The following is a 66,864-nucleotide window of genomic DNA, read 5'->3' as shown; positions in this document are numbered from 1 at the left end:
CCTTCCGTCTGTCCCCCATCCAGACAGCACCCTGCTGAGGGTCATTTGGCCTCGGGTCAACTCCTCCCCCCATAGAAATCCACTGCTGGCCCATCTGTTTACAGTTTGTAAATGTCCCCTGGAAAGAAACATATCTGCTCCCGCTGGGCGGGACCAGCTTAGAAAAGACGGAAAAGAAACACCCAGCTCACCGAGACACCAAACTTCCACCGAAGGTGCCCAAAGTTGCCATGGCTGTGGGGCAGTCACGTCCCACTGGCTCGTAATGGACGCGCGCTTCATTAAAGTCGCCACGTTTGGTTCTCGTCAAGCGGCATCTTGCGCCTTCTCTCTCATTTCGTAGCTAGTCTAGTTCCTCTTCCTGACTGGCATCCCCCACATGCACTTGGGCCCTACCTGACCACGATGCGCCTGTGTTCCCAACACCAGCAGTCCGCTGCCGCCGGCCGGCCAGTCCCCGCCCCCCACCTGCCATCGCAGACCACATCACATTCATCCAGCTGCCACACACACATGCCAGCCCGCAGCCCATCCCAGGCGCTCTGTGCCCCCCGCCCAGGCCACGAAGCTCTGCCCAGAGCTTGTCACCCTCACTGAGCTCTCCCCTCGCTGATCCCCCGCAGAAGGGAATTTGGCTTTTGTATGCGGTGTATGTCTTATGTTGTGAAATGATATTTCGTGGGACATGATATTATATGTGATAATTATTATACATAGTTTTAATATATTCTTCTTTGGCCAGAACTTAGAGGGTTATAAGAAGTCACCCCAGGATGTGTACTTAAAGTCATGAAAATGTCACCCCTAAATTAGTACTGGCCTGCCACGGAAATATCCCAATCTAAGAAATCACTAATAAGTTGTTAAAGAAAACCTGGAAATACTAAGGTTTGTGAAAAGCAAACAGAAAAAGAAGATAAAAGAAGGAGAAGAGTCTGGATATGTGTATTAGAAGCAAAGTATAACCCCACTAGGTATATTTCGAGATGACATAAGAAGTGAAGACGTGTTTAAGTAAGAACTATATTCTGCATGAAGCTTAAAAAGCCGAGAGTCAAAGACCAAGAATCCAGCTTTTTTTTCGGAAATGATCCTGTCTCTAGACGGCAGGCCAGATACTGGGCTGAGGTCACTTGATGGACGGCTCGATGGAAAGAACCTTAAAGCATCCACCTGTTCTGCTCACAACTGTAGAGTACCATAAGGCATTGTGGGGGAGTGGACGGGTCTCCCAGGGGCACCTTCCCACCAAGTGCCCGTTAGGCCAGGTGCATCTGCATGAGAAAACAGTGTCATTGGATTGGGGCCTGTGATCTCCTCTCTTCCAAGTCCCATAACTTGACGTTGTTTCTGCAGAGCTAAGAGCCAGATGCTACACTCTCCAGATTGACTTCACTGGAGACGCCTGTAACTTCTGGCTGCAAAACGACAGGCCCCTTTCCCTCTAACAGCACGTGTCGCATCTCCCTGTGAGATCATAACTGTTTCGAGGGTCAGCACCATGTCCCCACTCTTCCTGGAGACCTGCCACTCTGTCACGTACACAGACACGTCACCGGTTAGATCTTCAAACTACTCTTTCCTCGTATTTTCACCCACCAGACCCTTCTAATATTTTCAATTAATCCACCCAACAAAGACTCCTTGAACTTATTCATTCAACAAAAGCTTGCTGAGCCTCAAGAATACATCAGGCGCAGCACTAGTGCTTGTACAGGAACACAAATTGATGAACAACACAGTCCAGACACCCTCCCTCAGGGAGCCCACGGTCAAGTCGAGGAGCAAAGTCAAGGAGCCCACAGGGCTCAAGTCAGGGAGCCCACAGTCAAGTAGAGGAACAAATAGGCAAACGAGATCACAGACACCGAGCTCTCCACTGAATGGAAGCAGGGCTCCCTGGAGAAATGCCTGATCCTAGGGATGGGGCACGGCACACACAATACGAGCCTCGAGCATCTTGCAGGGCTAGAAAGAAAGCATTTAAAAAAACCCACAATGATGGGTGTGTATCGAAAGGTAAAGAGGAACCAAGTGAAAGAACTCCCAACGGACAAAGATGAAATGATTTGAACAACAAAATAAATAAGGTAGTATTTATGAATTATAATCCAAAGTATAAAATAATATCCATGAGTCCGTGGCAATATAAACAAATGCGGGCCAAATGAGTAAATCGGGAGAAGGGACAAATGTCCCACACAGAAGAATAACAGATCATTATGTGGCTACTCCAGCCTCAAAGAGGTGGAGTGAAACTCCCCCACCCCTTACCTGTGAGCTGCAGTGACGTCCTTCCAAGAAGCACTGGAAGGGGGGTGGGAGGATGTAATCTTACAGTGGCAAAACCGGACAGACCCTACTCCAGCCAGATGAATAAGCCTGACATCCCAAGGGACAAGGGATGTTGATTATAACATGTGCCTTTGACACGACATAATGAAGATGGCAATTCTCTTCTGTGGTCTTCCTCCCCAAAACGCATAACCCCCATCTAATCAAAGAAAATAATCAGACAAACCTCAGTTGAGGGACCTTCTGTTAAATACCTGGCCAGCACTCTTCAAAATTATCAAGGTCATCAAAAACAAGGAAAGCCAGAGAAACTGTCACAGCCGGGAGAAGCCTAAGTGTACGTGGTGCCTAATGGTGACATGCTATCTTAGACTCAAATCCTGGAAGAGAAAAAGGACATTGGGTAAAAACTGAGGAAACCTGAGTAAAGTATGGGCTTTAGTGAGTAATAACACATTGCCATAGGTTCATTAATCATAACAAACGTATCATACTCATGTAAGGCTTTACTATTAGGAGAAACTCCATGCAGGGTATGTGGTAACTCTATTTATTATCTTTGCAATTTTTCTGTAAGTCTAAAACTGTTTTACAAGAAAAGGTTTATTATAAAAAAGAAAAGGTCCAAAACCACAGCTAGGGCTTTCAGTTCACATACGCGAAGGGCCCCGTGGAGAACTAGAGGACAATCCCAGAGTAGTAACCAGTATCTCAGGACTTCCAACGCTGGCAGCCAGAAAGAGTAAGGACACGCAGCCACGCTTTTCGATGACAGCTTCATGGTGAGCCGGGCTCTGTGCCCCCTTCCCAATTTCACCGGCCATCGCCAGCATACCCTTCATCCTCCAACACAAGACCTTGCCTCATCACGGCAAAGTCTGTAGGGAACACAGAACTGCCAGAGTCGGGCAGGAGCCTACATTTTGCACATCGGAGGAACTCTGTATTTGTTGAGATAGTGTTTGTAGATCATTTGGACACATGAAAACATCCATAACCGAACAGACATTTCTCCAATGACATACGAATGGCCAACAAGCATATGAAATCATTAGACGAGCATTAGACATCAGGGAAATGCAAAGCAAAACCACAACGAGATAATCCCTTAGTACCCACTAGGACGGCGGTAGCTTAAAAAAAGACAAAGGAAATACCAAGTGTTGGTGAGGATGTGGGGAAAGCGAAACCCTCAGACACTGGAGGTAGGATTGCAAAGCGGGGCAGCTGCGATAGAAGATGGGTAGTTCCTCAATAAGTTAAACATAGAACGACCACATGACCCAGCAGCCCCTCTCCTCTTCTGGTTTATACTCAAAACAATTGCAAATAAGTGTTAACACAAAAACTTGCACACGGATGTTCATAGCAGCATTGTTCACAATAACCCAAAGGTATAAACAACCAGAGTGCCCGTCAACTGATGAACGGGTAAGTGAAATGTGGTATATTTGTGCATTAAAAGGAATGAGGTACAAACGCGAGCTACCACACGGATGAACTTCGAAACCATCATGCTAAGTAAAAGAGGCCAGACACAAAAGGCCATATATGGCATGAGCCCTTTTGTATGCAATATCCTGAACAGGTAAATCCATAGAAACAAAGCAGGTTAGTAGTTAGTCAGGGGTTGGGAATCAGGGAGTGACTGTTCAGTGGGTACTATGTTTCCTTTTAGGTGACGAAAACAATATAGAACTAAACAGTGGTGATGGTGGAAAAACATTGTGACTAAACATCTCTGTGCATTGTACAATTAAATGGTTAAAAGTGCAGCGCTCAGTAAGTTCTTTACAGATTTTGGATACTAACCCTTTATCTGATATGTCAAATATCTTCTCCCATTCCATGGGTTGCCTTTTAGTTTTGTTGATTGTTTCCTTCGCTGTGCAGAAGTTTTTGTTTTTGTTTTTGTTTTTATCTTGATGAGGCCCCAATAGTTCATCTTTGCTTTCATTTCCCTTGCCTCCAGAGATGTGTCAAGTAAGAAGCTGCTGAAGTTGCTGCCTAGGTCAAAGAGGTTGTTGCCTGTTTTCTCCTGTAGGATTTTGATGGTTTTCAGGATGAGCTCTGGGTGTCGTATGTAAGAGATGAATCACTGGGTTCTACTCCCGAAGACAAGACTACACTGTATGTTAACTCACTTGAATTTAAAAAAAAAAAAAAAAAAGTGGGACGCCTGGGTGGCTCAGCCAGTTAAATGTCTGGCTTCATCTCAGGTCATGATCTCATGGTTCCTGGGTTCCAGCCCCACATAGGGCTCTCCGCTGTCAGCACAGAGCCCGTTTTGGATCCTCTGTCTGCCCCCCTCTGTCTACCTCTCCCCCACTCACTCTGGCTCTCTCTCTTTCCAAACTAAATAAACGTTTAAAAATAAATACATAAACAAAATAAAATGGTTAAAAGGTTATGTTCTGTGTATTTTACCATAATTCAAAATCACAAGTGCACTCCCTAATCCCATCGCCTATTTTACCCGTCCTCTCACCTGCCTCCCCCCTGATAATCATCTGTGTGTTCTCTACAGTTAAGAGTCTTTTTCCTGGTTTGGAAATTGTTTAGAATCTACGTGCTCAATTTCCTGTATGGAATTGTTGAATCACTATATTGTACACCTGAAACTAATATAACACTGTATGTTAACTATACCAGAGCTAAAAATAAAATAAAATAAACAGAACACAGGAAAAAATAAAAACACTCATATCCTTTTAAAAATCAAAAAGCAAAGAACATCCATAACTAGCATGTTTCCAAGTATCACTCTCAGACTACCTAGACCAGGAACACTCAGGATAATTGATAAAAATGCAAGTTCCTAGGCTCACCCAAGACTCACGGAATTAGATTCCCAGAAACCTGTCCTATTATCCTTTCAACAGCATCTCAAATGACCTTTGCACACAGATTTGAAAAATCAAACTAGAAAACTCTTGATATGGGAACTGTTTCCTCTATGGCCCCAGCCTAATAAAGCCCCGCTCAATATAGGCTTTTTTGTGGACTGAATGGACAAATGTGAGTTTTTTGGGGTTTTTTGTTTCGTTTTGTGTTTTTTAAAGGGAGAACACGGTTGTCTCCCTTCCAGGCATCTGGGACTATGTCACCTACGAGGAAGAGTCCCTGCGCTGTACTTTGAGCTTACACTGTGAGTCTGCTCCACTGACCAACAGGGCAGGGCATGGGGGGTGGCCCTGATGGGAGTGGGGGCTGGAGTCCCCTTCGCTCTCCATGGAAAGGCAGGAGAGGTCACCCAGAGAATTTATAGATTTTCAAAAGAGTATTCTACCGTTACCCCTTCAACCCTTCTGGTGTTGCAAAGGAAGATCCACACTTCACAGACTTTGTGCGGATTAAAGTTATGGCCTCTGGAAATCATCATCAAGACACAGAGGGAAGATATCGATCAATTGTGTCACTGATTACAACCAGGGCTACAAAAGTCTTGCTTTCAGAATTGCGTGATGCTGTTAAGTGGATAGTGGCGTTGTAACCCACTCTCGAAGGTGTTTCCGTGCGTGCCCCACAGGTCACCAACACAGTCTACACTCTAAATGGTTCTCATTAGCATAAAATCCTTAACTTTCAGTTTTCAGGTGAACATCTCAACAAGCCCGTACATTTATACAGTCCATATTAAATTTCTGCTGCCACAGGGCCATATGGTAAGAAGTGAAAATCGGACGGGATTAAACATTAAGAGGCAAATGACAAAGTAAAAACCCACAGATACAGGAAAAGAGTACTTTTGCACAGTGTTGAGACTGTTCCCTTTCTGGGCACCTGAGCAAATGAAACACATTCTTTGTGGCTACTTTAGTTCCAAAGTTCTTTCCTGGAAAGGTCCTGGAATGATTTCCATTGGTCTAGAATCTACGTGCTCAAACACACTGCTGTATGGAAGCAGCTTTAAAGAGGGGGAAGGTGGACAGTCATACTTGAGGAGTAAAAGCCATTTCCAGGATTATCTGCCATGTTGCTTGGGCTTTGCCAATCAAGATGCAAATACTCATGGAACAGCATCTACCCTGTGCAAAGTATTTTACCTAGCGTGCTGGGAATGCAAAAACAAAAGCTTAAACTGACCACGATCCCCAAAGAGGTTTACAGTCTGCTTTTATCATTGAGTCATGTTACTATGCAAACAGATGGGTCCGGCTGGTGTATTTGTATGGGGCTGATGATGGAGAGACTAGAGGGCAGGAGAGGACCAGCCACACCTTTAAGGCTGAGGGAACATTCAAGGCACAGGATACATTAAAGACAGCAAGCCTGTCTAAAGAAAAAGCCTAAAACAGGTTTTTGTGTGCCTCCTTTCAAGCTTGCTTTCAAGGCCATTCGAGGGCCCACCCCAAAGTATTTTTTAACTTATCTGAGTCTGGGCAGTTTTCTGAGAATCTTGTTCTCCTGAAAATATTTCAGGGGAGGGAGGTAGATTTTCATCCTCTTGCTTCATTTTTCAGGACCTTAGAGAGACAGAAGAACCACCACTCATCGTGTTGCATGACACAATAGGACCCAGCGACTTGCCTCTGGTTTAGGTGGGGATGTTTAGTTACCAACCGCGTGGAAGACGCAAGTCCCACCTGTCCTGTCCGACTTAGGACAGGCTTGCACCTGTGCAGCCGGGTCCCCAAACAGCTTCCAACATTTGCATCCCACCGGCCCCTGCACGGACGCCTGCGCCTACCCCGGGCATCCCGAGCCCGGTCCGTGAAAGGAGGGCACCAGCAGGTCCTGACGTGGTGCCCCGGCCAGCCCGGGAGGCCCACTGGGCTTCCCCCGGAGGAGGTGTCAAAGGGCGGAGAGGACTAGTGAAAACAGCCCCTTCAGCTCCCCTAGGCGGTCGTTAATTAATAAAGAACAACAGGCGGCAGCGTCCAGAAAAAAAGAGGATGTGTCCTGGCAAAAAAAACACTCCTGTCCCCAACACCGATCCCCACGAGTCCACCTCCTTCGGAAGCCCCCGAGGGCTGCGGACCCACTGGCCCAGGCCCTCTCCCTAGGGCTCGGGGCCGGTGGCCAGGAACCCCACTCCTTCAGGCCCAGGTCCCGCCGGGCCCCCGGCGCGCGGCGCCCCCCGAGAGAGGCGCCCCCCGCTCCCCGCGTCCAACCCCGGCTCTCCGCGCCCCCGAGGGAGGGCCCGCCTTGCACCCCGCGCCCCGGGGCGGGCGCGCGTCGGGTCTCGGCGCGCTCACCTCTCGCGGCCGGCGGGGGAGCGTCAGGGCAGAGGCGGGGTGGGGCGCGGTTAAAAGGCGCTGCAGGTGGGAGCCGGGCCTGCACGCGAGGCCGCTTCCGACACCGGCTCCGGAGCCGCGGCGCCCCGGCCCGACCTGCCGCCCGGCTGCCGCGGAGGACGCCGCCCCGCGCCGAGGCCCCCGCGCCCCCCGCGCCCCCCGCGCCCCGGCCGCCGTCCAGCCGAGCAGGTAAGCGGGTGCCAGGCGCGCGGCCGCAGGCACGGCGGCCCCTGGGTGCTGGCTGCGGGCTGGGGGACCGGGGTGGGGGGGGGGGTGGCGACGGGGGGCGCCCTCTCGGCCCTTGGCGCGCAGGCGTTGCCTCCGAGGGCCCCGCGCGGGTGAGGTCTGCAGCCCGTCGCCTCTGTCGCCCTTGTTGGCGACCGCTCCAAGGTGGGCCCTGTGGCCGCAGGGCGCAGTCGCCCTCCCGGCGGTGGGGAGGCCCTCCCGGCGGTGGGGGTCGGCGCGTTGGGGTTGCCCGGGGCAACCTCATCGGCCGGGGATCCGCATCCTCCCGCGACCCCCGGGGCCACGGCCGCATGCCGCCCCGCAGCGCCTGGCGTCCTCCGCGCGCCCGGAGGAACGAGGATGGACGGGTCTGACTTTTACCCTGGATGGTCCCCCTTCGACTTGCACAACAGGTTTTATAAATACACCAACCGTGTGCATAAGCGGCCAAGGTGCGGACCTGGGCCCCTTTCCCCCACTTGCTTTGCCGCGTTTTGGATTTTCTTTGCTTTCACCGAACACCGATGAACCCTGCTTGGAACGTCCCTGCTTGGGGCAAAGGAAGGCCGGTTCAACCGGGCTAGTGGATAGGTCCCAGGTAGAAGTGACCCCTTTGGCTGCGTGATGCGCGCCCAAAGAACTTGGGAAACGCAGATGACAGGGGTGCAATTACTGGACAATTAGTGGACAACAGTAATTAAGTGTCATTGGTGACACATCTCAGTTGAAAGGTGGAGGCACCAGAAGGGACTCCCTGTGTGGTGAAGGAGCAGTCCCAGGTGTTACCTGTAGCCTGTGTTTGACGGGGGAGCGGGACTGAGCTGAGGTGAGTGTGGCCCGAATGCAGTCAGGGACACCTGGCCCAGCAGCCACCTTGGCGTCGCCCAGGTGGAATCTCCCCGTCAGTTTAGGGCCTGATTGAACGTTACCGTGCATCATTGTTCTTTCCCCTCAGTAGACATTATGCCACAGAAGTATTTTCTTGCTCCAGTTCTAGTCGAATCTAACCAGTGTTCTAGAAGAAAATGTCCTGCCCGGATGCAGTTTCCTTAGAATTGCGGGATGCCGCTCAAACTGCTCCTGTGGAGAGCTTTGTCTGCGGCTTGGACCAGGCTGAGGCTTTGGGGGTGATGTCTGGATCCTGCCAAGGACGGTAGAAGGAAGTCGCGAAGAGAAAACATCAACACTCCCTAGCCTGTGACGTAACTGGGGTGGGGGAGGGGAGGGGGTGCAGGGCTCCCCATCCCTGCCCCGCAGAGACCCAAACTGGGGAGATGCTGATCAGTCCCGCTGTTCCACTGGTGTTTTTATTTTAAAACAAACCCCGGTACAGGTAACAGCGAATTCATTTTCTTTTTCTTACTTTCCTGAATTACAACAGCTTTGAGAAAGAAAAGACCTGCGGAAGGTCTGACTAAGCACTTCAATGGGGTGAACAGAAAATTCTTGCTTGCAAACCCTCACTATGCATCTTTGATCCAATCTGAATATTCCAGGAGCTATGAGTAGTCTGTAGACATTAGTTAAAATGTTAAACAGAATAAAATGGTGGGAAAATAATTTTCAACGCACGTGTCTTGGCCATGAGGACATAATCCTCCCGATGGCTACGTTAAGATATATTAAGATTTCTGTTTAACTTGCTTGAACTGTGAGAATGTATGGGCCCACAGAGTGCCTTTTCCTTTTTTATTTTCATGGGCATTCAACTCAAGGTAGACTTAAATCTTTGGAAAGGGCACAGGTTTGCTTGAATGAACAGAGACTGCTTGATGGAAAATTTAACTCTTTGAATTCTTTTCTTTTTTAAAAAATATTTATTTTTGAGAGAGAGAGAGAGGGACAGAGCACAAGCAGGGGAGGGGCAGAGAGAATGGGAGACACAGAATCCAAAGCAAGCTCCAGGCTCTGAGATGTCAGCACAAAGCCCAACACAGGACTCGAAGTTGGGAACGGCGAGATCGTGACCTGGGCCGAAGTTGGACACTTAACCGACTGAGCCACCCAGGAGCCCCAACTCACTGAATTCTTAAATGGATTAAGAAATACGTGTAATTCTATGAATTGTCCATGCTTCTATTTAGACTACGTGGATAGAAAAAAGTTCTTTCATTTTTATTGAGTTAATTTTGAAGAAGTACATAAACCCTAAATCCATTTTAACACAACCTGTTACTCTGAAAGGACAGGTGATGACATTTTAAGTCATTACATTTAAAGGACAACCTAAGGTTGTCCCCAGGAAGACCTGGATATCTGTTGAGAGACAACAGATATAGATTCTTCTTGATTAAAGAGTTTGAGATTTTTTTAGACTGCCGATTTGAGGGAGAAAAGAGCATATCCAGTTTTTCAAATTCCCTTACCCCCTTTTTTAAGGAATGGGCTCGAGGTTTGGGATTGGGGATCACAATTATGATCTTTGATAGGGGAAAGAATCTACATTAAAGATTTTAGTTTTTTAGTTTTATTTTATTGGTATATAAAGTAAGAGGCATCAGGAAACTGGCGGCCTCTAGACTCCCTCATAACAGTTCTGGGGATAAAGAAAAACACCCACAAAGGTCATGCAATAGACACGTGGGGAGTAGTTCAATGAACATGGCCACATCTACTATTTTTCCCTCAACAGGTGACACCCTCACTGACCTCCAGAAACTGCGTAGAGATTTATATTCATGTCGTTACTGTGCCCTGTTGCCTTCTAAGCAATCAGATGGTGTAGAAGAAAGCCTGAACCCTTGAAGAGGGATCCTTGCCCTAATTCTCCTCCAGGCCAATACCCTGTGACTCCTTGGAAGTAAGGCTCAGATGTGCTTGTTTCGCTCTGACACTGTCTTTCATCAATATAAATCTCTTAAACTACCTAAAGTACTGTGGAAATCGGGAGGGATGTGCTCTGTTCTCAGGCCTATCAGATATTCAATGAATATCTTTGAAGGGGTTATCCAAATGGGAATAGAACTTTCTAGAAAGATGATTTCCACCTCTTGGAAATCTCATTGGTGTCTGCTAAGGGGTAACACTATAATTGTAAAGTTTTAGTTTTCGTTCTGTCATCAGTGAAACTTAAGATGGCATTTTTAAGCCAACTACTTAGGATGAAATTTTTAAGTTTTAAAACAATCAGAAAATCATATTGCTGAAGCAGAATGCCCATAGACTTAAATTATCTGAATTGTAAAAGGGAAGAACAATCTAACTTCAGAATACTGTGTGTATCATCAGAATGAGATCAATTGTTTACCTATTCTTAGAGCAAAGTATTCCAGCCTGGAGCTTTCATATCAAGAATGCAATGTTTTCACCACGATTAGATATACTAGAAAACCAAAGACAGTTTTACCTTTGTAACTTGAGGTGTAACCACATTCTTGTACGGAGACAAGACTACGGGAGCTAGGCATATGTATTATTTCCTTAAAAGAGAGCCAGAGAAGCTGGTTTAAAATAAACCTCTCTGGTTGGCAAAGAAAGAGTTAATATTCTACTTTTTGTTGAAGAGTCTCCTCCCATTGGCTGCAGCCTGCCTAAAGCATGAAAGGAAAGAGGTATTTTGTTTACCGACACCAATTGCAAAGGGTTTCAATGGATGCGGTTGTTTTGGAAAGTAATTTTCACAGAGTGTTCAGCCATCAAATCTGCAACCACAGTGCTGATGGAAAACTACCCCAAGAGTTACATTTTTGTAGGGCAGACACAGAGGGGGATCGGGCCGGTGGGCAGTCTCTTCGCCCCAAGCCAGAAGTGGCTTTAACCCACTGAAAGGCCAGGTCAGGAGGAGCAAGTGGAACCAAATGTCCTCCTTTCAGCCTTGCTGAGTCTTCTGCCCTCGGTCTGCTCCTTCCTCTCCTGGGCTCCTTGAGTGGGCGAAGTGTCCTGGGGCAGCCAGGCGTTACCAGTGGCTGCAGCAAAGCGTCAGGAAGTTTGGGGCGGTCCCTTTCCCTGACTGGCTCCTCATAGTTGTGAGGCAGGCTGTCCTTAGGTTCTCAACACTCAGAGAGTGATATGCCGGACCCCTGCCCCCGGCTTCCTTGGTGAGGCCCTGAGGAAATGATGTGGACTGGACCAAAGAAAGTTCTCAGTGTAGGAAACATGGGCCAATTCACTCAATGGCTTTCCTGCTGCGCACTTAGGGCAAGGGAGCCATGGAGACTATGGACGGAGACTATGGAAAGCAGTGCTTGCTGTCGAGCCATTTCTACTGTGATCAGTGATAGGGCCTCTGTTGCTCCTGCAGGAAGATGCTACAGATCAGGTGGTTTGCCATTAGCCTGATCGTCTTGAGTGACCGGTAGGCAGGACACACCCGTATTTGGGTTTAATCACTCATTTTTCTTAGTGCCCTAGGCATCTCTTTTTCTCCCTTTAAAGGCACAGGTAAATTGCTGATTTTTAGTGGAAGTCAAAAGTACTGTAAAATAGATTATTCTCTGTTCAGCTTTGCTACTTTGATAGAGATGTGTAATTTGGGCACCCAGAAAAGCCAAAAGAAATAAAACTGTTATCATAATTGTCCCTGTTTTTTTGTTTTGTTTTGTTTTGTTTTTTAAGAAGGAGAAGACCTAAGGTGCAGATGTCAAGGGTCCTGCTTCTAGAAAGCTGGGACCATATTCTTGTGGGGAAAGCCTCTTGACCCCTCCAATGACTTCAGCCTTTCCAGATTCCTTCGGACTGAGTTGTCCTTTGACACCTGATCGGTTTGCTTGCTAGAAGAGCAGGTAATAGGTGACCACAGGCGTGTCATTGTTCAAGAAGGCGGTTGATAAAGAACTCAGAGGGAAAACACAGCCTTCTTACCTTTGGAGGAGTTTAAATTCTCTGCACTTTGGAGGGTTTGGGAAAATGTGAACTTTTATTTGATAAATCAAAAACTTGTTGAATGTGCACTGAATTAAACCAAATTGCAATGGGAGATGTTCATTGGTTAGAGAACGTCTTCATTTCATAAACAAACCAGAGTGACCCCCTAGGTGAACAGCTGCTGTAAAATATGTGTAAACATCAGGTTGTACGAGTCTCTACCTCCTGAAATGCTTCCAGGATAGAAGAGCAACAATTAGGAAAATTTATTATAATGACTTTCAGTAGGGACTAAAACTTAATTTTATAGTTTGTATTACCCAAGGTGAGTTTTTAACATCGAAGATACATGTACTGGGGACACTGAAAATCTCTTTCTCAGAAAGTACACACTAGCTCCCCACCTCTCTTGTACTACGTTAGAAATAATTTTTAGGGGCATCTGGGTGGCTCAGTTGGTTAAGGGTCAACTTCAGCTCAGGTCACGATCTCATGGTTTGTGTGTTCGAGCCCCGAGTCTGGCTGTGTGCAGATAGCTCGGAGCCTGGAGCCTGCTTCGGACTCTGTCTCTCCCTCTCTCTCTCTGCCCTTCCCCCCTTCCCCCCCCCTCAAAAATAAGTAAACATTAAAAAAGAAATAATTTTTAAAATAATTTCTCTTTGATAAAGAAGGGAGAGTAAAATAAGAGTTTCTGCCTTTTATCTGCTATCAGTTCAAATTATACCATCTGCTCCAAGCATTGGGCCCACCCCTTTCTTTTCTTTTGACCCAAGTTTATCATATTTTTCTTTCTTTTTCATGTTTTTTTAAATTTTATTTTATCTTATCTTATCTTATTTTATTTTATTATTTTTTTTTTTGCCTCATTCAGTAATTAAATTTTTTGACACTGTTGTTACAAGCCTGGGCCCCTCCATTTGTCAGTTGTGTCCATCATCTTGTCAGTTGAAGATCTGAGCTCCTCAGAGCTGCTGGCAGTGTCCACCCCCCCTCAGAATTGTCTGACACACTTTTGAGCCCTTGCCCCCCCCCAGCTCTGCCTTCCAAGTCCTCAGCTATGGAATTCTACCTCCCTTTTCATTTTTATTGAAAAATTAATATGCTTCTCAAAGTCTAGGCTAAGTTAAAACCACGATTTGAGTTTTCCTATCTGGGCCACAATGGAAGCTTTAGTTTGGATTCAAGACTTCAAATGTTCTTGTATTCTGTGTTAGAACTTTCAAAAGACTCCCATGGCATTTGAGCAACTACAGACATTTTGAGGTTCTTTACTGCTTTCTGGCCAGTGGAGTTGGAATGGGCCGATACGCACTGAATCCTCCAGAATGATTTTTCAGTTTTCTTATTCCCAGCTCCACCTCCTTCGCCTTGGCGCCTGCCTGCAGGGTCTGGGAGTCCTGAGTAGTCTGAGGGTCCTGGCTTGTTAAGTGCTGGTTTTTAACTCCTTCTTCTGGATTATTCGAGGAAAGAATAAGCGTCTGTGAGATTCTGCGATCACTTTAATTATCCTGCCTTCCGGTGACTTGTTAATCAAGTGCAAGTGCAGGTGCTGAAGGGCCGCCTCATGGTCTCCTCCCTATTGTTTTCTCTTTGAGATGCTCTGTGCTCCCAGCTTATCTAGTTGTGATCTAACGCCTTAAACTTCATGGGATAGGAACGCATCTCTGTCTGGAAGCTCTTCCCAGCGCCTCTAGCCCTGACGCCCCGACATCCCCCACCTGCTCAGCATCTCTGTTCAGAGCCTACTCAGCCCTGGGAACTGGACTATGTCTTGAGATGCAAAGGTGAAATGGCTGACATCTATATACAATAGACACTCGATAAATGCTTATGGTAGGCCTGGGGATCGTTATTTACTTGGCTTTGGCGATGTGGTGCGAGGAGGGGTTTTCCTATAATTGGGCTCTGTATGCTTCAGCAAGAGAAGGCGGGGGAGAAACTCACTGTGCAGAAACTTCTAGCTATGTCCCTGCTTGCCCTCCACTCCCCTCCACCTCCACAGCATGTGCCCCTACTTCCCCTGCCCAGTTCAGACAGGAGGAATACACACACGTGTGCAAGGTGTGTGCTGGCATTATTTCCTTGGGCCTTGTCCTTCTGAGGAAAAGGTACTGTCTAAAAGCCAAACCAAGGGCAAAGACAAATTTCCCAGAAAGCCAGCTAAAATGGAGGTCTGCCTTTTATACTAGAGAGCTGGCTGACTTCATTAGTGTCAACGAAGGGTCTTGCTTCTGGGGCACACGTCAGTGCCTAGCCCTCCTGGGGACGCTGAGGCTGCCTCCCGCTACCTAGCTGCTTCGAAGAGCAGCACACGTGACTCAGGTGAGGCAGAGCTGTGGGCCAGAGGAGGGGCCCAGGAGGTCGGTGGGGGGGGGGGGGGGTCAGCCTGAGGAGAGGCCTGACCCCAGCCCGCAGTCAGATACAGGAAGGTCTCCCTAAGACCAATGACAAAAGGACTTTGGTGTCGCCCTCAGCCCCTAAAAAGGTTTGACAAGCTGTGTGAGTCTGTTTCTCTGAAAACAGGGACTTCACTTTCAAAAGATTGCCAGAGTGGTGGTATTTCGTTTAAGGCAAACGCTGATTCATTCTCTCGTCTTCTGCAGCAATGTAGGGTCAGAGGGCATATCCGTGTGAACTGTAGCAGAAGTTCCTGTGGAAGTCAAGAGCGTTTTCTCTCAGCACGCTAAGTCAGTGCTCAGTCAGCAGGGAGGGGAGCCCTACCTGGCAGCAGCCACCGGTTCCCTTCACCCATGGCTCCTGGGGCTTGAGCTGTCGGGGAGGGAGCGCTGTCACCAGTCCTGGTTACCATGGAAACAAGTGAGCGCTTTTCGTAAAATCTCATGATACTCTTTTGGAAGAGGACCTTCCAGTGGCGTGTGACGTCAGGGCCCCTAAGAACACAAGATTTCAGCAAACGATGTTATTCAAACTAGAGACGGCCATAAATATATTGTATAAAGTAAGCTAACAAGTACTGGGGGGCCCTCCCCCCTTCCGAGTCTGCTGGGTATGCCACAGTAGGTCATTCCCATGATTAATTTTTTTTCTCTTCAATAAGCCACTTAATAAGATCCACTGTTGAACTTCTGTGATCCCCTGGGCAAAACGAAAACTGATACAATACTTAAACTCATGGTGGATAAGAGAAAACTTGGAAATGTATTTGTTTACCTGAGTTCCTGGGTTAACGTCCAACAGCAACCTAATATATAATCTGAATTTAGTGGAATCTGGATGATCTGAAACCCGTAACAGTTATTTCTGATTCAAGATGTTAGAATGCTTTTAGAGTGGGCATTCCTTATCAGAAAACCTACTAACCTAGGGGGTTGAAGTTATAAAATATCACAGCATCCTCTTAGGGAAATTTGCTTCCGTCTGTAATATAACCGTACTATTTCATAAAACTCGAAGGAGCTTTCCATTAGTTAACCTTTGCTAATGTTTTCTGTTTAGGAATAAGCCAACACAATGGACTGGGGTACCCTGCACACGTTCATCGGGGGTGTAAACAAACACTCCACCAGCATCGGGAAGGTGTGGATCACCGTCATCTTCATTTTTCGCGTCATGATCCTCGTGGTCGCCGCTCAAGAGGTGTGGGGTGACGAGCAGGAAGATTTTGTCTGCAACACGCTGCAGCCAGGGTGCAAAAATGTGTGCTATGACCACTTTTTCCCTGTGTCCCACATCCGGCTGTGGGCCCTGCAGCTCATCTTCGTGTCCACCCCGGCCCTGCTGGTAGCGATGCACGTGGCCTACTACAGGCACGAGGCCGCCCGCAAATTCAGGCGAGGAGACAAGCGAAATGAATTCAAAGACCTCGAAGACATTAAAAAGCAGAAGGTCCGGATAGAGGGGTCCCTGTGGTGGACGTACACCAGCAGCATCTTCTTCCGCATCATCTTCGAAGCATCCTTTATGTACGTCTTTTACTTCCTTTACAACGGGTACCACCTGCCCTGGGTGTTGAAATGTGGGATTGACCCTTGCCCCAACCTTGTCGACTGCTTTATCTCGAGACCTACTGAGAAAACCGTGTTCACCATTTTTATGATTTCCGCATCTGTGATTTGCATGCTGCTTAACGTGGCCGAGCTGTGTTACCTGCTCCTGAAAGTGTGTTTTAGGAGATCAAAAAGAGCACAGACACAGAGAAATCACCCCAATCATGCCCTAAAAGAGAGTAAGCAAAACGAAATGAACGAGCTGATTTCAGATAGTGGTCAGAATGCGATCACAGGCTTTCCAAGCTAAACATTTCAAAGCACGGTGTAGCCGACTCGTAACAAAAGTGGTGTCTTCTCCTGAAGGCAATGCCCACCTAAAAATCCCCTCTATAGACTGAAGACTTTGTCTTTATAAATGGCTTTCATAATCCATAGACACTTGCGTTAACTTTTTCTAGAATAATTGGTGCAGTAATACGCAATGTAGTCGAGTATGTGGCCCGTCTCTGAAAACTAAGACAGGATTGCCACTGTGCCTTGAAGTAACCTTAACACATTAAATGGACTGTCTTACTAGGTGTTTCCCGAAAATTGTGTAACTGTTGTTGGTAAAGAACATTTATCTAGAAATTGATACTTTGATTAGTAAAAGGTATTTTTATAGGATTGGAGGTTTTAGTTCTGACTTTGAATTCATATAAAGTATTTTTATAATGACTGGTCTCTCTTACCTGGAAAAACAAACGATGCTAGCGTTAGGATGGTGCCACACGATCTAAATTTCGAGCTTGTGGAGAGTCCGCCTTGTTGTAAGTAGCGTGTTGTGTGGTCTGCTGACAAATGTACGAGCTGTCGTGATACTCTTAAGGTGGACATTGGTCATCGTACAACACGTTTTTATCGCTTTCCGAATGTAGACAGAGCTGTACGGGGAAGCGGGGCGCTTCTGGAAACTGGCCGATGTGCAGCCGTGGCGAACGGCCGAAAGCAGAGCGCTCGCCTCAATAAAGATCAGCCCGTGGCTTACCTTTCGCACGCGTGACGGGTTTCTGTTTGTCCGGCGTCCGCGCAGCCACCTCGCGCGAGGACGCGTCGGTTGGGTGGCTTTGCCGCGTCGGCCGCCGGTTGCGCGGGTGGGGGCGCCCGAGAGGTCGAGGCGGACTCTCGCGGCCTCTGTCGAACGAGCGAGCGCGGTCAGCGGCCCACCGGGCCTCGGCCGGGAGAGGATCCGGCCGCGTCAGGACGCGCGAAACGCCCCCCCCCCCGGGTCGGGGCAGCCCGGGCAGAGCGGAGGGTGAGGAAGCGGGCAGCGGCTGTGAGACGAGGCTCGCCTCAGAGGACTCGCTCGTCACCGGCGCGGCGCCCTCGGTGCGTGTGACCGAGATGAGCGCCCGCAGGCCAGGACGCCTTTCTCGTCAGGGATCCCCAGACCGAACGCGGATGCCGGTAGCGTGGGTGCTGGCGAGTCAGCCGGTCACGGTCCGGTCACTCGAGCGTGGAAACACGTACACGCACGTGCGGCCTCCGTGTGAAGGGACGAGAGCAGCACGGTACGTTCCGCGCGAGGAAACCTGACGGGCAAGAAGCGTGCACAAGGGCTTGACGTGGCGCCGCGATTCTAAGACCTCCCTCCAGAAAAACGGAATATTCTCATTTTCTTCGGAGTCCAGAGCAAACTCCACACATACCATTTCATCCACAACTATCTCAGTATTAATCTATAAAGACCAGGACTACCTTGTAAAACAAAACTACAACTCTACCATCAAATTAAAAAACCTGGTGAGCACGCATAACTCCCGACGTCCCGTAATATTCTTCCTTTGTAAATAGCTGTTCAAATGAGTATCAGATGAAGGGCGAGGGGGAAATGCCAGGGGTAGACAAAACCACCTTGGTAACAACCCCAGTCTGCATCAGAGAGGAACCTCCTTCCTGCCATGATCTTGGAACTCCCGGTGCCTCGCCCGGCGGGACCCCTGGTCAGCCCCTCCTTTCTTACTCCCCATCTCTTTCTCTTCTCCGGTTGGTTTCTGCTCTTTAGCCCCCCTAACACTCCTTGCCTCTGGAGCTGTCCCTCCACGCCATCCCATCAAGGTCAGGAGTACTGGCCACGCCCTCTGACCCCACTCACTTCTCAGCACCTTCATCTGGGCCCACCTGGCCACTGAACCCAAGCCTCTGTCAGCGCCAGTGACTTGCTGAACACCGAAGCTGATGGCTTCTCACCGGTTTTCATCTTCGTAAAGCTCCTTTCGAGACCTTTTGTGTTTTTGGGTTCCAAGACCCTGCCCGGCCTAACCTTGGGTCTCCACCTCGAATGGCTCCTCCGTCTCCTGCACTGGCTCCTCTCCCTCTCCCACCCCTGGAGAGAAGACCTTTCCTTTTCTCTCCCTGTGCTCCTCTTTGGCAATCTCCTGTCTGCACGATTACCCTGAGATACTGTCACACTTTACAGACAGGTTCAATAACTTGCCCCAGACTTGCCTCATATGTAGCAGAGCCAAGGTTCAAACCAGGTCCGACTCTCTCTGAAGGCAGTGGCTTCACGACCATGTTGTGCCGGCAACCACAGCTCCGTGCTGGGTGACTGCATATAACGTAGGATGTGAAGAAACCCCCTGCACCTCTCACCCAGCTCCAGCCGATGATCTAGTCGTGCTTTTTCGCTTTCCCAGGAGACTCTCACCTGCTTGTCCCTCACTCTGGATTCCTCTGAAGCAAGTCCCAGACACATCATTTTGTTGGTAGATATTTCAGTACGAGTCTTGTAAGAGTAGACTAATCTCTTAAAACTAAAACACAATGCCACCATCACGTTACAAAATCCAGTCGTGGTTCATAATTCCCCAACTGTCCTATAAATGTTCCTCTTTTTTTTCTCATTATTTTAAGATAATTGTAGAATCACATGTAGGTGTAAGAAATAATACAGAGGCCCATGTGCCCCTTGAACTTTCTCTCAACGGTAATATCCTGTGAAACTATAGTACAAGATCTCAACCACCGTATTGCCATTGATCCAGTCAAGACGTAGAATGTTGCCATCACCACGAAGGTCTCCCATGTGGCCCTTTTATAACTACGCCCAATTCTCTCCCATCCCATCTCCACTCATCACATCCCTTTTTGATTTTTGGAAACCACTGATCTGCTCGTCATTTCTATAGTTTTGTCACCTCAAGAACATTATTATAAAAGAAATGATACACTATGCAACCTTGTGAGATTGGATTTTCGTTCCCCGGCATACTTCTCTGAAGATTCATCCAGGTCATGGTGTGCACTAATACTCTAATCCTTTTTGGCGCTAAGTAATGTTCCATGGTATGAATGTGCAGAGTTTAACCATTCACTCATCAAAGGACATCTGGGCTGTTTCTAGTCTGTGGCCTATATGAAAAATATGAACAGGTTTTTCAGTGAACACATTTTCATTTCTCGTGATAAACATTCAGAAGTTCAATTGCTTGGCATACGGTGGTTGTACATTTCATTTTTTAAGAAACTGCCAAACTGTTTTCCGGAGCAGCTGCACCATTATACATTCTCACCAGCAGCGTATGAGTGATCCACTTCTTCCTCATCCTTGCCAACATTTGGTGTTGTCACTATTTTTTATTTTAGCCATTCTGATTGATGTGCTTAATTTGCATTTCCATAATGTCTAATGAAGTTAAACATATTTTCATATGATTATTTGCTATTTTTATATTCTTTTCATTTTCTAATTAGACTGGTTTTTTTTCTACTGTTGAACTTTGATAATTCTTTATATATTCTAAATACTAGTCCTTGGACAGAAAGTAGTTAGCAAATTTTTTCCTACTTTAGCGTTTCTTTTCATCTTCTTAACAAGGTCTTTTCCAGATTAAAAGTTTTACATTTTATTTTATTTTTTATTTTTATTTTTTTAATTTTTTTTTAACATTTATTTATTTTTGAGACAGAGAGAGACAGAGCATGAACAGGGGAGGGGCAGAGAGAGAGGGAGACGCAGAATCCAAAGCAGGCTCCAGGCTCTGAGCTGTCAGCACAGAGCTCGACGCGGGGCTTGAACTCACAGACCGCGAGATCATGACCTGAACCAAAGTCGGACACTCAACCGACTGAGCCACCCAGGCGCCCCTTTTTTTAATTTTTTTAATGTTTATTTATTTTTGAGAGACGGAGACAGAATGCGAGTGGGGGAGGGGCAGAGAGAGAGGGAGACGCAGAATCCGAAGCAGGCTCCAGGCTCGGAGCTGTCAGCACAGAGCCTGACATGGGGCTCGAACCCACAAACTGGGAGATCATGACCCGAGCCGAAGTCAGATGCTCAACTGACTGAGCCACCCAGGCACCCCAAAAGTTTTACATTTTAATGGAGTCCAATTTATCGAGTTTTTTTTCTTAGATGGATTGTGATTTTAGTGTCAAGTCTAAGAAGTCTTTGCCTAATTCAAAATCCCAAAGATTTTCTTTCTTTTTTTTTTTTTTAATAAAAGCTGTATAGTTTTAGGTTTTACATTCAAGTTTGTGGTCCATTTTGTGTTGAATTTTTTATAAGGTCTGAGATTTAAGTTGAGGTTCTTTTTTTGCATGCAGATGTCCTGTGGCTCCAGCACCCTTTTTCTTTTTTTCATTTAAAATTTTTTAACATTTATTTCTGAGAGATAGAGAGAGACAGAGAATGAGGAGGGACAGAGAGCGAGGGAGACACAGAATCTGAAGCAGACTCCAGACTCTAAGCTGTCAGCACAGAGCCCAACGCGGAGCTCAAACTTACCAACCATGAGATCATGACCTGAGCCGAAGTAAGTTGCTTAACCAACTGAGCCACTCAGGTGCCCCGCTCCAGCACCCTTTGATGAACATGCTATCTTTCCTCCACTGAGTTGTTTTTGCACTTCTGTCAAAAATCAATTGTTTATATTTGTGTGGAGCTATTTCTGGATTCTCTGCTCTGTTCCATTGATCTGCATGTCTATTCCTCCACCAATACCAAATAGTCTTGATTATTGTACTGTATAAATCACCCTCGAAACCTGCTAGAGTGATTCCTCTCTCTCTATTCTTCCTTTTCCAATTATCTTAGCTCTTCTAATTCATCAGCCTTCACATATACATTTTAGAATCATTTTGTCTGTGTCTAAAAAGTCTTGGGGGGGTTGGTAGAAATGGCACTAAATCTGGATATCAGTTTGAGGAAAATAGACATCTTCAAATATTCCTATCCATACACACAGTATGTTCCTCTACATATATCTTCTTTTATTTCTTTAATCAGCAGTGTATAGTTCTCAGCACACAAGTCATATAAATGTTTTGTTAGATTTATTTTAAGTATTCCATTTTCTTTTATTATAAATACATTTTTATTTTAACTTCAGAGTCCATATGTTCATTGCTAGTATAAAGAAATAAATGGTTTGGGTATGGGGATTTTGTTCTGTTTTTGTATTGTGTGATCTTTCATTTATTAGTTCTAGGAGATTTTTGAAGATGCCTTGGGATTTTCTGCATAGACAACCATATCATCTGCAAGTCGGGACAGTTTCATTTCTTCCTTTCTGTTCTCAATGTCTTTTATTTCATTTTCTTGCCATATTGCACTCTCTTCTTTTCCCCTTTGTCAGTCTTGCTAGAATTTTTGTCAATTTTATTGATCTTTTCAAAGAACCAGCTCTTTGTTTCATTAATTTCTTCTATTCTTCTTCTGTTTTCAATTTAATTGATTCCTGATCTTACCTTTATTATTTCTGTCTTTCTGTTTGTTTTGAGTTTATTTTGCACTTTGTTTTCTATATTCCTGATGGGGAAGCTTAGATTATTGACTTGAGTCTCTTTCTCTTTTCATTCAGTGCTATACTATTCCTTATCATAATTCCTTTAACTGTGTCCCACAAATTTGATATGTTGTAATTTTTTGAGAGAGGAATCAAGAGAGAGAGGGAGCATGCACCTGAGTGGGAGAGGGGCAGAGAGAGAAGGAGAGAGAGAATCCCAAGCAGGCTCCATGCTCAGTGTGGAGCCCAGAATGGGGCTCAGTCTCACAACTGTGAGGTCATGACCTGAGCCAAAATCAAGAATCAGATACTTAACCAACTAAGCCACCCAGGTACCCCAATATGTATTTTTAATGACATTGTCTTTTTATTGAGTTTTGAGTATTCTTTTTTTTTTGAAGTTGCAATGTTTTTTTCTCTCCTTTTTTTTTTTTAAATTCCAGTATAATTAACATACAGTGTACAATAGTTTCAGGTATACTGCAAACTGGTGCAAACACTGTGGAAAACAGTATGGATGTTCCTCAAAAAAAATTAAAAATAGAATCATGATCCACTAATACCACTCTGGGGATTTACCCAAGCAATATGAAAACACTAATTGGAAAAGATATATGCACGCCTATCTCTAGGATTATTTACAATAGCCAAGATGTGGAAGCAACCCAGTGTCCATCAATAGATGAATGGATAAAGATGTGATATATATCTCACAATAGAATGTGTGTGTGTGTGTGTGTGTGTGTGTGTGTGTATACACACACAATGGAATATTGCTAGACCATAAAAAATAGTGAAGTCTTGACACTGCAAACACATGGATGGATCTAGAGGTTATAATGCTAAGTGAAATAAGTCAGAGAAAGATAAATACCATATGATTTTACTCATATGTGGAATTTAAGATAGGCTTTATTTTTATTTTCATTCAATACAATGTATTGACCCGTGATGGTTTATTTTTTTAATTTTAACACTAAATTTTTATTTAATTTATTTTTTTAATTTACATCCAAGTTAGTTAGCATATAGTGCAACAATGATTTCAGGAGTAGATTCCTTAGTGCCCCTTACTCATTTAGCCCATTTCCCCCCCCCCACAACCCCTCCAGTAACCCTCTGTTTGTTCTCCATATTTAAGAGTCTCTTATGTTTTGTCCCCCTCCATGTTTTTATATTATTTTTATTTCCTTTCCCTTATGTTCATTTGTTTTGTATCTTAAAGTCCACATATGAGTGAAGTCATATGATATTTGTCTTTCTCTGACTGACTAATATCACTTAGCATAATACCCTCTAGTTCCATCCATGTAGTGCAAATGGCAAGATTTCATTCTTTTTGATTGCCAAGTAATACTCCATATTGTGTGTGTGTGTGTGTGTGTGTGTGTGTGTGTGCGCGCGCGCGCGCGCGTGCGCGCACCACATCTTTATCCATTCATCCATCAATGGACATTTGGGCTCTTTCCATACTTTGGCTATTGTTAATATTGCTGCTATAAACATTGGGGTGCATGTGCCCCTTCAAAACAGCATACCTGTATCTCTTGGATAAATACCTAATAGTGCAATTGCTGGGTCATAGGGTGGTTCTATTTTTAATTTTTTGAGAAACCTCAAAACCTGGAAAACAAACTGCTAGAACTGATCCGTGAATTCAGCAAAGTTGCAGGATATAAAAATCAATGCACAGAAATCAGTTGTATCCTATAGACCAGTAATGAAGTAACAGAAACAGAAATCAAGGAATCTATCCCATTTACAATTGCACTCTGTTTTCCAGAGTGGCTGCACCAGTTTGCATTCCCACCAGCAGTTCAAAAGAGATCCTCTTTCTCTGCATCCTCGCCAACATCTGCTGTTGCCTGAGTTGTTAATGTTAGCCATTAACAGGTGTGAGGTGGTATCTCATTGTGGTTTTGATTTGTATTTCCCTGATGATGAGTGATATTGAACATTCTTTCATGTGTCGGTTGGCCATCTAGATGTCTTCTTTGGAGAAGTATCTATTCATGTCTTTTGCCCATTTCTTCACTGGATTATTTGTTTTTTGGGTGTTGCATTTGATAAGTTCTTTATAGATTTTGAATACTAACCTTTTATCTAATATGTCATTTGCAAATATCTTCTCCAATTCTGTTGGTTGCCTTTTAGTTTTGCTGATGGTTTCCTTTGCTATGCAGAAGCTTTTTATCTTGATGAGGCCCCTTTTTGCCTGCTTTCTCCTCGAGGATTTTGATGGCTTCCTATCTTACATTTAGACCTTTCATCCATTTTGAGTTTATTTTTGTGTGTGATGTAAGAAAGTGGTCCGGGCTCATTTTTCTGCATGTCGCTGTCCAGTTTTCCCAGCACCACTTGGTGAAGAGACTGTCTTTATCCCATTGGCTCTTCTTTCCTGTTTTGTCAAAGATTAGTTGGCCATACATTTGTGGGTCCATTTATGGGTTCTCTATTCTGTTCCATTGATCTGAGTGTCTGTTTTTGTGCCGGTACCATACTGTCTTGATGATGACAGCTTTGTAATACATCTTGAAGTCCAGGATTGTGATGCCTCCAGCTTTGGTTTTCTTTTTCAAGATTGCTTTGGCTATTCGGGGTCTTTTCTGGTTCAATACAAATTTTAGGATTGTTTGTTCTAGCTCTGTGAAGAATGTTGGTGTTACTTTGATAGGGATTGCATTGAATATGTAGATTGCTTTGGGTAGTATCGACATTTTAACAATATTTGTTTTTTCTATCCAGCAGCATGGAATATCTTTCCCTTTTTTTGTGTCTTCTTCAATTTCTTTCATAAGCTTTCTATAGTTTTCAGTGTATAGATTTTTCCTCTTTGGTTAGATTTATTCCTAGGTATTTTATGGTTTTTGGTACAATTGTAAATGGGATCAATTCCTTGATTTCTCTTTCTGTTGCTTCATTATTGGTGTATAGGAATGCAATTGATTTCTATGCATTGATTTTTATATCCTGCAACTTTGCTGAATTCATAGATCAGTTCTAGCAGTTTTTTGGTGAAATCTTTTGGGTTTTCCATATAGAGTCATGATGGTTTATTTAGAAGTGTGTTTTAGTTTCCAAGTGTTTGGAGATTTTCTTGTTATCTTTCTGTCATTGATTCTACTTTGATTCCACTGTGATCAGAGAACATGCTCTTTATTATTTCAACTACTTTAAATGCATTGAGGTTTGTTTTATGGCTCATTTACTAAGAATATCTTTTTATTCTAATGTTTTTCACATCTGTAGTCTTGCCAACCCTGAGGAAGTTGCCCCTCCCATGGCTAGCTAATTCCCAAAGATAGCAAACAACTCCCCCATGAGTGTATCTTTCCTATGCAAACAAACCAATCCAAAACTCATAGCCTCAGCCACATTTTTTACCAGGCTTTCAAAGGACCCTCACATTCTGGGCCACTGTCCACCTGCCTAATCACCTCAGGGCCAGACACCAGACAACAGGCTGAGATTTTTCAAGCCAGCCAATCCTAAGACTGTTTACCCTGCCTTGTCTTTCCCACAGAAACAACAGTGAAGAGTTTTGCCCATATTTCTTCACACCCTTGCTGTCTCCTGCTGACTCTGGTGCTTCCCCCATGTGGCCCTTCACGGTATGCTGTGCCCCCTGCTTCCAGAGAACCGTGAGTTAACACTTTTTCCTTCACAACAGTCATTTCCAAGTCTGCATGTCTTATACTACCTGATTAAAGCAAATCTTGGATACATTTAAAGATAACCAGAATATGGTCTGTCTTGGCATATGTTTCACAAGCGCTTGAAAAGAACGTTCTCTTGCTGTCAGGTGAGATGTCAATTAGATCCTATTGGTTGATGGTGATGCTGAGTGTTTCTAAATCCTTGCTGCTCTTCTGTCTAGCTCTTCTATCAGTTGTTGAGAGAGAGGTGTTGAAGTCTCCAACTTTAATTGCAGGTGTGTCCATTTCTCCTTTTAGTTCTATCAGTTTGAGCTTCATATATTATTCAGTTCTGTGTTTAGTGCATACACATTTAGGATTGCTATTTCTTCCTACTCAATTGCCATTTTTATCATTATACGACGTCCTTCTCTGTGTCTGGTGACTTTCTTGTTTATTTTATCTGATATTAATACAGCCATTACTGCTTTCCTTTGATTCTTTGCTTATGTCTTTTTCCATCTTTTTACTTTCAACCTACCTATGTCATTATAGTTAAACTGAATTTCTTATAGACAGTACCTAGTTGGGTCATGTTTTATAATCCATTCTGTCGTTATGTCTTTTAATTGGTGTATTTAGACCATTTATATCCAGTGTAATTATTGATAATGTAAAGCTTAAGTCCACCACTTTGTGTTTTTTTTGTTTCCTGTTTCTTACATCTATTTTTTTTAATTTCAGTTTCCTTTTTCCTGACTTCCTGTGGTTTGCTTAAATGCTTCTTATAATTCCCTATTTATTTATCTAGCAGCTTTGCGTGCATCTTGGTATAGCTCTTTTAGTGGTTGCTTTAGCTATTACATTATATTATAACGTCACAGTCTACCTGCATCATTATTTTACCAATTTAGGTGAAATATAGAAATCTTACCTCCCATTCCATTTCTTTACCTTTCTCTATAATTGTTTTAAACATTTCCTTTCCATTCATCTCGAATCACATTAGAGAGGGTTATAGTTTATGTTTCAACTGTCAAATTTAGAAAACTCAAGAGGAGAAGGAAATTCTATTGTATTTACTCATATTTTTGCTTACTATATTCTTTATTCCTTCCTGATGTTCTAAAGTTCCTTCCTTTATTTCTTTTCTATATAAAGATCTTCCTTTAGCCATTCTCTTATGATATGTCTGTTAGTGAAATATTTTCTAAATGTTCTTTCATCTGTGAATGCCTGGATTTCCTCTTTATTCAATGAAGAATATTTTTGCTGGTATTAGAACTTGTGGTTGACTTAAAAAATATTGTGCCACTTCCTTCTGGCATCCATGATTTCTGATGAGAAATCCTCTATAATTTGGATTGTTTTTCTTTATGATTAAGGTATTGTTTTTCTCTGGCTGATTTCAAGATTTTTTTTCTTTGTCTTTAGTCTTCAGACATTTATTTATCATGTATTTTGGCATCATTTATTTGGATTTATCCTCTTTAGGGTTAACTTCTTTAATCTGTGGGTTTATGCCTCTTGCTAAATTTGGAAAGTTTTCAGCCATTATTTCTTTGAGCACTCTTTTTAGTCCTGCCCTTATTCTACTCTCCTCTGGAACTCCAATGACACAAACATTAGGGTTTTTATTATAGTAATACAGGTCCCTGAGAGTCCCTTCTTTTTTTCCGTTCTATATTCTCTTTCTTGTTCTGATCAAGTGGTTTTTGTTATTATAGCCCACTGATTCTTTTCTCTCTTCCATCCCTCTGCTGTTGAGCCCACCCACTGAGCTTTTTATTTGAGTTAATGTGTTTTTTAGCTCCAAAAATTTCCAATTCGTTCTTTATATATTTTATTTTTCTGCTGAGACTTTCTATTTCTTGCTGAGGTTTTCTATTTTTCATTTGTTTCAAACATGTTTGTTATTGCATGTTGAAGTAGTTTCATCATGACTGCTTTAAAATTTTTATCAGATTATTCTAGCATTTCTGTCATCTTGGCTTTTGCATCTATTGATTTTATCATTCAGTTTCAGATCCTGGTATGATAAGGGATTTTAGATTGAAATTTAGATACTTTTGGTGTTACATTATAAGACTCTGGATCTATTTCATTTAAACCATCTATTTTAACTGGCTTTCTCTGACACCACAAGAGGGGAAGAAGGATAGGGGTGGGCACAGTCGCATTACTCTCAGGCGGAGGTAGAAGTCCAGGTTTTTCACTTGATGTCCATTGACACTCAAGGTGAAGAAGGGCCCCTCTTTATTTCTGGGAAGGGATGGGGTTTCCATCTCCCAATGTGATCTCTACTGACACCTTGGTGGGTTGTGGCCTTGTTATTAGTGGGCAATGGTGAAATCCCTCGCTCTCCACTAGGCCTCCTTTGACGCCAACTCTGGGGGATGGGGGGAGATACGTCATGACTTCCTGATGGAGGTAGAGTTCAGGCTCCTCACATGGCATCCACTGAAACCACAGGCTATGGGGGCCTTTTTACCAACCAGTGGATGAAAGTCCCAGCTCCCTACTTGGCCTTCTCTGACACCACCCCAGAGGGGGTGTTGGGACATCTCATTGTAGCCCCACTAAGTCTAGACTCCATTTTTGGCCTTTACTGGTATCAGCGTGAGGGCATAAGTTATTTCTCTGATGCTAGGCTGGAGTAAAGCAGTCATTGTCTAAAACTTTTCTGTCTTGCTACGCTTCCCTTTTCCTGGCCCTTTGGCTAGAGACAGAATGTTTATCTTGGATTTTTAGTTTTGGGGGATTTTGTCTGCACCCGTTGGTATTTTGGACTATTGGCTTCTTCAACTCCAAGTCTGAGATTTGTGATGCAAAAAGAACACCTAGGAAGACCCACCACCATGTGAGTCCCAAGGTCCCTCCCTGGTCTGCCTTCTTCTCTCCACTTTTCAGGGTCTTCTTATGTTTGTGTTTCCATAATTTCCAAGGATTTTAGTTGTACTTGGCAAGAAGAATTGGGAAAAGTACATCAACTCCATCATCCTGGGAGCAAAATATTTCTTTATTTTTAAATAGTAGTTTAAATAGAAATCAATGAAATCTGTATATTGCAATTAGTTAATATGTCTCTCAAGCCTCTGTAATCTACTGGTTCCCCTACACCTCTCTTTATTTTCTTGCAACTTTTTGTTTCTGAGAAACTAGATCATTTGTTTCCTAGAGTTTCTCATAGCCTGGACTTTGCTGATTGCATATTTGAGGTATTTCTTCTATATGTTCTTCTATCTTTTGTATATTCTATAAACTGATAGTTAGATTTAAAGGCTCAGGAGATTTTTTTTCCTTTTGCAAGACTGTTTTATAGGTGGTATTATATATTCCCATCAGAAGGCATATGTCTTGTTGTCTCCCAGTGGCGATGTCAGCAACCATTGATGGCCATTACCTAGCTCCTTTAATTTATTACAGGTTTCAAAATGGGTTATTCAGACTAATATTTCAAGCTATCTCCAAGAGGCATCCAATAAAGACTGTGGACACCTCAAACTTATCATGTAAAAAATGGAACAAATTATTTTCCTCTGAAGTAAGAAAACATCCGTTTACCCGGGTTTTTTACACCGATTAAAGACATTCTCCCCAGTCTCCCAGGTTTGGCCCCTTAGTGCAAGACTGACACTCATAGAGGCCGCAACAGCAAATGGGTAAAGTAGCCAATGGGTTCTCTCCAAAGATGGCAGCTGCTTCCCAGCTCTGGCTCCTTCTTGATTTATGATACTGTGGGTCCAGTGTTACTTGATCTTTCAATCAATGCTAGAAATTGGTGTTTTTATGTAAACATTTACTGATTTTAAAATATTGGCAACAAATGTGTTTTTTTTTACAGTTCTGATTTTTTTATCATTTTTTTCATCATGATAAGCGTACTCTTTAATCCCCATCACCTCTTTCCCCCATCCCACACCCATCTCCCCTCTGGTAACCATCAGTTTGTTCTCTATAGTTAAGAGTCTGTTTCTTGGTTTGCCTCTCTTCTCTTGTTTTTTCCTTTGCTCATTTGTTTTGTTTCTTGAATTCCACATATGAGTGAAATCATATGGTATTTGTCTTTCTCTAACTGACTTATTTTGTTCAGCATTATACAGTCTAGCTCCATTTATGTCGTTGCAAATGCTAAGATTTTATTCTTTTTCTTGGCTGACTAATATTCCAGTGTGTGTGTGTGTGTGTGTGTGTGTGTGTGTGTGTGTCTGTGTCACTTTTATCTGTTCAACTATCAATGGACACTTGAGCTGCTTCCATAGTTTGGCTATTGTAAACAATACTGCAATAAACATAGGGGTGCATGAATTAGTGTTTTTGTATTTTGGGGGTAAATACCCAGTGCGATTCCTGGATCATAACGTAGCTCTATTTTTAATTTTTTGAGGAACCTCCATGAAGTTTCCCACAGTGACTGCACTAGTTTGCATTCCTACCAGCTGTGCATGAGGGTTTCTTTTTTTCCACATCCTTGCCAACACTTGTTATTTCTTTTGTTGTTGATTTTAGCCATTCTGACAGGAATGAGGTGATATCTCATTGTAGTTTTGATTTGTATTTCCCTGATGATGAGTGATGTTGAGCATCTTTTCATGTGTCAGTTGGCCATCTGTATGTCTTCTTTGGAGAAATGTCTGTTCATGTCTTCTGCCCATTTTTTAATTGGATTATTTTTTTTATATTGAGTAGTATCAGTTCTTTATGTATTGATTTATTGGACATATTTGATATATATCAGATATATCATTTATTGGATATATCATTTGCAAACATCTTCTACCATTCAGTAGATTGCCTTTTGTTAATTGTTTCCTTCACTGTGCAGAAACTTTTTATTTTGATGTAGTCCCAATAGTTTATTTTTGTTTTTATTTCCCTTGCCTCAGGAGACATATCAGAAAAATGTTGCTATAGCCAAGGTCAGAAAGAATCCTGCCTGTACACACTTCAAGGATTTGTATGGTTTCAGGTCTCACATTTAGGTCTTTAATCCATTTAGAGCTTATTTTTGTGTATGTTGAAAGAAAGTGGTCCAGTTTCATTCTTTTGCATGTGGCTGTCCAGGTTTCCCAACACCATTTGTTGAAAAGACTGTTTTTTTCCCATTGTATATTCATTCTTCCTTTGTCAAAGATTAATTGACCATATAACTGTGGATTTATTTCTGGGTTTTCTTTCTATTCCATTGATCTATGTGTCTATTTTTATGCCAGTACCATACTGTCTTAATTACTACTGTTTTGTAATATAACTTGAAATCTGCAATTGTGATATCTCCACTTTTGTTTTTCTTTTTCAAGATTGCTTTGACTATTTGAAGTCTTTTGTGGTTTCATATAAATTTTAGGATTGTTTGTTCTAGATCTGTGAAAAATGCTGTTTTTAAAGCTAATATTCTGCAGGTCAAAAGAAGCACACGTGTGGGCTGGGGACAGCTTGGGAGACGTGATGTGAGCCCCCTCGTTCTCCCTCCTGACTCCTCCCTCTGCCAACAGAGGCCAAATCATACCTCCTACAGCTCCACATTGGATCTCGAGTGCCTCTCCCTGCTACCCTGGCATCATTACCCCTTTCAGGGACCTTACCAGTGGCTTTCCAACTAGCCTTTCCACATCTGTTACTCAGTCCCTCCAGTTTCCAGGGTCATTCCACTGAAACCTGGATCTGGGCCGGACACTCACTCACTCAGCAAACTCATACTAAGAGGCTCCTAGGAGTCAGGTTCTGTATTGAGTGTCAGGAGACAGAATGATGACTGAGATATTGTGCCTCTTTACAGTCTAGTGGAGGAGCTAGAGCTACAAACAGAAAATTCTAAAATAATGTGAAAATGCAACAATATGATGGTGATAAACCAGGAGTCAATGGAAGTTGTTGGGGTGGGAGGAGGCAGCCAACCTATCTGGGCAGTGTCCTGAAGAAGGCGAGTCTCAAAAGATGATTAGAAGTTAAGCGGGAGAGAGGGGAGGAATGGAAATTTCTGACGAGACATGGAGGAAGCAACATGGCATACGCAGGAGTAGCAATTTAGTGTGGCTAGCCCCTGAAGTGCCAGGGAGGGGGCGGTGACGGCTGAATCCAAAAGTGGGCAAAGTCACCACTGAACACAAAGTAAAATCCCAAATCCTCTGACATCAGCAAGTACTTCCAGGTTCTCCCACTGACGTCTCCGTGCTCCCCACCCCCAGTCTGCCCATGTACGCACTCTTGCTTCCTGAGGACTGCTTATTTATCCCCACCTCTGGGCACTGCACCAACTCTCTCCTGCCTAGAATGTCCTCCCTGTCTGCCCCTTCCTCCAGCCTTTCTAAAGTAATTCAAAGTCTTCATTCCCAAGATTCTCCCTGCCTCGCCCCAGAACCACTCCCTCCTCACCCTCCTCCCCAGGGTTGCCCTGCTTGTGTTTGCACTCCTGTGTTCTCTTTGCTTCCCCTCTAGGGTGGGGGCTCCTGGACAGAAGAGAACAAATTCGCTTTACCCCCAAAACATGTCCCTTCATATAGAGAGTGCCACTATACGTATTGAATTAATTGGGGTCTTGAATACTAATGCCTCTTCTCCCAGTTTTGTGGCATAGCTGTTGGGAAGGAAAGAAGGCTCATTAGCTTGCCATCCTGAGGGGGACCCAACAGTAGCTCTCTGAGGCTCTGCGAAACAACTTCCCCAACCGCCAGAACTGCCGTTGCTATGGTTTCTCCCTCCCACTAGGAGTACTTAGGTGAATGCTGATTGAAGAACAGGGTTCCACTGGCCAAGGCCTTTTCAGGCCATTTTAAGAGGGAAAAAACTTGGTGAAATGACAGAACGCCTTGAAATTATTCCGATATCAGAGCGCCGTGAGAAAAACTCACCACAGTGAGAAATTAATTGTGAGACCGCAGCCAAAAATCTTTTTAGAGATAATGCTACAGATCTCATCCATCATTAGCCAACCTCAAACATGAAGATACTTGTTAACCTAAATTTATTTCTGGATATGACTTATTAGACACTAAGACGATTTATTTTTATTTTTATTTTTTTTTTTGCTAACATAACTTTTAAATGTATGGATTCAGGATTAATGTGGCATTTTAGATTATAATTAGCACTCAGCTATAAGTAATTGCTTCTAAGCAATTACTAAGCAAAACTAAGAGTTTAGTTTCCTATTCAAAACATACTAATACAAGCCAGCGTATACAAGGCGGAGACTGTCCCTTCTGACTGGTAATCAGTTTCTAAATCTTCAATGTTCGAAAAATGGAAGGCATAAGCTGAGAGAAGAATTGATTGTTTCACGTTTAACTTCGGCCCTAAAAGAGACCTAGGAGTGGTCTTCTAGATTCTGCTCCTAGAAGCCAGCTGTCCAACACTCATCAGGAACTAGTATTTAGGTTCAGTGCTAATACCAAAGAGATGCGCTTGGAAGAAAATGTGCCACAATCTCAAATTTACTTGCAAGATGCTTGGGATTTTAAATTTTATCATACTGCGCCTCTTCCCCATACATGACTGTTCTAACACAAACAGAAGATGGGCACCTCTCGGTTGGAACTAGTATTTATAGGGTCAGGATCTGACGTTTGCCCTGAAGCACATCCACATCTGTCAAAATCGTGCTAAGCCCAGTTATAAAATCATAAGGATCAACTTAATGTAGACTACGGGCCATGGGTCCCCCAACACACAGCCCAGGAATCTGTGTTTCTAACGGATTTCTGAGTTGATTTTTATACAGCCAGCCTCAGTCCAGATGCCTACAGAGCAGGCAAATTTTCAAATGTCAGTGGGCCAAAGAATTGCCTGAAGTAATTTAGAATGTTTGTCCGGAGTCTAATTTGGTCAGCCTGGGGAAGTGGGGGCATTGACATTCTGACGTTTCCTTGGCTGTCCTCACACTGGTCTTCAGAAACACAGACACGAGCCATTTCAAGCAGGTGCTTTGAAAATAGCTGTACCTCCCTGATGTATCTCCACTCTGGAGACGCATCTGTAAAAGTTGGGCTGTGTTCCGCCCCAGAATGGCAGAAACTGCTATATAAGCAGCATAGGTTGATTTGTCCCTTTTCGGCCCCTAGGGACTCAAAACAGGAGTGTGTCCATTCAGCAGCTTGTTCCACACGGGGAAGGGGGCAAAGCTCAGGCAGTCACCCTGCGTCACACCGTGTCAGCCGTTGCCTCGCTCTGCTCGGGCCTGAGCCTCTGCTCTCGACGGTCGGCATCCCCCCTGGTCAGTCTGTTCTCCAGGCTGCTAAGCAGCTCTCTCAAACCCCCTGCGGCCGCCCATCACTCTCCTCACGAGTCAAACCACATTCAAGACCTCTGATAAATCTCTCCAGGATCTACTTTCTGCCTTTATCCTACTCGGCTTTCTGCCTCCTTTGGTGCCACAAGCCTCGCCGCTTTTTCTGCCAGCTCCTTTGCTTTGTTTTTCTGTGGCTATCTTCTTTCTCCTCTCTTTCCAAATGTTCTCCCTTGCCTTCTCCGATATAGACAAAAGGTCAGAAGCCAAGCCCATCACAAGGGGAGAGCCCAGTGTCCCAGTTTGCTCTGTGTCACAGTGGCCGCACCTCTTGGACTTGCAGACAGCCTTGGACGCAGATACCAAGCAAGTCTGAGGCCCAGAGCCACCATTTCGAGGAAGGCGGTTGCCCGGAACGCATCTTCCCTCTAAGGATGGAAGTAGGTAGGTTGCTGGCTCCAGTTGTTGCTCCGTCCAGCTCCTCCTTCCTCCTAAATGCAAAGTGAGTCTCTTTAACTCGGAGATCCTAATCTCTAGAGTGTCTACTGCCCTAGGCATTGTACACGATGGGATGTAAACTTTCATGTTACAGAAGAGGAAACAGGCTGAGAGGGCTGAGGCATTTCATTTCAGGCCACGTAGTGGATACAGGAAAAAGCAAAGACTTAAGGGGCACCCGGTGGCTCAGTCAGTTAAGCCTCTAACTTCAGCTCGGGTCATGATCTCACCGTCCGAGAGTTCAAGCCCGGCGTCAGACTCTGTGCTGACGGCTCAGTACCTGGAGCCTGCTTCGGATTCTGTCTCCCTCTCTCTCTGCTCCTCCCTCACGCACTCTCTCTCTCTCTCTCTCTCTCTCTCTTTAAAATTAAAATAAAAAAAAAAAACATTAAAAGCAAAGACTCAAAATTGGGTGTCACTGACCCATTCTCCCATCGCACTGCTGGGAGTGATGGGGAAGCAGAGAGGGTGTGGACACCACGCCTCAGTTCTTCTTGAAGGCATTTTCCAAGGCCCTGTCTCATTTTCTGCCCTCACACACTACACTCTGGTGCACAGACCTGGTGCGAGAAAGGTACACAACAGCAAGGCTGAACGTGACCTGCATGGCGTGACACAAATAACCACAGTGGCTTTTTATTGTTGGTAGCATAACCACTGGATAAAAGTAATGCTCAAAATGCATATCATTAAAAGCAGAATATACATATATTTTTTCAAAATAGCAATTACTTCTATCAAAGCTCATGATTCAAAGAAAATCTGGACTCATCAATGAGGAAAAACTTAGAAGACTATCACAAATAAGTTTTACATAATAGATCATTTGAAGTAATAAAAATTTCTAAAATCTTATCAAATGATATTTATAAAAAAAAATTTAGAAAGTTTTTCAACATTATCTACTGTATAGTTTCAAATAATCAAGCAGGTTATTTCTGGCTCACGTAATGGTGGGTTAGTTTATCCAAGACAAACCCTACTGCTGAGAACATGTAGAGAAGGTGAACAATGTGAACAGACGTGTATGAAAACTTCCGAGAGCTACCAGAGTAGCAAAGACTTGAAGAGCCAAGATCCCAGCCAGAAAAGATGAGAAGGGAAGTGAACCATCTTATTCACAAGGCATCTGCCAATTTGTAAACAAACAAACAAACAAAAACAAAGTTGAGAGGCTAAGAGGCTAAATAGAGTTTCTGGCGATCTCGTGGGGCTAGGAGAACAAAAATTGAACTTGGGGGTCCACCAGAGGACAGGCCCTTGTAAATACCCCCACTCTTTCGGTCTGGACCTCCAAAGGGCTTACTAGGAGTAAGAGTAACCTGAAATCAGGCAACACTCACCAAGCCAAGTTTGAATCCGTTCAGACTTTGGATTGATGATACCGCACCTACCGTAACCGCTTTCCAGAAGCAAAAATAAATGCCCTCCAGACAAAGTTGACATCAGCCCGAGGCTCTAAGTTCCACTTTCAGATTCACCCTCCTATCAGCCACCATAGGTTCACTTACTACTCACAGTGCCGGTCTTGAATGCTCTCTTCATTTCTGGCACTTCCGTGTCTTTATTTCTTTCACTTACTTATTTGTCACAATTTTTAAATAATATTTTGTTGAGAATTCTTATATCTGAAGAGGGAAGAAGAAACTTGTAGCATAGGTCTTCCTAGTATGTTGCCAGAAGTCAAAGTCACCTGGGAAAATCTTTTCTCTCAGTTTCCAAATCTCTTTAAAATCAAAATACACATATATCTAAAAAGTCTTCCCTGAGTCCTGAAGAGATGGTTCTCAAGTACATCCTTATCTCTTCTTTCCTTTTGTCTATATTATTATTTCTTAATATTTCTATGGTAAGTGAAATAAAACTCAAAACTAACAATTTCTCTACTTGTTACAAGGTTTCACAAAACATCTGGAGGAAGAGATTAGTACTGAACTCTAATCCAGGTTTCCAGAAGCTTCCCCCACCACCCCCTGCACCGTGTACTCCTTTGCCATGACCCACCCCGCCACGACATCCTAATTTAAATTTTGGACCAGTAATTCACAAAGAAAAAATAAATGACAAAGAGAATTAAAGAGGATACAACACATTTTCTAAAACTAAAAGTCTTAGGAATTGGTCAATGAGAAAAATCCTCTATCAGCCACTTCATATAACATGTTTAATGTAATTTTTATGAACCTAAAACATGCTGACACCCTGATCTTGGGCTTTGAGGCTCCATGGTTTCAAAATTGAGGGGAAAAATTTGTTTTTTAAGCCACTCAGTCCAAACTGATGAAGATAAGGAGTTTATCAATTTTATTACTATTTTCAAAGAACTAAACTTTAGCTTTGTTGCATTTTCTCCATTATTTGATTTCTAACTCATTGATTTCTTATCTTTATTATTTTCTTCCTCTGCTTACATTGTTTCATTTTTCTTTTTTTCAAGCTTCTTAAGGTAGAAATGTAGATGATCAATTTTAAGCTTTTCTTCTTTTTCTAATGTATACACTTAAAGTAAAAATTTATCTCTTAGCACTGCTTCAGGTGCATCCTGCAGATTTTGAAGTTTTTCATTTTCATTCATTTTATTTATTTGAAGGATCTCTTATGATTTTTTCTTTTACCCATTTATGTTTGCTTAATCTCTAAATATCTGGTATAGAAAATACCAAATATAGATAGATAGTAGATAGGTAGGTAGATGGATAACTAATTTAATTCTGCAAAGGTCAGAAAATATACTCTGTGTGATTTCCATTCTTTGAAATTTATTGAGGCATGTTGCATAGTTCAGCATGCTTTCTCTCAGCAAACATTTCATGTGCACCTAAAAAATGTATATTATGTAGTTGCTGGGCATAGTGTTCTATAAAGATAAATGAGGTCAGGTTAGTTGATAGTATTATTTTGATGTTCCATATCCTTGCTGATTTTTGTGTAATGTTCTATCAGTTGCTCAGTTATTCTAACTATGAATATAAATTTGTCATTTCTCTCTTTGGTGCTTTCAATTTTGCCTTATGTATTTTAGAGCTCTGTTACTTAGTGCATACACATTTAAGATTGATGTCTTCGTGATGAAATGATCCGTTTGCCATTTGTCTCTTTAATTTGTCTTTTTAATTTGTCTCTTTACTTCTGGTAATCTCCTTGTTTTGAGGTATACATTGAATGGTATAGTGACTTGAGCTTCCCTGTGATTTGGGTTTGCCTTGTATATATTTTTCCAATCCTTTTACCGTTCAACCTATTTGTAAGTCTGCTTCTATTGACTGTTTTTTTCCTCCTGATTATGGGTCTCATTTTCCTGTTTCTTCATATGGCTTGTAATTTTTTACTCAGTGCTGATTTTGCATACAAAAGGATTTCCCCAGGGTGTTTTGTTTTTGTTTTTCCAGTGAGTGCAAGTCTTTTTTTTTTCTGATAGGTGGCTAGAATGAAGATTTGATCATGCAGGTTTATCAAGAGTCAAATTGATCTGGGGCTGAGCTGTAGTGTTAATTAAATTGGGTGTACCTCTGGGGGCTCCTGAGTAACTCAGTCGGTTGGGCGTCCGATTTCGGCTCAGGTCATGATCTCCTAGCTCATGAGTTTGAGCCCCGCATCTGGCTCTCTACTGACAACTCAGAGCCTGGAATCTGCTTCAGATTCTATGTCCCTCTCTCTGTGTTTTCAGATTCTGTGTCTCCCCCACTTGTGCTCTGTCTCTCTCTCCCTCTCTCTCTCTCTCTCTCTCTCAAAAATAGAGGGGTACCTGGGTGGCTCAGTCAGTTGAGCATCCAACTTTGGCTCAGGTCATGATCTCATGACTCGTGAGTTCAAGCCCCTCTGCTGACAGCTCAGAGCTTGGAGCCTGCCAAGGATTCTGTGTCTCCCTCTCTCTCTGTCCCCTCCCCCACTCATACTCTGTCTCTCACTCTCTCTCAAAAATAAATAAACATTTAAAAAAATATTTTTTTAATTTTTTTGAATTGAGTGTACCTCTAATATCTGATGGAAAAAGGACATTTGCCATTCAGCCCAACCTCAGTTTCCTACACATCCACTGTGGAGTGGCTAGTCTCTTCTATCTTGTCATTGTTTGACACAGACATCATATAGTGTGGGCTCACTTTGACTCCAACTGTAGCACCACTCCAAAATTCAAATAGTGTGAAACTGTGTAATTCTTGGTTGTCTAGACTTGCCTACACTGACACTTTTGCAGTAACACTGTGCAGGGGGAGGGGGCCAGGAGGGAGGGAGGTTGATTATTAAGCCAAGCTATTTATTTTTGCATTTGAGGCACTTCTAAATTCCAATCTGTCTGGCAACCTATATTGTTATTAGTGTCTTGACTGATGTTTTCCTCAACTCTATAAAATCTCTTCATCTACTGGAGGCCTGCTTCTCCACCTTCCCACAAACCAGGAGCTATTCTCCAGATATGAAAGCAGTTGTGGCTCTCCGCTCACCATCACTGCCTATAAGTCAGTTCCACTAAGTTTAATCTGCCCACTTTTTTTTGACAATTGCCAACAGACTTTCATTTTAGCAGGGTTTTTGTTGTTACCATAGGAATAATGGTATTTTTTCATTCTATACTCTAATTTGAAGCAGAGCCATAATACCGTTTGTAATAGCAAAAGATCAGAAATATGGAATCATGGAAAATTACATGGCTTTTAATTAAATTTTTATATAATCATATAAGGAATACTATGAAGCTATGTGAAAGATGAGGAAGCTCTTTATTTATTTGCAGAAAAAGATTTCCATGATATATTAAGTGAGAAAAGCAAAGTGCACAATAGGGTGTACAATGCTCTACCTTTTGTATAAGAGAGGGAAGAAAAATCATCTATATATAGACTCATATAGATTCATATCACATATGAACATCACAGATCAGTTTTCACATCTGTAGAATGAGATTAAAAATACTTTCCTCAGAGTTATGCAATAAAATAAACATAAAACATTTGGCTCACTTCATGATATCAAGTTCTAGATAAATGATTAACACAATGACCTTTGCATTGGATTATCCCAGAGATGCCTTCATTTATGTTACACACTCGAATTAGTTACTCAAATATGTTACGTTTGCAGTGGCCTATTTTTTCCTTTGGTAAATTACAAGCAGGGACTGTATCTTTCCAAGGCCTATCCATCTACTAACCTATATGTAATGTCATATAGCCTGTAAGAAAAAAAAAATGAGTGTTTCCCATCACATGGTGATTGAGATGATACCAAGACCCTCCAGACTGACCACTACCATCTTTGTTGACGGTACACACTGTGAACGAGGCCCCCATAGTACTAAGAGAAGAGCCCTGTACTCTAAATTCCTCACTATCACTGGTTTATTTCAAAAGCAATAAAGAAATCATAAAAGACGTTATGCTTATTGACTCCTCTTACCCAGAGCACCATAGTTCAATCCATACTTTTGACCATAAAAGTCTCCATCTGGTTCTTTAAATACATAATCTATTAAAAAGGCTGATCCATGACTTTTGAGCGGACTGGACATCAAAGCATTACATGCATCTGTTTTTGGCAATCCTGTCAAGTTAGCGAAAGACCTAACCAAATGTTGCTCTTGCTTCTCACCCGTCCCACGAACCCAACATACTCAGATGGGAGAGGGACATTCACACCGCATACTCAGATCGGAAAGAGGCAACAGGGAAGCAGATCTAATGGAAGGAGGTCATTTACCAGCCGGAACTAAAGTTCTTGAGCGATTCGACCACCAGTAACTCTCATCAGCTTGGGGTTTCTGGGACCTTGAGCCTGGGAGCTCAGATACAACACAGCAGAGCTGGGAGGCTGCTCTTAGGGCCCAGATATCACTCCCTCGGTACACTCTTCACCTAGGCCACAGTGATATGTCTGTTTCTCTGGAAACGGAATGGCACAGTGACTTTCCGGCTTTTTGTGACAGGGATCTACAGCAAGAAGTACACTTTACATCGGGTCCAGTGCATACGTGTGGATGTGAGTATGAAAACACAGGAAATATTTCATGAAACGTTTCATAGAATGTTGCTTAAACCCTAAGAGCAATTCATTCTGATATTTTCTATTCTGTCCTATTTCATTTAATTTGGTGGGGGCATGGGGAGGAAAGAAATTTATTTCTCAGGACAAGCAACACTGGACTAGAAGAAAAGATTATCCTTTTATCTCCCACTATCTTCCAAGTACGTGCATTTTACAAAAACTTCCTGGCAAGTCTTCCCAGCGCCATCTACTGTACCCTCTGGGTATTGCAAGTGCCTTTTTTTTTTTTTTCCCTGGCACAAAGATATTTTTTTAAGGATGAGATTGTATCACAGAGCTCTACACACCAACATGTGCGTAGAACACAGAACAGAAATGACTCCCCCAACACAGAAATGACTGCAAAATAGTTTAAGAAGTTTAGACTAATAGCTAACACACAAACCCAGTTCTGAATTCTCAGACCAAAGACTTCACATCCAATTCCAGAAGAGGGGCTTTCTAAGTCAGAGAACATCCACCTGATTGGAACCTCAGTAGCAAAACTGGCTGTGTAATCAGGGATTTCCAGAGAGTGACAAATTTAAATTCAGGACATTCTACACTAGCATTTCATAGAAATCTGCTGTAGTCTATCAAATACAATAACCAGGGAATCTCTCTGTAGTCCCTTGTCAAACCTCTGTGATTTTTTTACTAAGCAACTCATGAGTGTTTACTGTGCCCTAACTTATTCCAAAAGCTCTTTAAGATGATTTGTAACACAAACTAAAATGTAGAAATCTCTTTTGTTCCTTTGTGAATGGTGCAGAACTTCCATTTTGATAAGTCATCACAGCTTACAGAATTTAATTTTTATACTCACTAGAAATAAATTTTATCTACCAGTTTGCCTACGGATTGATAGCTCTGGATTCGTTTCTGACAAACATGTGCTCTGATACAAATACATTGGGAAGTATCTTTGTAATTTCTCCATCATCTGCTTAAATAATCATAAAAGAGCTACACTGACGTATTTGCAAGTAAGAGCATACACTCCTCCAGTAAAACAAAAGAAATCAACTTATTTTACTACTGCCTTGCCACTGAGACACATTCAGCACCATGAATCTCCCCCAAATATTTTATGTGTGAATATAAGAATAGAATGAGGAAAATGGAAAGCCTTACAACAGTTTTAGTCACACTCAAAAGCTGGCATTTTTATGAGATGACTTTAATTTGAAAGTGAAGAAAAGAATAAATTATTGAAGTCTGAGATCTTTTTTCTTAACTCTTTGAATGTAACAACTGATTTTTTTTTCCCCTAAGTGATTTGACATTAACAATTTTCAGGATACATAAATAAGGGTGTGGGTCAATGATGCAGAGAGAAATCATAGGGAAATGGTATTCTCCTGTAATAATTATTCACAAAAATTTTAAAGGCTTACTTTTAAAGATCACTCCTGCTTTTAAATCATATTATCATATGTAAGTAATTATTAATTACCCAGATATGCCAAGGGTTCATTATATCTTCAGTTTCCGACTGCTATTTTGAGGGAGGCTGAACTTTCTGGAATTTTTGCCAATTATTAATATGATGAATAATATTTCAATAGCCAAGTCAAGAGAGTGGGTCTAGACCAGTAGCTAACGACTCTAATAACTGATAGCTAAGAGACACTCAATGATTCTAACTTGCCCTAAAACTGCCAAGGTTTCGGACAGGGACTCCATTCTCTCACAAGTCTCTTCTTGTCTTGAAATATTTTCTGCTCTCTCCTACATATGATTTGTGTGTCAGAAATTTCACTGAGACATTTTTTATATGCATTCAGATCATCCTTCCCAGAGGGCATCCAAGGGGCTGCCCCATTAGGCAGCTGGCAAGCAATCATCCATTAAAATATGTGAAGAAATATCATTTTTCTCACACTGATTTCTTACACAAGAACAACTTCTTTCCTTCTGGTCCATTTATAAAACAGCTGTCAAATTAAAACCCTGAATAGCTTCAAATATTCACATTTCACCTTACAACCTGACAACTGCATCACTTTAAATGCCTGCATACAAGTTCAACTCAATTATAAACACCTGGGGTTTGCCTGCTTGCTACTAAGCATGTACATAAAAATATTCATCATATGTGTCTCTGACACTCCAAAGTGACAACGTGTGGCTGTAACAGATCTCATCAGTTGAGCATCAATAGCTACTCGCTACGTGCCCGAGTTTCCCTGGGAATTGCTTCATTCAAGACCGCTTCAGGAGACACCAGAGTTTTTTCCATAAAGCCGAGTCAAAAAACATTCTCTATATTGTTCAGTGCCTGCAGGTTAAGAAGACAGAGGTATACCAATCAAGGAGCAGGCACATGCTGGGCATCTGCTATGCTCCGGGCCCCGGGAAGCCTGGAGTGGAGGGCAGAGCTTTCTCCAGGGGCTGGTCAGTTTAAAGATGAAGACGTCTGAAAACAGGGGACAAAATTAAGGCTTATTTTCAGTGTTTCCATTTAACAAAGTAATGCTTTTAGCCCGAAGGAAAAAAAAGACAGCAATAGGATTATGCTATTCACAAAATGATTACGGGATTTACAAAACTATTAATTTGTGGTGTGACCTCCTAATTGTAAGTCTAAGCTCATGTGGATATAACTTTAAATATCCCAACTTTTTTTCCATCGTACCTCTTCTTTTCCTCCTCGTCTACTCTGGAAGACACAAAAATATATATTTAAGATGTTCTGTCTTGAAGAAATTCAAGTCTGGTAAGGAAGAAAACACCAATACAGAAAAACAACACAAATCACACAAAACAGAATAAAATCAGGTCGAGACTTAAGAGCTGCAGGAAGTCTAGCTACATAGCCCCAAATAGGAGCAGCTGTGATATACAATAAGCCCACAATGCACACTAATTATGCAAATCAGGAGAGTAAGTCCGGGAAAACAAGGAAAAGGAAGCTGAACAGCAACCTATAATCAGGAGACACACACTAAAACCTAAGGTGAAATTTTTCAATGGGGGAAAGTGACTCAACTTGCAGTCTCCAAACCACCTTTACCAGCAAGCTTCCTACGATGGTTCTAGACCCTTCCTTCATTCTGACCCAAGCAGGGCTCTAACCGGTTCCTAAACAGTGCTGTTCCAGAAAGTAACTGACGTGAGGAGCCGCCGGCCGGCTCCACAACGTCCACCCCCTCCACCCCGGCCCCCGTGCCCCCCACCTTCCACCCTGAGACGCCTCCTACCTCAACTGTGATGTGCGCTCAGACCCAGCAGGTTCATTCCTCCACTCCACCCGGCTTTGCCTTGTCATTTCTAAAAAGCCGATTCAGCACATCTCTCAGATGGGCCACGCAAGGGCTTTCGGCAACTCTTGGGCCTCTGTCTCTTCATGAACAGACACTCCCTCCTAGACTAAGACTCAGAGCTGCAAGGTGGGGTCGCAACCACGGGGAAAAGCTCACATTCGCCCATACAAGAATGGCCTGAGTTGGCCCGTGGCGACGGGGCACCCGTCTTACAAGGAGAAGCTAAGGCTTTCACGCCAATGGTGATAATCGTGGGAAATCCATTTTTGAGGCTGGATCTCGCTGTCAGGATGAATCATCCTCTTTGCTTAACACGAAACTGAGCCTGGGAACGGCTTGCCCACCCTTCCACGCTGGCCGCTCTGCAGAAATCAAGGTACCTGAACAGTGACAGCCACCCACAAGAGCCTGGCGCTATTTCCCCAACGCGTCCTGCTCTCGCAGTTTTCGTTCTCCATCCACTTGATTTGTGCATATCCCCCTTCTGTCAACCTGCATCTCGAGACCTCGAAATACCCGACCAAATGTGAACCATGAGACTTCCTAATCCGGGATGAAGCTTCTGGGAGAACTGAGCGGCCCAGGACCCGCTCCCCTTTCATGGTGTGCGCGTGCAGGGAAAGGAGGGGTGGGTGGGTGTCATTCATAGCCTCTATTTTCTGAATCATCTGGGTCGCCCCCGCCCCAAACCGAGCAACTACCTGCCTTGCGACTTCTCCGCTGCGGGAGGAGGAGGAAGCGGCAGGGCCCAGGGGGGCACCGTCTGCCGGGGCGCGCATGGCGGCACGTCCAGGGCCCACGGAGACGCCCGTGCCAGCCTTGGCAAGAGCAAGACTTGTCTCCCCCAGCCCCTCCAACCCTAGCCCTTAGCATAGTGTTGAACGTGGTCGAATCAAAAAGGGAATCCAGGCAGGCGCTGGCTGAGTTTGCCTGTGAGATTCCGGGGGGAGAAAGAAGCAGGGACTTGGCCAGCCCTGGTGGCCCACCTGCCTGCCACTCCGAACCCAAAATCCAAGGGGGGAACAGACCCTGTGTCGCCGCCCCGCAGCGGAACTGGAACCTCCACAGCCTGAGCTTCAATCTTCAAATCGTCGGCAACTCCTGTTTTCCCAATAATTAAAAAACGAGTAAAGCAGAGCTTTAAATGCAATAGTACTCTCTGGACTAAAGCAGAATAACAATAACAGCAACAACGACTGTCCTTTAACCCCACCCATCCCCGAAATGCAGGGAGCCGAGGCTTGGGGCTTTGCATCCTCCTCTGGTCGCCAGGTCCAGCCCCCCGCCGCTCGGACCCTGGGCGGAGGGGCTGGGGGGGCTGGGGGGGCGGGGAGTGGCGCGCACGCGGACTCGGGGAAATCCGGGCGCTCAGGGGTGCTTGGGACACTGTGCGGCCCGGGCTCCCCGGGACCTCGAGGGGCGATGGGGGGCGTCGGGGTCCCGGAAAGCCCCGGCTACCGGGGAGGCCCCGCGCGCCCCGCCCGCAGCAGGGGAGGGAGGCCGGGCAGCGAGGTGCCGCCCCCTCCGTAACTTTCTAAATGGCTTTGGGGGAAGAGGCGGAGTGTCCGGTGCGGTTAAAAGGCGTCGCCGGAGCAGGCAGGTGTCGAGGACCCGTAGCGCCCGGCGCGCTCCGCACTCCGGGACTCCCAGCCAGTCGGCGGCGCCCCAGCCCGCAGCGAGCGCGGAGGCGGCCCCGGCCAGGACCGGCCCAGACCCCGCCAGAGCGCCCCGCCGCCACCCGGGACCCCCTCGCCGCCCGCCCCCGGCCCCGCCGAGCGCTCCCTCCCGCACAGGTGAGGCCGCGCCGCAAGTGCGCCCGACTCTCGGCGCCCCGGGGACAGCTAGGGCTGGGGGACCCGGCGCCGGGAGGGACCCCGGGACGGCCTAGGGCCGGGGACCCCGCGCCAGGAAGGGCGGCCGGGACAGGGGGACCCGGCCGCGTCCGGGCAACCCGGATCCCGCGAGCTGGACACGCGCGCTGAGGCCCCTGCGCCGTCCCTGTCCCGGGCGGTCGCGGCAGCGGACCTGGGGCGGGGAGGCGAGGGGCGAGCGCGGACGTCTGGAAAGGGAGCGGCTCAGGCCGAGCTCTGAAATTCGAATCGGGCTGCTCGGGCCGGATTTGCAGCAGCGCCGGAGAAGGGGACGTGGTAACCGAAGCCGGGGCCGTGACCGGGCTGGGCGCGCGGGGCGGGGGAGGGGACCGTTCCGGCTCAGCGTGACGAGTGTCGAGACACTCCTGGGGGAGATTCTCGCTCTGCTGCCCGGTCGCCGTAACTGCGGCCACCTGACCTGTTCCGTTGGCCGAAGGATTAGTTCAGAAAGTTGCAGAAAGTCGGGGGCAAAGCAGGACGCCTTCGCAGCAGGAAACTGACCTTCACCTCCTCGCGCTGCCCTGGGGAGGGAAGTCACTCAGGTCGAGGTCCGGCCGGATTAACTAGCACTCCCTGCCCCCGCGAGCCCGGAGACCTAGACGCAGCCTGAACCTGAGGTTAGTTTGGTTGCTTGCCTTTTTGCCCAACAGTCAAGAGCGTTTGTCCCCAGGTGGCGTTTTCCTGCTGGAAAGAGCGCTCTCAGGACACTTTTTACAGACGAGGTAGCCTGCAGCTGAGAAGCGTGTTCTGTAGGACGGGCCGCGTTAGCCCTTCGGTGCCCCCTCACTGGCGCGAGGAAATCGGCCCAAAAGGCGTGTGTCCTCCGAGCTTTCCGACAGGCGGACACGTAGGACCACGACCACTTACTTGGGACTGGGTCTTGAGATGGGTGGCGACGGCCACGTCCCCATTAGTCCTTCGAGTCTCCTTCAAATGTAGTGTGCTAAGTCAGTCACAGTTACAGACACCTGTGAGGGGGTGGGGGCGCTCTGTGGAGAGGTGGAGCATCCAAAAAGTGAGGACTGAGAAGAAGGTAAAGGGGTCAAGAGCTCCTTTTGCCTTTTCTGGGACCTGGTGATTCACCCGGGGCCTTCCCCGGAGACCCGAAGCAGCTTCTCAACCCACTTCTGGCCCAGCTCCAGACAATGACAGGGTGGTGTGGGCCAGGTAGGAGCCTGCCCATGACCCATCTGCCAGGTCAGGAAAGGCAGGAGGGCAGCTTCCTGGGTGATCTGAATGCCGAGGACAATTCCATCCTGCTTGGCTAGTCCATCTTGACCTATCACCCGTGTCTCCTGCGGAGCGCGTTGTAATTTGCTCCTTTTCCTAAGAGGATCTTTAAAGCAGATCCTTTAAAGGATGGAGAGCTTTACAAAACGACAGTATCTTTCTCAGCTGATGGTGATTGGACTGGTTTACAAAAGAGCATGTGATCCTTGGTAGCGCAGAAGAGGCCAAGGCGTAAGGACCACCCTCGATTTTTAGTCGGACGTATTGACTTAAACCAGGGAGAGTTTATTTCGGTGAGTGTTCTGCTCTCCACTCGGTGCTGATGAAGAACCGGACTGTCTAATTTCATGATACTGTTTGGTTCAAAGATGAATTTTGGTTCACCTGAGGACCTCCCAGACAGTCTGTATCTAAAGGGTCGGGGCTGAACCCAGACTAAACCACAGTTTCTTCCAGTCGATGTGTCTCTTTGTCAAGCTGAGTAGGTCTGAATGTGTCTCAAGCATATTTCAATCTTCCGTAATTTTTGTGTCTGTGACTCTTCTCCGTGTCTCTCCTGCCTCCTCTGACCAGGATGGCGTCGGATGGCTCCGGCCAGATCTTAGTGCCCCACAGCAGTGCCCAAGATGGGGCGCAGTGACGAAAGGCATTCGTTCCCAGCTTGCTTAGGAAGTCCATCAGGAAACGGGACCCAACCTGTTCCAAGTGGGCAGAGCATTATGCTTTTAAGTAAGAGAAGAAGGAGGATTCACTACCAGCTTAGAAGGGGTGGAAAACCGATCACTCACCAGAATTGTGGAGAGGTGGAATCTTGTTTACAAGAGGGGTTGATTGAGACAGTTGGGCTGTAACTACGAATAAATGAAGGCAGTTCATATCCTGGGATGAAGAGAAGGCCACTGTCTCATGGCAGATTGATCACAGGCTTTTCCAAATCCCTTTTCCATGAGTAGCAGGCTTTGGTTCTGAACTTCAATACAGTGACTCATCTTGTAGGGCCGGTGACCGGGGAATCACGGAGTTAAATTTGCTGTCCTTTCTCTTAATGTGCACCTTTAGAAACGCCTCTAAATTAAAACCATGACCCACAATGAAAAATGCACAATTACAGCCGTCACCAAACAGCTGTATCCCTCAGTACTAAACCGAGCAAATCAGTCCCACCCCACCGTGGCAGTGAGGACCACCCATCCAGACACAGAAAGTATGTGCAAAAATCCATGCATGGTGGCTTTCCTCCGTGGGGAGACTAATTCTGACCTGTTCCTTTTCATATAGAAAAAGGAAGTGAAGCCTTCTGTGAAATTTTAACCTGGGAGTGCCTCAAATGTAAACTTTACCATCGGTAACAGTCATTTCACTGTTACATCCCAAATCCATGAAAGTGAACCGAAATGTTTTCAAGGAAGGTAGCTCTGTAGGGAGTTGGTCTGTTGGCCTTTAAGGCAAGGCCGGCCTCAGCCAGCCTCGGTCCCGGTGGCACCGTCCAAAGCCTGAGGCTAGTGGGCACAAGTAACAGGCGGGTCCCGTTCAAGTGCTGAGTGACCTACGCAGTCCGCAGAGTGCAGAGTTCGGTCAGCACTAATTAGCGCCTTTAAGTTAGCAAGTACTTTTGCTGTGGCGCTCCTCCTCCACCCCCCGCATCTCTGTTATGTGCCAAGCACGGGGCGAATTCTTCCCGGGAACACGCTAGTCTTTATTAGACAACACATACGAACACGTTCCAGGTGGTTTGGGAACTATGCGTCTAATCCTACAGCGAGCTGGGCTGGTTTTGTTTTCATCGTTTTGGGTGAGGTTGCGTAAGAGTTGGTATTTGCTCGCGAGGCGGTTTAAGAGTGCTCACTCACCGGGGACCCGGAGAAGCCTCCCCAGTTCCGTCCTGACGAGTCACGCCTGTGTTGTGTTCGCTTTGCCCTTTCCAGCACACACGGCCCGGAGGAGATGGATTGGAGCACGCTGCAGACCATTCTGGGGGGCGTCAACAAACACTCCACCAGTATTGGGAAAATCTGGCTCACCGTCCTCTTCATTTTCCGCATTATGATCCTTGTCGTAGCCGCGAAGGAAGTGTGGGGAGATGAGCAAGCCGATTTCGTCTGCAACACTCTACAGCCTGGGTGCAAAAATGTGTGCTACGATCACTATTTCCCTATCTCTCACATCCGACTCTGGGCTCTCCAGCTGATCTTCGTGTCCACGCCGGCTCTCCTGGTGGCCATGCATGTTGCATACCGGAGACACGAGAAGAAAAGGAAGTTCATTAAGGGGGAGATAAAGAATGAATTTAAGGACATTGAAGAGATCAAAAGCCAGAAGGTCCGTATCGAAGGGTCACTGTGGTGGACCTACACCAGCAGCATCTTCTTCCGCGTCATCTTTGAAGCAGTCTTCATGTACGTCTTCTACATCATGTACGACGGGTTCTCCATGCAGCGCTTGGTGAAGTGCAACGCGTGGCCTTGTCCCAACACAGTGGACTGCTTTGTTTCCAGGCCCACGGAGAAGACCGTCTTTACGGTTTTCATGATCGCGGTGTCTGGAATTTGCATCCTGCTAAATGTCACCGAATTGTGTTATTTGCTAATTAGATATTGTTCTGGAAAGTCCAAAAAACCAGTTTAACGCATTACCCAGCCAGTGGATAAAAGAGAGGGTGAAAAGGAGGAGGCACAGACAGGTGCTTTGCTGTCAAGGCACAGTCACCAGCATTTCCCGAGATACAGATTCCTATCTTAAACGCAACCATTTGAAACTGCTCTGGATGTCAGTGAAACTCCAGATGCCTCCAACAGAGCTCTCCTCTCCTAAAGCTTGAAAACAAAGGCATGATTCTGTGCCTATACTGATTTTCACTAAAATAGTTCCAGTGAGGCCCCGGGCCGCTAGGGCTTGTGGGTGTAGGCTGTCTCCTATTTTAAACAAAGGACATCAGCATTTCTTTCTCTTTCTTGGAGGAAAGGAGAGAAACGCCAGGTTCTAAAGAGGATGCTGAGAAGCTTTGCTTGATCTCCTTAAGGGTCTCTTTGCCGTTTTCCCTGAAGTAAAGGTGAACATAGAGATTCTTGGTTCTTTTATTCACTTGGGGAGTTTTAGTCTGTAACAGTGGACGGGGTTATCTAACGCTTCAAACTCTGTTGTGCTTTTTTAAGTGAAAACTTTAAAATGGGATAGATGTTCTTTTGATCCGTAAGATGTTCTGAAAACCATGATATGTTCACCCTATTTCAAAGGCTCAGATTCTGATATGTAAACGGTGTGCAATTAGATACTGTCATTGAGTTTAAAATAGAGCCTTTCAGTTATGAGTAATTTGCAGCGCCCCTGCGAGGCTGGTGGCCGTGTTCATTGTGGTACGTAGCCCGTAAAGGCATTTCAGCCTCTCACACGTGAAACGAACTAGAAGTTCTTAGGGGTGGCTTGTATGAGCAAAGAGCCTTATTTCAAATACTTAGGTGTAATTTTGCATGAGAAGTACACGCTGGATGGACCACCAGCTGCTACTGACTACAGGCTGGGGCAAGCCACCCTCTCTACAGTGTTTGCCCTCTCCATTACTGCGGTCAACAGTGGGAGCACTGATTTAAAGAGGTTGCTTGGGAATGCTTCATTGCCACAGTACAATTTAATGGTGCAGAACAAAATGGGGGGAGTGGTAGTTACTGTTTTTAAAGAATAGATGGAAACAAAATTTTAAAGAATTTAGATGGACTCGAAATTCTAATGATTAAAAATGAGTTTCGTCTGCTTCAAAAGTTTGCTTCCCTCTTTAGCATCCGGTTTTCTTAAGTGAAAATAGAATTGGTAGGCATTTGTTTCTAAATAGAAATTAGAGTTTAGATAAATATTTAGGTGTTCTATGGGACAAACTGGACCCTAATATTATCACTGTGCTTGACATGGTTTCCAAAAAATGGTACTCGACATACTTTCATGAGGGTAAACACTTTTCTGTCGCCAAGAATAGCACTGTAAAAACATTTTGTAATAATAAATCATAGCTTTAATTACATGCTTGTAACTAAATAATTTTGTAATGTCTCAAATGTCATTTAAAACATTAAATATAATTAATTCGTAAAATAACTATTTAAAATCTCTTACAGTTTTTAATAGAAGAGCAGATTTTATTTTAACCCATAGCCAGTGTTCTATGTTAATATTTTACATTTTATAACACCAACTCGGTAAATTACCAGGGTGTCCATCCACCATTCTGGGATTCTTCTGCCCGGGCACAGGAAAGCCTCTGTCACCAGAAAGATTGACAGGAGAGGGGGAAGAGTATTTTTGTCCAGCTGCATGCTCACCTCCAACAGGTTTTTGACAAACACACGTGCAGCACGACGTGTGGACCGGATTTGTAACCTGCAGGATGCCAAGTTGGGTTCACGTGACCGGTTTGGCTCCTGGAAGAATCACGGGAGCTGAAAATGTCATTCATGGTGAAGTTCGGCTGAGGCATGAGAAAAATTCTATAAGGGGTCTTTTCTGGGAGATGTACTTTCTGTATATTTGTAGGTAATCGAATCTGGTCTGATGAAGCTGCTCTGCATTCCTTATCGCCCATTTCTATGGGAAATAAGCCCGTAGGCAGGCCAGCCTGTCCTGTGTGTGGGAGTGCTTGCTGTCTGCGGGCCTGCCTGCCTCCAGGGTCTCTCCCCCAGCCGGCCAACAGCGGCTCTGGCTTTTCAGTAAGAGGAACCTTGAGCCCAAGGACCTCAGCATTTTACACATAAATACTTAGGAATGTTTTTTATGGAGAACCATATGCCATGCGCTCGCTTTCTAAATGGATTTAAGAGGACAAAAAAATAGCCCACTTTCATCCAGGTAATAGAAAAGAGAAAAATAGTCCCTGGTCATCTTCCAAAGTGCTCTGCACACAGGCTGTTAAAACGGCACACGATTTTTAAGATAGATGTGTTCATTCTTATAAGCTGTGAAGGTTGTTACTCTCAAGGTTTTAAAAGACTAGACCAAAATAATTCCAGATCACTACTGACCACTTTGAAGAGCTTATAGAGCGGTCTGGCCACACGCCTGAAAATTAGAGCCTGAACTTTGAACATGAATTTAATCCTCAGTACATATCTCGAATTTATCATTTGTGCTAGGTAAGAAAAACCTCTGTTTGGGGCTTTTGTTTTTGTTTTTCAAAAGGGACCACCAAAAGACCCTGGGCCGGCCTGATTGCATCAAGGCCATTGGCCAGCCTCCAGGAGGGCCTCCGCACTGGCTGGGCATCCACGTATTTGACCTTGAAAGCCTGTGAAACGGTGGGTGCGGCCCAGCTGCCAATTTATCTGGCACAAGGTTTGCTAGTAAGCTGGCACTCGTGGTCTCAACTCTTCCGTAGATGCACAACTGTCAAAAGGCGGGTGGCAATTGGCAGTGAGTGAATGAGGGCCGGCTCAGGAGGACGCAGGCAGTATTCTCCAGGGTGGCCTGGCCCGAGCTGACCATCACTGCTGCCACCGACCTCGGCAGTCAACTAGACAGCAGCAGGCAACGTGCCAAGAGGGGCGTCTGGTGGGTATTGCAAGAGCTCACTTAATTCTCCGGACCTCAGTTCTCTCATCTTACAATGGGCTTACTGGTACTTTCCAAGGTTAATGGAAAGCTAAGTAAGACAATTTCTGTAAAAGCTTTCTACGTAGTGAAGTGCTCAGTAAAATATTGCCATCTGTGTTCCATGAGATAGATCCCAAGCTGGGAAGATGATGGGTGGTATTTTAGATAGAAACGACCCAAGCAGAGCTTGACAAACTGGAAGCTGGAAAAAAAATGGCACATTTGTACTAAATCTGATGTAAGCACAATAGAGAGAGAGGAGAGGCTAGGGGCAAAAGCCATGGCCTAAAAAGGTAGGGTTCCGACAGTTACGTTAGTCTATGATTAAAGAAAAGTCAACAGGGTCATAAAGCGTCCATTCATCTAGTTAGTCTCTGTTACCACGTGTTTTATGCATATGATCTCATTTAATCCTCACGGATACCCTGGCAGTCTTAGGCCTTCGGATAGTATTATTCCTACCGAATGGACCAGGAAGGTGCCTTTCGGGGAGGTAACATATCATACTCAAAGGCCACGAGCAGACAGTCCTATCACACAAAGGGTGTGGGTTGGACTTCTAGAATTCTCCCAGTGCATTTAATTCCTGAAGCTAGTAGCCAACACCATAGGGACGCCCCATCTTCCCCAGTGCTGATAGGGTTAAGAAGAAGTCCTGACTTCTAGAGACACTCCATTCCATTCCTGCGCATCTCGAATTATTCATTTACTCAGCCAATATTTACCAAGGGCCAGCGGAGTGCCAGGAAGTACTGGGCACCGGGACTGCGAACAAAACAAAATCTCTGCCTTCGTGTTGAAGGAGGCAGGCGACAAACAAATCCCTGTCGATTATCTATGCTGCAGATAAGTGCAGCGGAACTTCCTGTGCATATGGGAACTAGGAAGGGCCAGGGACGATGAGAATCGCTGTTCGATGTAGGTCAGGGAAGGCCTCTCTGCTAAGAGGCACAGGAGAAGCAAGCCAAACGGATATCTCAGGGAAGAGTCATCCAGGAAGAGAGAGGCCGGGACACCAGAGTCAGGGAGAGACTGGGAGGAGATGAGGCCAAAGGAGGCGGGGGCTGCAGGCCATCAGAAGAATTCCCTATTGTGCAGAAATCTGCCTGTTTATAACACCAGCTTTCCAGCATCTGTTCTGCCCTCTGGTGGGCCCAGAGGAAGTCTATTTTCCACTTAAGAACCTTAAAGAGCTGAGAACAGATCCAAGTTCAACCTCAACTTTATTTTCCAGCTATATAGCCCCACATTTCTCAGTCATTCATTGGTTCATCCAATAGGAAGCAACTACTGTGTACCAACCTACGAGGTACAAGCAAATAAGAGAGAACAAAACACATTTTCTAACCTCTGGCAGTCAAGCAGGGATAAGTGTGCCAGGGGTCGCTAGGCTCCCCCTCAGTGTCTTCCAGAAGGCGGACGGTGCCCAGCACTAGGTGCAGCACTCCAGCGTGGCCCAGCATTGGGGTGACTATTCTAGACGCGGTATCACACGTTAATTTTGAGGGACATTTTTAACGGCCTTGTCACCTTTCCTCACTTTCAGTTACAAGATGATTTATGTAATTACAGAATTAATATACAAATACATTTGCATTTAAAATGAAATGCAGAAGTATATAAAGTCAAGTGAAAGTCTCATTTCATAGTCCTGCTCAGAAGTATCAGTATTAAGACCTCAATGTACATCCTTCCAATCTTTTTTCTATGCAATGGCAGATGTATATGTAGATATAGAGATATACATGCATAACTACTTTGGTTTGCATTTCTTACATACTTTTTTCTGTGGTAGCTTCTCATCTAGTAATACGTCTTGGAAATCTTTCCAGGTCGGTATGTATAGATCTAACTTGTTTTGTTTTGTTTTTAACAGATGTACAATATTCCATAGAATGACGGAGCCACAAACTGTTGAACTGCCACCATGTCCATGAACAGTCGCTCTGTTTCCAAGTTTTCACAGAGTACTCCCCCTCCCCTTCTCTTCCCACTGCCTCCCACCTCCTATCAAAATGTATACTACATGTCACATGGATTTTTCTAACCTAAATACAAGCCTCTAACGTTTTCCCTGTCGAATTTCATCTTGCTGATTTTGGCTCATCCCTCTAGTCCATCCAGATCTTTCTGAGCCCTGTATTCAGTTTATTGGCAATTCTTTCCAACTTTATGTCATGTGTCAGTTTAATTAGCCTGCTTTCTCTATAGTTACTTAAGCCAATAAAAATGTTGTATATGGAACACCACCCAAGATTTCCTTCCAACTCATGTCAGTCCATCTACCAGCATAACCTGAGTTTGGAGTGAATTAGCTGCATCTAACTCACAAGTTTTCATCTTAATAGCATGGATATTATGACCAACTTTGTGAAGTATCTTACAAAAATATTTAATACTGTTTACCATTTCATTATCCATTAAAAAAAAACACATCTATTGAGCTCCTTCTATGTGCAGAGCATTGTCTAAGCCTCTGGCAAATGCAAAGATGGTTTTAAAGGATCGCAATGTGGAGGACAGAGGGGTATGAGGCGGTTACCATACAAAACAGTACAGTATGGGAGCACGTGGGCGGCACAGTCGGCTAAGCACCCACTTCCGCTCAGGTCATGATCTCACAGCTCGTGAGTGCAAGCCCCATATCGGGCTTTCTGCTATTAGTGCAGAGGTCGATTCGGGTCCTCTGTCTCCCTCACTCTCTGCCCCTCCCCCACCAAACATAAACATTAAAGAAAAAAAACTTTAAAAAAACACACAAAAAAAGTACAGTATGGAACCAGCTGGGTGAGGCAGGAGCACCAAAGCACCACCGAAAGCACAGAGTGTGAAATGGTTTGTTTTGGGGGCCTTCAGAAACAAAAAGCTAAATCATGAGAGATGGCTGTCTTTGGCCAGGAAAAGACCTGCGACGTGGTTACTTTGGCTTTTTCCATTTCTTGGAGAAGCTGAATAACTTATCAAAGACCTTTTCTGCTATTTGATGTGATAACTGAACCTTTTCTCAGAAGCCCTCAGTCCAGACCAGAACCCCCAGAGGTGTGCAAAGCCTCTCTCTGCTGCCATCTGCTGCCAACAAGGGTAACTACAGGGCGCGGCATCCTTCCCATCCCCGTGGCTTCCCTCCGGGCCTGTGGGGCGTTTCTTACAAAAACCTTTACACCCGAACAGCCACACTTACCCCTTCCTAAAAACCCTATTGCTTCCATTGCTCTGGGTTTGTATTTCCAATTTGTAGATACCTAGCCATTGTTGTTTTGTCAGGGTAACCATAAAAAATGAAAACCAAAAATTCACACATAAACGTATAATATTTCCTCTGCGAAAGAGTATAATAAGCAATAGTAGCAAACTTCTGTAATCTCATGGCTCATAGTCAGTGGCTTTCCACAAATTTCCCATTTAGGTTTTCCCTTAGATTTAAGTATTCTGTCACTTGAATTTTGAAATCTTATTATCTAGGACCATAAATGCCATGGTGAGATTATTTCTTACTCAACACTCATCTGTATGGGTAAGTGAATGTGTTATTTGAAAAAATTTTCAATTCATCATCTAACATTAACACAGCAAATCTTTAAAGATTCAGTGTTATTTGATTTTATTTCCTTATGTTGGGGGGGGTGGAAATCACCTAATATAGTCCACTCTAATTTTTCCAGTTCCTTATTAATTGCGATATCTACTTTTTAAAACCTGAAAAATGGGTTTAGGGCAATTTTGAGTCACAATAGCTCAAGAAAGCATAACCTTTTCCCATTTGCCCTGCCTTTTCCTAAAGAAAGATTTCAATTTGAATGGCTATTTGAACACCCATGACATAACATGGGAACTCATAACAGCGTTATTCACAGTAGCCAAAAGGCAGGAGCAACCCAAGTATCCATTAACCGATGGATGAATAAACAGAATGTGGTACATCCATACCATGAAATATTACTTTACCTAAAAAAGAAGGAAATTCTAACACATGCTACAACATGAATGAAACTTGAGAACACTAAGTGAAATAAGCCACAAAAAGGCAAATACTGTACGATTCCACTTTTGTGGATGCACCTAGAGCAGTCAAATCCAGAGAGACAGACAGTAGGATGATGGTTTCCAGGGGCCAGGGATGGGGGGATGGGGGGTAATTGTTTAACAGTTTCAGCTGGGGATTAAGAAAAGTTCTGGAGATGGATGGTGGTGTTGGTTGCAAGATAATGTGAATGTGCTTAAAAATGTACATTTAAAAATGGTTACTATGGTAAATTTTATGTTATGTGTATTTTACCATAACTTTTCAAAGTGAGAAAAGAGACATCTCTTTTCTCAACACAAGAGACAATGGATGTTCCCCACTGAAAGACACTGATTGTGATCACAGTATGTTTAGAAGTATTTTGAACTCTGAAACACATCAAACACTATTAATGTCTCTATTCTATTTTATTAGTGCTATAATGCACCAAAATAAATTCCTAAGCCCATGTATATTAACCATAAACATTAAAATAATAAGACAAGTCTGAACACACAGCTGAGTCTTTCCCTGCCCTAAGAAAAACAATCATGTTCAAGTCAGATCAAGTCATTTAGGGAATAAGTACCAGAAAGTGACTCTGCCTCCTGTTCAAGTGGCATGCTAGAAGTGACCTTTCCGAGTCTCAGAAATATTTATAGTTCTCTCTGTAGCCCATACCAGGTAGAATATTATAAATAAAAATTATTGTCAGGAGGGGTGGCTGGGTGGCTCAGTCAGTTGACTCTTGATTTCAGCTCAGGTCATGATCTTACGGTCGTCAGACTGAGCCCCACATCAGTCACCATGCCGGGCGTGGAGTCTGCTTAAGATTCTGTCTCTCCCCCTCTGTCCTTCCCCCACTAAAAACAAAACAAAACAAAACAAAAATCATTGCCAGGAATAGTGATAAAAATGGTAGGGGCAAAGGGAACCTCCCATGGCCAGCTCTTAAAGGCTCACGTCTCTATGTTCCTCTGTTGTTGTTAATTCTCCCAAAGCTGGTATCAATTAGAATTCATTCTGGTAATCTGGACTACTTTTCATTTATATCCCAAACAGAGGCAAAAGTTTTAATAATAACCATACCCTCTATATCCAGAAGCATATGGGGGCTTGGAAGAATTTTCTCCCAACAGCCAGCAAACTTCCAGCTGTATAAATGGTACAAGAAATTTCAAATCATAAACAGAATTTTTTTTCATAGGATTTTCATTCTTAGGAGTCTTTTACTACCTTTGAGTTTCCAAAAAGGTGCTCCAATGTTCTAGGAAGTAGCAAGGTCAACATGTTTATGAGAAACAGGGAATTAACACCTGTTGTTGTTGTAGTCTTTTTTTTTTTTTTAAACGATTTCTTCTGGGCTCCTTCTGCTTAGTAATGAATGGGGAAATCATTTTGTTTATTGGCCTGGGAGATCCTCAAGGGTTTAGCTAAGCTACTCAGGGTACTGCTGCCTCGGCAACTATTTTGCTTGGCCCGTGGGGGCTTTAAACTGACCCTAGCCCCTCTTGCAAGTGCATGCATGCCCTAAACAGCAGCCCGGCCATGACTTTCCTGGCTTTGCGATAAACAGTCACCCTACCTCCCAGGGCCTTCCCCTTATGGGCCCCAGACATAAGACCCCCATGGAGCTTACCAAAACTCGGCTCTTTTGGGTTTGAATTGACCAGTCCAGCCTTAGCCCAAGAGACCCAAAGAACTCCATCCATGGGCCCTAATAAAGACAGGTGCCTCAGGTCCTGCCTCTCTCTCTGCCTGTACCCTGACTTGACTTCCCTGTGTAGCCCCTCGAGGCATGCTGTGCACATGCCTCGCGACCTGTGGATAATAAGCTTCTCTATCTCAATTTTTCTTGTGGTCTGTGGTCAGACTGCAGCTCACATTCTGGCACAGTGTGCTCCATTTAACAAGTGGTAACTTAACGAAGTCAGAACAGAGTTAAGATGTGATCCTGCCCAAAAAAGAAGGAAAACAGACGAGAACTGGCAACTGTCCAGAACTTTTGATTCTATGAGTTACTTATGCTTGTGCAGGGAATGGTACAGAAAGCCCAGAAGGTTCATGAGAAGACCCAGTTGACCCCAAGGATGAACTAGCTGAAAGAACACCAAATAATTCTAGATTCATCAGCTCCGTCCAACAAAGCTCTGCAGGAGGCTTAAAGACCTGTGAAGCTCAGTCCTGGTCTCTAAGACCTTGCGGAGGAAGATGAGAGCAAAGGAAGCAGAGATTGCTCACAACTCCCTGTGGGGGGTGAGACGGAAATGGGAGGGGACATTTCACGTAGAGGAATGACATGAGCAAAGGGAAAGGAAGAAGCCTGGGTATGTATTAGAGGCTGCTGGAAGAGTGGGGGGAGGGGGCCGGGGCTGGTAAGCAGAAAGGCAAAGAGGATGGAGTTTGTCTTGCAGGCAACGGGTAGCCACTGAATGTTGCAGGGCTGGAGAGGCACACAATCCAAGCAGGGCTCTAGAAAGATAACTCTGACTCCGGGACGGTTATAGAAGAAAGGTCGAAGGGGGACGGGGACGCTCTCTGGAAGCTACTGGTATGATCAGATGCAGTGGCATGGGGCCAAATTCATTTAGTGAAAGAGAGGCAGAAATACGTACGAAAAAACGTACTACTAATCATCAGAACTTGCCAACAGATTAATTTGGTGAGACAGAGAAGAAGACCCAAACAGGACTACCTTTCAAGCCCGAGCAGTAGAAATTAGAAATAAGAAAGTGAGCAGGGACCCTGGTACTCTCCAGGCGGGAACCTAAAATTTCTTGAGCTGACTTCACGTGGTACAAACTACTCACTGTAGAGCGAATAGCACAAGAATGGCTACTTGCATTTCTTTCACAGCCATCAGGAGTCTTAAGATAAAAGATCTCAAAGCATGCGTGGTTCTAAAAGCAAAACACAAACACCGAAAAACGCTCATGCCAATTTTCAGAGCGTGAGAGCTCTGCCTCCAGACTTGGCGATGGCAGCCCCAGGGGCTCACCAGCAGTGCCGGTCTGAGCTCTGAGTCCCTTCGAAAATTGCCAGTGTGGACTAATCAGAGGGTGTAGCTACAGGCTGGGTTGGATAGAAGGATACATAGATACTCTGCCACACTGTCATTGACCCCACCGCCACCCAGATTGGAGAGATATATCCCTTGAAGAAGACTGTCGAACTCATTTGTGAGCAGGTATTTAAAGGTTTATCATCATCATCAACACCAATAATAATATCTAACACTTGTAAGCTGCTTTATAAGTTTCACCCAACACCTTTACTTGGATAATTCCATGTGAGCCTGACACACCCTTTGAGTTTGGTGGCATTATTCTGGATTCACAGATGAAGAAATTAAGTTCAGAGAGATAAGCAGACTTCTCCCATGGTTACACAATTTATAATAACCAACACTTGCATTGACTTTTTAAGCATTCAGACTCATTTTTTAAAATATCAATGTGAAAAATAAATACATAAATAAATAAATAAAAATAAAATATCAACGTGAAAAATAAATAAATAAATAAGTAAATAAAAATAAAATATCAATGTGAAAAGCACTTGGCCGGGTAGCCGACGCAGAGTAGGCCTCCACAGATACAGTTGTTCCTTCTCGCTTGAATTTCACTTCTGTGCTGCTATTACCACAGCAGCGGCCCCTCATTACAGATGAGCAAACTACGCTCCCAAAGTAAGACAGCCCGCAGGGGGCCCCATCAGGATCGGAAAGCCCTGAGTCTTTTGTGGCCTTCACACGTATAAGTCACTTCGAATATACGCCCAAGAAAACTTTTATGTACCTGGTAAATTACGTGAAGCTTTCCTAGTATTTCAGCAACTGACACTCAACGTAAGGACATTGCCTGGTTTCAAAATGGAATAGAACCAGTGGCTTTAACTAAAGCTTGTTTGAGAGGAAAGTACTTTCAAAACACAAAAAGACAAAAAAAAAAAAAAAAAACACCATTACAACGCCAAGAGTATGTGAGTTTGAATTCTGAAATGTCTATGCCAAGGCAAATAGAAGGACACTGGTCTTGTACCATATGCTTGCACGTCCTCCTGTCTGGAGGACGCAGCCACCGAAGGAGAAGGGCAGGAAGAGCCCTGTGCTCCGGAGTCCCAGTAGAGCAGAGACGGAGTTGTGCTCATTAAATGGCCCCTTGCACCTGGGGCGCACCCTAATTTCGGATCCCAGGCTGGAGTGATTCAACATGTGGCAGGGAGGCCTTAATTAAGGAAAATGCTAGGGTGTTCTAGGAAGTGGTGGTGATTCAGCAAGCATTTTTACTTCTGAGTCAGTCCTAATCACAGGCAAGACTGGGTTAGGATGAGTTTCCAAAAAGGGTGTGAGGCTTCTTCTTCAACAACCAATGAAGGGGCAGAAAAGTGCTCAGCGAGGAAGGTCTAATAATAGGTTGGGGCCTTTAACTAGGCGTAGAAGGGACTGGGGAAGCTGCAATGCTGATGCCTGGGTCCGCGAGGCCTATGCCCTGTCCGGACGACACGGCAGTGCGTGCGGAGGTAGGCCAGCTACTAGGCACTGAGCCTACACGGGTGAGCCAGACAACCAGGGTGCAGGCCACATAAGAACTTGGTCAGCAACCAACCCAACAAGGAGGCCAGGAGGAATCCTCTGGGAGGTCAGAAAAATCATGTCAACCATGCTACTGCTTTGGCCTGAGGGCACTCCAGCCCACACCCGAGCAATTGGAGAACATGACATCCAGGAGTTCCCCTGGATTCTGGAAGGAGGTGTTCCTGTCTCCTTCCCATTCCGCTTACTCAAACACCACCAACGAAGTGCTGACATGTGTTGATTCTCCCCTTAAATGCCCAAGCGCAAAGGTGAATAAGGCAACCTGTACTGCTGGCAAAGCTTTCACTGAAAGAAAAGCCAAGACAGAAGGACAGCTATCACGCAGTGTGAGACGTGCTCCAAATGGCACTCCATCCCAGCACTCTCCATGGGGGTGCTCCTGATGGAACAGCATCTCAAGGTGTTCTGTCCCTATCTCTCTCTCCTCTCCTGTCTCATCCATGCATCTCCATGGGAGGAGAGACTTACCTCATGGGGCAGTCAGGAAGATGGAATGGGCCCAGTGAAGCCCGATGCCCTGTGGCCATTCCAGTTTGGTCTGTTTGCAGGCCGAAGGGTGCGTTCTGGCCCGCTCTGTGCTGTGGGGTCAGCTGACCCGGCGGGCTGTGCCCCTGCAGAAGAGTCCAGCAGTCAATGAGCAGGTAGCTAATTCTATCTGTTTTGGAAAGAAGAAAGAAGTATCAAAAGCTCTCTTGTCCCGCCTTTATAGAGCTGACATTTTGATTTCTACCTGCCTGTCCTGTGTTTTCTCACCTGGTTCTGAACTCGGGAGGGACGCTCAGGGGATTCCTCTCACCAAACCTTAACGTAGACCTAGGATTAAGTGAACTTCCATGATAGCACAGAAACTACCCTCTTCCATTCAGTGCCAAACATCTGTTGAATCTATATCCACAGAACAAAGGAAGGAGTGGTTCTCTCTTGCTGGCATGCCTGGCGATGCTTGGCAGTGGCATCCTCGGAACAAAGCCTCAAAGGATGCTGAGTGAGGAAGAACTGTGTGCTCAGTAAATGCCAACCACAGGGCTTCCCTCAGAGATTCACTCACTTCCTACACCTTTACCCAGAATCAGGGTCAGCACTCTCTAGCAAAGTCCACGGCCATCCTCTTCCGATGCCCCTTATGGCCACTGAAAGACCCTCTCGATTTCCCCCATTGCCTTTATTTACCCACCTTCAAGTTCCATCATTTCTGGAACATTCAGAGTCTTCTTGTCCATCAGATCCCTACCACCATATTAGGAGATTCTGCTATAATCAGATGATGTGCCAACGCCCGGATATCACACAGAGTAGATGTCTACTCTAATGATCTCCATCCACTCTTTTGGATCATAGTCACATGATATGGAACTTCCTTCAATACCTCTGAGAGGTTCCTCTCTGCCCAGAACTTGCTGTGTTTGGGGGGAATTCTTAGCCAAAGAGATACAAAGAAACACGCTTCTCTGTTTCAACCCTCAAAGTAAAAAATAGGTTAGTCATTGACAGAAAAGCTGATATTTCTTTTTTTTTAATTTTTTTTTAACGTTTATTTATTTTTGAGACAGAGAGAGACAGAGCATGAACGGGGAGGGTCAGGGAAAGAGGGAGACACAGAATCTGAAACAGGCTCCAGGCTCTGAGCCGTCAGCCCAGAGCCTGACGCGGGGCTCGAACTCACGGACCGCGAGATCGTGACCTGGCTGAAGTCGGACGCTTAACCGGCCAAGCCACCCAGGCGCCCCAAAAAGCTGATATTTCTAAGATACAAAAAGAAGCAGAGAGCTTTTAAGTGAACTCTTAATTTTCTAACTCAGAAATCATAAAGAAACATTCACATGAGGCACCTAGAATAGAGAATTCACAGAGACAGAAAATGTAATGGTAGTTGTCGGGGGTTGGGGAGAGGGAATGAGATGACCCTCCTGGTTTCTCACCTCTCTGATGGTGAGGTTTCACCCTCCAACTGTCAACAATGTCAAAGGGCTGAGTGGACTGTAGGGCCCTCATAGCCTCCTCCTCAACCCAGTCAGGAGGCCAGGTGCATGAGACACCATCCAGTCAGTGGTGCGCCCCCTTCTCCAGCCCATCACCGACAGTGTTGATATTCAGCTCCCACGCCTTGTCTCTTTGGAGTTTGGAGAGGCGGGCATCCTTCACCCACTGACCAAGATATTCCAGCTGTGAGGTCTGGAACCCTTCTCAGCATACGAGGTATAGCATTAGTCTAAAGAACACTCCAACCTGTTCTCTTCCCTTGTCATAACTTACACAGAGTATCCTTTGGGAATGGAAAAGCCTAATCCATACCTTTTCGGCTTCTCCTAATAGCATTACACCATGCTCAACCTGGTCACATGGCAAATACCCAAGAAAGTCCATGAGTTGGTGCACTCGGCTTCCACAGTTACCATTCACTTAGGTCTTCTACCCAAGGCCCTCAGAGCCTCCAGTCCTCCCTGCCTACCACCCTTCCTAGCTTCACACCTCGCCCCCCAGACCCCATGGCTTAGACCTCAATCCTTCAACTCACTGACCTTTGGACACACCTAGCATGGTGATCCCCCGGGATGAAGTGATTCACCATTCATTCTCTCTGCACCTGCTGCAGCCAGGGAAAAATTGCACAACTGCTCTTGTCACCCACAGACCAATCTGGGACTTCTGGTCTCTGTGTGACCTGACTTTGTATAGACCTGGTTCTACTCATTCCCAGCAGATCTCCGAGCCTGCCTCACTCTAACGAATGATCAGTCTCTCGGTCCGCACTCTTTTTGGGAAGATGAATGAATCCTATCTCTTCACTTGGGGGCCCGTGTGCATGGGTGGGGAGTGTGAGAGAATCCTCCCAGGATTTCCGGATTTCCTGTTGCCTGAGAGATAAATTCCTGCCTTACTCGTTTGTCATCCAAGGGCCTTTGGCATCTGGTGCCGGTCTGTGCCTTCAAACTCATCTTTTATTACTTCCTTAGTGAAGTCCTTCACACCAACCCAGATGATCTCTTCCTGGACCTGCAGACATGCCCCATTAGCCTTTTTACCAGTTGTGGTAAAATACACATAACATGTAATTTATAATTTTTAAGTGTACCGTTCAGTGACATTGAGCACATTCACGCTGCTGTGAAGCGATCACCACCATTCATCTCCAGAGCTCTTTTCATCTTATAAAACTGAAACTCTGTTCCCATTAAACAGCTCTCCGTTCTGCTCCTCCCAGCCCCCAGCAACCACTAGTCCACTTTCTCTCTATGACTTTATTATTCTAGGTACCTCATATAGGTGGGATCGTGTAGCATTTGTCTTTTTGTGGTTGTTTATTTCCTTTAGCATAATACCCTCAAAGGTCAGCCATGTTGTAGCATATTGCAAAACTGACTTCCTTTTTAAGGCTGAATCATAATTCATTGTAGGTATGTAACACAGTTGGGTTAACCATTCATCTGTCAGTGGACACCTGGGTTGCTTCCGTGTTTCAGCTATTGTGACTAATGCTGTTATAAACATGGAGGTACAAATGTCTCTTTGAGGCCCTGCTTTCAATTCTTTTGGATATGTAGCCAGAAATGGAATTGCTGGATCAGATGTTAATGGTATTTTTAATTTTTTGAAGAACTGCCATCCGTTTTCCACAGCGGCTGTACCCTTTTACATTCCCGCCAGGAATGCGCAGGGGTTCCAGTTGCTCCACATGCTTCTCAACACTTGTAATCTTGCTGTTGTTGCTGTTGTTAGTAGCCCTCCTGGTGGGTGCAAGGTGGTATCTCATTTTTGCTTTTGAATTCTCCTCATGATAGGTGATGCTGAACATCTCTTCATGTGCTTATTGGCCATTTGCATGTCTCCTGTTCAGGTGCTTTGAATTGGTTTGGGTTTTTTGTTGTTGAGTTTTAAGAGTTCTCTATATATTCGAGATATTAATCCCTTATCAGATACATGAGTTGCAGATCTTTTCTCCCATTCTGTGGGTTGCCTTTTAACTCTGTTGATCATGTTCTTTGATGCACAAAAGTTTTTAATTTTCATGAACTTCAATTTGTCTATTTTTTTCTTGTGTTTCCTGTGCCTTTGGTGTCATAGCCAAGAAATCATCACCAGATCCAACATCACAAAGTTTTAGCCCTGTGTTTTCTTTTAAAAGTAACAGTGTTTGTGTTATATCTTTAATGCATTTTCAGTTAATTTTTGTGCATGGTGTTAGGTAAGGGTATAACTGCATTCTTTTCATGTGGATATCCCATTTTCCAGGCACCATTTGTTTCTTTTCTTAAATATGAAATTTACTGTCAAGTTGGTTTCCATACAACACCCAGTGCTCATCCCAACAGGTGCCCTCCTCAATACCCATCACCCACCCTCCCCGGCCTCCCACCCCCCCCATCAACCCTCAGTTTGTTCTCAGTTTTTAAGAGTCTCTTATGGTTTGGCTCCCTCCCTCTCTAACTTTTTCCCCCTTCCCCTCCCCCATGGTCTTCTGTTAAGTTTCTCAGGATCCACATAAGAGTGAAAACATATGATATCTGTCTTTCTCTGTATGACTACTTTCACTTAGGATAACACTCTCCAGTTCCATCCACGTTGCTACAAAAGGCCAGATTTCATTCCTTCTCATTGCCAAGTAGTATTCCATTGTGTATATAAACCACAATTTCTTTATCCATTCGTCAGTTGATGGACATTTAGGCTCTTTCCATAATTTGGCTGTTGTTGAAAGTGCTGCTATAAACATTGGGGTACAAGTGCCCCTATGCATCAGCACTCCTGTATCCCTTGGGTAAATTCCTAGCAGTGCTATTGCTGGGTCATAGGGTAGATGTATTTTTAACTTTTTGAGGAACCTCCACAGTTTTCCAGAGTGGCTGCACCAGTTTGCGTTCCCACCAATAGTGCAAGAGGGTTCCTGATTCTCCACATCCTTTCCAGAATCTATAGTCTCCTTATTTGTTCATTTTAGCCACTCTCACTGGTGTGAGGTGATATTTCAGTGTGGTTTTGATTTGTATTTCCCTGATGAGGAGCGACGTTGAGCATCTTTTCATGTCCAGGCACCATTTGTTAAAGAAACTCTCTTTTCCTCAGGGCGCCTGGGTGTCTCAGTTGGTTGAGCGTCCAACTCTAGACTTCTGCTCAGGTCATGATACAAAGGTTGTGAGATTGAGCCTCATATCGGCCCCCTCACCCCCATGCTGAGTATGGAGCCTGGTTAAGATTCTCTCCCTCTCACTCTGCCCTTCCCTGGTTCATGCATGTGCTTTCTCTCTCTCTCTCTCAAAAAACAAAAGAAAGAAAGAAGGAAAGAAGAAAGAAAGAAAGAAAGAAAGAAAGAAAGAAAGAAAGAAAGGAAAAGAGAGAAAGAGAAAGGAAAAGAGAGAGAAAAAGAAACTGTCCTTTCCTTATTGAATTTTCTTGACATTCTTATCAAAAACAATGTGACCATATTTACAAGGATTTATTTCCAAGCTGTCTATTCTATTGCTTTGATCTATATATCTGTCTTTATGCCAATACCACATTGTTTTGATTACTGTAGCTTTCCAGTAAGTGTTGAAATCAGGAAGTGTGAGTCCTCCAACTTTGTCCTTCCCTTTCAAATTCATTTCGTTTTTTGGTTTTTGGGGTTTTGTTTGGTTTTGGTTTTTGATTTTTGGTGGGTTTTTTTTTTTTTTTTTTTTGGAGTTCCTTGAG

At 44.6% G+C, this 66,864-nt stretch overlaps 2 protein-coding genes and 2 long non-coding RNA genes across 10 annotated transcripts; 3 read left to right on the top strand and 1 right to left on the bottom strand.

Moving 5' to 3' along the window:
• Window positions 1–7,527: 7,527 nt before the first annotated feature.
• On the top strand, window positions 7,528–17,545 carry GJB6 (gap junction protein beta 6). 4 transcript variants are annotated; one of them, XM_053204763.1, is made up of 4 exons: window positions 7,528–7,721; window positions 10,390–10,557; window positions 12,312–12,478; window positions 16,017–17,545. In XM_053204763.1, the coding sequence occupies exon 4, from the start codon at window positions 16,032–16,034 to the stop codon at window positions 16,815–16,817; it is 786 nt and encodes a 261-aa protein (XP_053060738.1). In that variant the 5' UTR covers window positions 7,528–7,721; window positions 10,390–10,557; window positions 12,312–12,478; window positions 16,017–16,031; the 3' UTR covers window positions 16,818–17,545. The 4 variants fall into 4 exon arrangements, with proteins under 4 accessions (XP_053060738.1, XP_053060782.1, XP_053060672.1 ...); XM_053204697.1 differs by lacking the exon at window positions 12,312–12,478 and having other exon boundaries at window positions 7,531–7,721; XM_053204807.1 differs by lacking the exons at window positions 10,390–10,557; window positions 12,312–12,478.
• LOC106979819 (uncharacterized) lies at window positions 13,740–17,609 on the bottom strand. Of its 3 annotated transcripts, none has more exons than XR_008291069.1 (3): window positions 17,242–17,609; window positions 14,611–15,451; window positions 13,740–14,010 (listed from the first exon to the last, which is right to left on the bottom strand). It is a non-coding gene; the product is annotated as an uncharacterized LOC106979819 (long non-coding RNA). The 3 variants fall into 3 exon arrangements; XR_008291074.1 differs by having other exon boundaries at window positions 15,282–15,451; window positions 17,242–17,593; XR_008291058.1 differs by having other exon boundaries at window positions 13,740–15,451.
• A 152-nt stretch (window positions 17,610–17,761) lies between these two features.
• Window positions 17,762–36,396, top strand: LOC128312109 (uncharacterized). Its single transcript, XR_008290960.1, has 3 exons — window positions 17,762–19,257; window positions 25,802–25,919; window positions 31,693–36,396. It is a non-coding gene; the product is annotated as an uncharacterized LOC128312109 (long non-coding RNA).
• A 9,137-nt stretch (window positions 36,397–45,533) lies between these two features.
• Window positions 45,534–51,112, top strand: GJB2 (gap junction protein beta 2). Of its 2 annotated transcripts, none has more exons than XM_027064496.2 (2): window positions 45,534–45,715; window positions 48,949–51,112. In XM_027064496.2, exon 2 carries the CDS (start codon window positions 48,968–48,970, stop codon window positions 49,646–49,648), a length of 681 nt encoding a protein of 226 aa, XP_026920297.1. In that variant the 5' UTR covers window positions 45,534–45,715; window positions 48,949–48,967; the 3' UTR covers window positions 49,649–51,112. The 2 variants fall into 2 exon arrangements, with proteins under 2 accessions (XP_026920297.1, XP_014933259.1); XM_015077773.3 differs by lacking the exon at window positions 45,534–45,715 and adding an exon at window positions 45,804–46,410.
• Window positions 51,113–66,864: the final 15,752 nt, after the last annotated feature.

Source organism: Acinonyx jubatus, chromosome A1, assembly GCF_027475565.1.
Source record: "Acinonyx jubatus isolate Ajub_Pintada_27869175 chromosome A1, VMU_Ajub_asm_v1.0, whole genome shotgun sequence".
NCBI lineage: Eukaryota > Metazoa > Chordata > Mammalia > Carnivora > Felidae > Acinonyx > Acinonyx jubatus.
Note: the sequence above shows the minus strand (reverse complement) of the source record. Positions and strands in the feature narration are given on the sequence as shown.

What these genes read in the sequence shown, in the direction of transcription:
- GJB6 (XM_053204807.1), top strand. Translation starts at nt 16,032, where the DNA reads ATGGACTGGGGTACCCTGCACACGTTCATCGGGGGTGTAAACAAACAC.
- GJB2 (XM_027064496.2), top strand. Translation starts at nt 48,968, where the DNA reads ATGGATTGGAGCACGCTGCAGACCATTCTGGGGGGCGTCAACAAACAC.